The sequence below is a fragment of the Talpa europaea genome (assembly GCF_964194135.1).
Source record: "Talpa europaea genome assembly, chromosome: 9".
NCBI classification, from domain to species: domain Eukaryota; kingdom Metazoa; phylum Chordata; class Mammalia; order Eulipotyphla; family Talpidae; genus Talpa; species Talpa europaea.
Window position 1 is genome coordinate 76,443,247 of NC_140076.1, and position 70,823 is coordinate 76,514,069.

The window sequence follows — 70,823 nt, forward strand, 5'->3', positions numbered from 1 at the left end:
GGAGCAGGAGCTGCCTTTTTAGACCAGGAGACAGAACACCCCCCCCCACGCCGCCCCCCACCCCCTCCCTGCCCATGTTCCTCAAGCTCCAGAGCCCTGATAGCAGCCCTGAGCCACGTGAGAAGACAATACAGCTCTCTCTTTGAAGGCATTGTTAATTTGGCTTTTGCTACACCCTCCTAGTCTGACAGGATAGCAAGTTATATCTGACAGGATAACAAGCTCCATTTAGATCAGGAAGATTAACAGCAGTGTCCCCAGCACTCAGTTCGCCTGGCTCAGAGTAGGTCCTCTACAGATATTTTAATAAATCTTCAAAATCTCATTATGAAGTTCAGAGTACAGTAGAAGCCCCCTTATGTGACATGATCAGGACTGTTTTATTTCAACTTAAAATATGCATTCATTTGCCGTCTGTCAGAGTGTGGCTAGGGTCTTTTCTTTGAGGAGGGGACCGTGATTATAGTTCTCCATCTTCTTTCTCACATAAGCTTCACCAAACTACAAATTGCAGTTTGTTTCCTTAAGGCAGAACAAACATTTAATGGTGCGTTTGAAGCAATCTGAGTACAAAATACATCTAGATTTTTTTTTTTTTTGTTTTCCCATAATTTGTAGTAATCTTGCTCACATCTAATTCAACAAGTTTTTGAAAGTGACTCACCTTAATCAGGTCCTCTAAGGATTCAACTTAGTTCTCATAAAAACAGTGCTTGCATTCACTCTTAACATATCGATTTATGTAATAGTTAATTAAATTACAAATTACTTTCACACCTACAACCAGTATAGACACATTTTGTAAGCCATGGCTTTGCCGGAGGAGAAGAGCTGCACCGCATCCTAGGAGGTGCTTGTGGCCTAGGTTTGAGTCCCAGTTCTTCACTTACCAGTTGTATGACCTGGGATGACAAACTAAACTCTGTACTGCCTTTTTCTAATCTGTGAAATGGGGTTATAATAGCACCTTTTAGGCTTGCTGTGAGGATTAAAGAAGAAAACAACATGAAGCACTTAGAATAGTATGTGGCCTGTGCAAAGAGATCAATAAATGTTACAAAGTATCTGTGCTACCTGCTGGGCCTTGTCCTCAGGCTGCAGAGGAGGAGCCTGGGGGCCTGTGTGGAGAAGCTGCTAGTCTCCAGTAGGAAGTGGCTAAGAGATATCTTCTGCAGTATTATCTCCACATCTCCCTAGGACAACATGGAGGATTGGAGAGAATCAGTGACTCCAAAGCTTCTTGACCCAGAAGCCACAATTTTTAGAACTGGCAAGGGCCTTAGCATTCATGAGGTTTAGATCCAGCAAGTAAAGAAGGAAATGCACCCATTTTCCTTTTTTCTTTTACCTATGGGGTTCAGACTCCCAATAAGGAGCAAAGAGAACATCTCAGTGCTGAAACTGCAGAGGTCTTTTCCACCCTGTCCAGGAGAGCCTTGCTGGCCAGGCCGTTTTCCTGTCCAGACAGCAGTGAACAACCAGGATGGGGCTCCGTCTCAGAGGCCCTTAAAGTGTGTATGTTGGGACGGTCATGCTGTGTCACATGATTGTGCAGAAGCAAGACTGGGTGGGTCTCCTCTCAGGGTTCCTACTGGGGGCTTCCCTGGGCCGTCTGGATGACCTGAAGAGGCAGGGAGGGGTTTGCCAGTGGGAGTAACTGGAAGAGAGGGAGAAGGCAGCCCTCCCCAGCTCCAGCTGCCCTCTTTGGTCCTCACCTCTGCTGGTGGGCTTCAGGGCAGGAGGGATCAGGTTTAAGCTCCATGTGCTCTAAGTCAGCAGCACGCTCCCTTTTTCTAATGTCTACAGTCAGACCATGCAGGAGGCAGGGGATACCCTGGGCTTCCGGAGCTGGGTGAGGGTTGTTCAGATTACTGAAAGACAAAGACAAGGCCTAACATGCTATATCCCCAAAGCACCAAATCACATTTCCCCCCAACTTTAACACATGACCATTAAAATCATTTAAAGCCACATCTCTCCTCCACTTTTATCCATTTTACAGATCTCCCACCTTCCTTCAGAGACCCACCTATTGACTTGGAGGCCACTGGGTACCAGAATACCGGAGTTTTGCATTATAGAGGGGGCTTGGCCTCCAAATGGAAGATGGGTCCTGGGCCCTGGACCTGGATGGAGAGGGGCAGACATTTACCACAGGCCTCTCTGCACTGAGAGCCAGCATGGTGGAAAAGAGGAAGCTCTGGAAGAACAAGGAGGGAGTTGTCAGGGGACACACTGGTTATTGTACATGGGGTTGCACCAAGGACTATGCCCACAGGGGATGGTACTCGGCAAACCTGAGTCGCTTAGAGGCTAGACATGGGAGGGACCCACCTTGCCAGGAAAAAGACACTCTGAAAAGAAGACATTAGTGAATCCAAGTCAACAAATAGCAAGGAACTGTGCTCCCAGGATTGGAAGCCTTGGGGAGAGAGACTGGTGAACAGAGCGCTAGGGTGGGAAAAGCACCCATACCTGGTACCAGCAAGCAGTAGGCTTTCAACCTGTAGGCTCCAACATGCAAAGTTTCAGAAGCTAGGAAGGCCTTGAAAGCAGGGACAAAGAAACCATTCCAGAAAAGGTTCAGGGAAAATGGACTAGGGTCTTAAGAGATGAGCAGACATGGGAGCAGAGGGGGTGGGAATTGGGAAACTGTCAGTAAGACAGACAGGGAGGGGGAAGTCTCATGGAGGGAGGAGAGTCCAGGCATGGGTATAACCAGAGGGCTGGGGAGAGCATTCCCATTTCCTAGAAGTTGCACAGCCAGGGACAGCCTACAGTGGCTCTCTCTTGGGGCCAAATATGGGAACATCTGTTGGTCCATCTTCCTTTCTCCTCTAATTCTTCATTTCCCATCCACTTGAAGATCTATAAAGGCAGGGAACAGGACAGAGCAGCACCCCAGCCAAGTCCCCTCCTCCCCAGGTCCTCTACAAGGTCCCATTGTAGCTGAGACACCTCTCAACATCCTCCAGAGGTCACAGCCATCCCCCAAACTTTACCCCTGCCCCTCACCTGTGCCGCACCTCTGTTGCACCCTGTCCCGCCCCAGCTGGGGTATCTGTTGGGCAGGCCCCACCTGGAGCCTGGGCCTCCCTGGAGTTGAGGCCTGGGAATGACAAAGTAAAGGGAACCAGTTTGAGAGTAAAAAAAAGCTGTCCTAGTTGTGGGTGTATGCATGAGTGCATGTTCCCTGCAGACACACAACTCCAGAGAAACATGTTCTAGACACAAACCCAGGTGTGCCCTGTGTCTGCGATGAAAGTCTTGCCTGAGGCCCTTTGTTCTGTTAAGGTTCCCACTAGTAACTATCAAGTTAGAATTCAGGCTCATTCACTGTCAGATGAGCCAGAGCCTAATCATCACCCCATCCTGTCTGGGGCCTCAGGGGCAAAGTCACAAAAAGTAGGTGGCTGACTTTGGATGGAACCCAGGTCTTTTGATCACCAATCCATTCCTCTGCCTGTATCAGGCTATCTTAATGTTGCTTGAAAATGATAAATACAGTGTCCTGATCTTTAAAATAAGATAGGATATAAAACTTATTAAATACAGATAATAAATATTAACCTATAATTTCAATTCCTGGGGTGGGAAGTTTTCTGAGGGCATCTCAGAGGGAAAAGGCAGTTGGAAAGACATCAACCTGTTGAGAGAGGCCGGGAGGTAAAGTCAGAGTGAAGCAGAAGTGGAGAAGAGGCATGGTGGAGACCCACAGAACAATGTCCCTCCCTCAACACCCAATCTGGAAATGAGGAGCAGAGAGAGGAGTTTCCTTGGAGCACTATCTCCATCCTGTGGCCCTTTCAGGAACTGCAGCCAAGTAGGTGATTGTTCCTGGGTTTGGCTCAAGATCCTTGATTGCAACCTTTGATCTTCACCCTCTGGGCTGAAACCACTCAGCCAAAACACTGGTACCGCCCTAGGGTTGGAGACATGCCACTATCCCCCGCCCACCCCCAGGTGGCAAACGATATATATCCCATATGCAGGCCCTGGGGATATGAACACATGAGCAGTCAAGCACAGCATCCCTGAGGACATCAGCTCTGCTTACCACGCACCCCTGCCCTGGGCCACATCTCCCTACCCCCAGCTCCTCATCTCAAGTGTCATCTTACCAGGGTGTGTGTTGGGACCAGCCCACCCTGGGCTAAGTGGATCCGTATGGCGTCCACTAGCTTGGCCACCAGCCGCTCTCGCACAGGATCTGGCTCCTTCTGGGGAGAGGGTAGATAAAGGGGTGATGGGGCAATCCACTAGGGATTGGGGAAGAAAGCAACAGGATAGGGAGGAGAGATGGGGACTTTGTCTCCTGTCTCTTCTGCCCCATTCCCGTGTCTTTGCCAAGGTCCTGCCACCACCTGCCCATAATCGTGGGTAGAGACTGCATTCCTCACACTGATGTCCTAGGACCCAGCACACAATGTGCCCAATGCATGTTTGATGAGTGGATGGTGGTGGGGTGAAGATAAGGAGTCCAGGCAGGAATGTCAGCCAGAGAAGGGAAAGCTGGATAGCATCCAGAGGGATAGCAGGGAAGTTAGATTCCCAAGTGGAGAGTCTTACCTGGCACCGGGCCAGTGCTTCCTTATAGTACTGCAAGGCCTGATGGTGCTGTCCCAGACTGGCTGCCGCAGCTCCCAGTCCCTCACAGGCCTGCCACTGCCCCTTCGTGTCCCCTGGGGAAGAGGCTAAGTAGTCCTCTCATGGCATGCCACAAAACTGACCCTTCCATCTGGAGTTATCCCCACCCCAAGACCCCCCCATCTGTCACCCCTCCTACCCCAAGTTCCCTCAATTTTGAGTTCCCCACCCCCAAGTCACCTGCTAAGCCCTCAGTCTCACCAGCATCCTGGGCAGCCTGCAGAGCATGCAGAAAGTTGTCTCTGGCAGTTTTGTGGTCCCCGAGCTGACTCAGTGCAAATGCCAGGCTGCCAAAGCTCCGACCCTGCTCCCACCGCTGCCCCACAGCGCCTGATGAAGGACCAACTCCATCCTAAGAGGGAACTTGGCTGCTCGGGCATCAGGACCCTCATCCCCCAACAAAGGAGGGAGTGTTCCTGAGTCCCAATGCGGTGCAGAGGCCCAAACCTTGCTCATTCCTTAGTTTGGCCTGAATGGCTCCCCCTGGCTAGTTTGAACTATGCAACAGCCTAGGAGGCAAGCAAGGCATATTAATATTAATAACTCCACATTTATACATGTGCACGCCAAGTCTCAGAAAGTGAGAATGATTCATAATCATGATCAGAAGAACCACTGTGCTCCCTTCTTGCCTTCTCTTCCAGGCAGTGCTCCTCCCTCTGCCTACTGCTGCTTCCCAACTCCAGGATGCAGCCTCTGGGCCCACATACCCCTGTCCTGTTGGTCTTGCCCACCTCCTGCTTCCCCAGCCCTCATCACCCTAGTTCTGGACTTCCCAGCCCCAGAACTAGCCCTAAAGATTCCTCCATTTTTTATCCTTGGGGCCCCAGCTGGAAACCCCTCCAAATCCCTTGGTTACAGTCCCATTCCCCAGCCCTGGTACCCACCATGCAGATCAGCAGCTTTCTGGTGAAGCTCACGGGCCTCCTGATAGTTGCCGAGGGCGTTGTGAGCCATCCCAAGGTTGCTTAGCACGGTGGCCTCTTCTCCTGGTCCCCGGCACAGGGGCAAGGCCTGCAGGAAGGCCTCTGCTGCTAGCGGGAACAGCTGGAGCTGGGAGTAGCCCAGGCCTAGGTCATTATAGAGTTGCCCTAGAGGGCATACCACGGTCACTGGTAGGCCAGGTCAGAAGCGACTGAGGCTGTACCAGTGCACCTGTCCCCCTCTGCAAGGTCCCCCAACCCCTCTCCCAGCCTCAGAAATGCTTCTGCGTCTATCCCACCTCTCAAAGTATTACCAGGTCTGAGTCTCCCCCAGATTCCACACCTCCTTTCCCCAAGGTCTCACCTAGCAGTCCCTGCTCAGTGCTCCTCTCGGCAAGCCTCCAACTCTCCTCCAGCACCTGCACCACTTTGTGTACCTCATGCTGCCCGCTCTTTAGCATACACCCTGCCACAGCCCCCAGGGCCAGGGCTGCAGCTCGGGGCTGCCCTGCTTGGGCATAGGCCTGGCTCGCTTCCTTCAAACAATGGGCAGCTAGCTCAGGCTGTCCCAGAGCCTGGTAGCAGGCTCCCATTTTTGCCTGGGCCTGCCCCTGGTCACCTAGTGGCTGGTAGTGGCCCAGAGCCCTGTGGTACCAGGCCAAAGCTTGAGGCAGGTCCCCCAGGGCTTGGTAGGCCAAAGCCACATTGAAACACTGGTCACCATGACTCCTGCCCTGTGCCTTTTCTTCAGGTTGGGCTCGCAGGAGCAGCTCAAGGCCTCTGGCTGGGTCCCCAGTCTCCACGTAGGCAGCTCCCAGGTTGAAGGCACAGGCCCGGAGAACGGGGGTGTCCCTGGTTTGTGGGGCCTCGGTGGCCAGGAGGAAAGCCTTCTGGAAGCTGGTCACAGCTTCATGGTTCCTGCCGGCCAGTAGGGCCCCATGGCCAGCTCTGGTGAGGGCTTGGATGTTGGCCTCTTGCTGTGGCCACTTTCTTTTCTTCTTTTTCTTCTTGGAGCTTGAGGACTCGGGCTCAGGCTCTTGGGATATATCTTCAGAGTTGGGGAAAGACATGGGGAGCGTGTCTGATAATGGGGAGCAGAGGGATCTATGTGTCACTCTGGGCTTTCTCTGAAGACAGACCCCTCGAGTGCACTTCAGCTCTACCCTGGCCCAGTGTGACTTTTGAGGTGTCAAGGATTTCTCTGCCATCTCACTTTACTTCACTCGTCCCATTGGGCACCACATTAACACTCACCCTAATGTCCTAATTCTTAGACCCCTTCAAGACAAGGTTCAAGTCACGGCTTCCTTCAGAAAGCCTCCCTCCGCTCCACCAACTGGGTCCTTCTTCTCCACCCCTACTGCACTTATGCTGATGTCACACAGTGACATGGCCTTTGTCACACAGCGTCACTTGCGCCTTTCCCTACTCTTTGGAACAAGGGTCAGGCACATAGTTTCTCAATAAATGTTTATCAAGGAGATGAAAAATTTCTGTGGATGGATGGTGGTGATGTTCTGCTGAACTGTATGCTTAAGAATGAGTTAAGCAGTACAGTTCATGCTATATACATTTTACTATAATAAAAGAAGATAGTTGAGTGAATAAATAAATGAGTGGCTGCATCAACATCAACAGCGCGCACAGGGCCTCTGCTGCAGCACCGTCTGTTCACACATCAGTGTGCCTCCCCGCAGCCCTCCACCCAGGATCTAGGTGCCAGCCTCATCTCAAGATGTAGATCAAGTCAGGTTAACAAATACTGGGGAGCTCCTGCTGTGGACCTGGGAGTCACACAAATCTGGGGGGTGGGCGGGGGGGAGGCACAAAGGTGGAAAGGTGGACGAATTGGCAAGGAGCCAGCTTCTACAGTGCAGGTTCTGTTTCTCCACTGATTGCCCACTCCCCGTCTTAAGGAGAAACCTCTTTCCACCCTGTCTCCATGGTATTCTGTCTGCTAGTTGGTGCCAGTCCCCCGACATCCTGCTCTGGTCTTCAGGATCCTCATAAACCCAAGTACATTTCTCACATCCTCATGTGTTTCCCGTTAGTATCTCACCCTTGAGAAGCAAAGCCTTTTCATGGACACTCCTCCCGTGAGAAGGGAAAAGGAGTGGAAAAGACCCAGTCACTGAGCTCTCAGCCCCCCCCCCCCCCATTTTCTCCTTCCTTTTTTTTTTTTCTTCCTTTTTTAGGAGAGGCAGGCAGAGGTGATACATTCTCTTTTTAAAGAAAGTCCCACTGCTCCCAAGAAAACCCAGGAATTCTTCTCTCTAAGGTCCTCATCCATGGGTTCCTGGCTCCCACACCCCGGACTTGGAGCCCCAGCCACAGGAAGCCTTACCTCCTTCGGTCTCCTCAGAAGCTGGCTTTCTAGAATGGCCCCTCTGGCTTGGGTTACCTCCCCTAGCTCTTTGCTCAGAGTCCCTGGGGTTACCAGACAACTAAGTACCGCCCTTCATTCCTAGGGAATTCTTTGATAGACAGTTCAGGTGTCCTATCTCAGTGCTGAACCCTGATGATGCTTTGGCACAGACATTTGGATTCTATTGCAGTTCCTGCCCTATCACTCCCTATCCCTGTGGACACATCCCTCAAGTCCCACACTTAAAGCAATGAATCAAAGTGTCACAGGCTTGTGCCAACCACAAAGATCATCTATTTCATACCCTTATTTCACCAAGAAGAGGATCAGACTCAGCTTGTATAAGTTGCCTAAAGCCACATAGTCCTGCAGCTGGGATTAGACCCTCAGGTTTTCTGATTCTGGTCTCACTAGCCTAGGGTCCCTTTCACTACACTGTGATTGCAAGCTTTAATGAGGTTTGGGTTGTCCCAGAAGTGCAGCCTTTCAAATACACAAAATCTCTCTCTCTGTGTGTCTCTCTGTATCTCTCTCTCTGTCTCTCTGTCTCTCCCTTTCACACTGTGCTTCTTTGGGATATTTTCACATTTGCAAACAGGTAAAAGGTTGATGATCAGGAGAGACCTCGAGATCAGAAGAGCCTCCCTACCTCCAGATTCCTTTTCCCAGCTACAATGATCTTCAATCTCAAGTCCTGCTTAATGAGAGGACAGCAGGCCTCAGGACCACAGGCACCTACTGACCTAACTCACCAAAGGGGGCCCACATCAGAAACCAAATGTCCTCATTTACTTGGGGGAAAGGCTCTTTTAAGTAGAGAGGACTCTGCTCTGCCAGAACCAAAATTAGAAGGAAATAGCTGGGCTCACCTCTATTTGCCCACAGCCTATGCTGAGTGTCTGCTGTGTGCAGGCCTGGTGCTTGTGCCACAGATAGTGCCCATGCCCGGAGCAGGATCCCTAGCTGCCCATAGCTTCTGCCCATGGGCTGGGGCTTCAGGATGCCACCACCGCCTGGCCCAGGCCAAGTATCCAACTCAGTCTGTGTTCACTCAGGACTCCCCTTAGTGAGGAAGGTGAGATGGGGAGGGGCCAGGGACTGCAACTGCTTTCACCCAGGTTCCAATGACCTCTGGATGATCTAGTGATCATTTTGGGGAATCACTTTCTTGTTTGATTCCCTGCTTTTTCTGACATAGCCTTGCAACTCTTTCCTCATGTAGTTTCTGTGATGCAGTGTGTCCTGGCTCTCTTTCTTCTTTCTTCTGTTTGACAGTTTACTGCTCTGTCTCCTTTGATGGAGCCTCTGTCCACTTCTTAAATGTTAGTGTTCCCCAACACCCTATCCTTTTATTTTACATACTTCCATGAACATTTCATCCACTCCTCTGATTTCACCATCCTCAGTAAGTTGATCATTTCTAAATGCATATCTCTAGATTTAGCTTGTGCAAGCAAAATTCCTACTTTCTCGCATCTACCCATCCTGTTTTCTCACTGTTATTTGGTAAATCAGGCTCTAAGCTAGAAACCTGGGGGACATGATTCCCCTGCTCTCTCCTAGCACTCAAAGTTTCTACTTCTGAAGCCTCTCTCCATTGTGCCCTCTCTTCAGCAAACTCATGGCCATGGCCTTGGAGCTGGGATAATATAAGGTGATTAAGAACTCAAGGTTGGAATTGGACTGAGTTTGAATCTTGTGTAATATTTTTAAGCCTCAGTATCCATATCTGTACTATGAAGATTAAAAAGATGGCCTTTCCTCCCTGGTGGCACAAGGGGTTAAAATGCAACCTATGAAGCTATCTGCAGCCACTGCAGCATGAGTTCGATCCCCGACCAGGGAGTTACCCACATGGCGCAGTAGACCTCTCCTGACTTGCCCGCTGCTCCCCTCAGCAGTGTATTTCAGTCAATCTGCCTGTTCTGTTCCCCATTCTGTCTCTGGTGAATCCTCTCACACCCCTCCCGCCACACCTCTGGCCTGTACCCCAGTTCTTGTATGCATAAATAAATCTTTCAAAAAATAAAAGATGGCCTTTATGAATGTTGAATAGAGTTGATGTTGAATAGAGTGCCAACATATAGTAAACACTGGATTCATGTGTTGGTCTATAATTTTAGAATTCCAGAAATATATCTCTTGTCTCAAGGTCCTATTCTACTGAGATGGTAGAAACAACATAAGTCAGTTTGGTTTACCTCTCTTTTCTCCCAGGATGAAGTCCAAATTGGGGGGATGTGTGGGATGCTAAGACTTGAGAGGAGAGGCCCATCTGATCCTTGGCCACCTATTTACTAGCCACTGACACACCCCCTTTCTCCTCATCTATCTGGCCTTTTCAGGCCCAGGGGCCCATCTCCCAAGTCGAAGAGGGGGTAACTCATCCAGGTACTTCTTTTCTGACTGGGTTGGGGGAATTTCTGCATGACTAAGAACATCTATGCTTGGCTCATTACACAACTATTCTTTCTCACGACTGATTCTCTCTACTTCCCCACCCTGATGGGGGGCAAAGGGGACTCCTTTGCCTTCTGGTCTCACAACACCTACTTTCTTCAAATCCCTCTTTTTCCAAAGTTTTGTCTCAGTTCCAGGCCTCCTCTGTCCCTCTGAAGTTCTGGATATTTTGTTTCCAGCCCTTCAAACTTTTCCCCTGAGGCCATGAGCCAAGGCTGCCTAGAGGCTTCAGCAGGGAATGAGGGAAAAGGCAAAAGGAGAAATCCCAGGCAGGGGCTATCAGTAGATATCCAACATTTTTTCAACATAGTCATTGTAATTATTTTTATTAATTCAGACCCTTTTATTTCTCACCTGTGCTATAAATTTTCTGCAATAAATTTCCAACTGGTCTCTGTCCCTCATTTCACCCCCTCCAAGCCCCTGCTGCAAAAGAAATCGTTTTGAATTATAAATCTGGTTCTGACCTATGTCTAAAGTGTTCTTTGTTTGGCTCATGGCTGCTCCCCAGACCACATCCCAGCACCTGCAGGATTTAGTCCTGTGCCTCTCTGTAGGGTAAGGAAAAATGTCAGGCTTTTCTGCCCTCCCGCCATCAGGATAGATGATGGATCCTGCGGTCCTGAATGCATGCCTGATGGCGGGCACCTGGAATAGGCGTGAACATAGGTAGATGGGATTCACCTGGGCTGAGACTGGGCTTATAAGGGCGGCGTCACAGTGACGCCAGCAGAAGCCGAGAGAGAAGCAGAAAATGCCGGCGAGCCCAGATAGAGTGAAGACTTGCTGGGGGGCTGGGAGGCTGGCCAGCACCCCTGCTTGCCGTATGCCTCGTGAACCCTAATAAAAAACCTGCAAAAACTACTGAGGACTCTGACTCCTCCTTTACCCGGTCTGCTGGATCATAGAAAATCTGCACTGGTCCATTCCTGACCCTACACCCTGGTTGAGCTTTGTTCTCCTATAAAACCAAACAGATTTAAATTTCACAAACTGAAATGCAACTCAAAACTACAATAAGATACCATCTTACACCAGTGAGAATGGCACATATTAAAAAAATTAGCAACAACAAATGTTGACAGGGATGCGGAGAAAAAGGAACTCTCCTGCACTGCTGGTGGGAGTGCAAACTGGTCCAACCACTATGGAAAACCGTGTGGAGTTTTCTCAATCTGCTAAAAATGGAGCTTCCATATGATCCTGCAATTCCACTCCTAGGTATTTACCCAAAGGACACGGAAACATTAATTCAAAAGGGCACCTGCACCCCTATGTTTATGGCAGTACTATTTACAATAGCTAAGCTATGGAAACAACCCAAATGCCCAAAAATAGATGACTGGATCCAGAAGATGTGGTACATATACACAATAGAATATTACTCAGCAATCAAAAAAGATAAACTAATGCCATTTGCAGCAACATGGATGGAGCGGGAAGGATCATGCTCAGTGAAATAAGTCAGAAAGAAAAAGAAAAATACCGGATGGTCTCACTCATAGCAGGAATTTAGAAAACCTAAATAAGGGACCAGGAAAAAGGCTAATTATAATTAAAAAAAGTGAAAATCAAAATCAACAAGCAACTATAAACCAGAGACACACTACAGTGGGGAGAAGGGAGTAGGATCAAAACAAGGGTGGTAGGAATTTTACAGGGATGATAACCCAGATGAAAATGCATACATTGCACAAAAATGAAAAATGATGTAAAAAATATATAAAATCAAATAAATTTCCCAAACTCACCTCCTTTCTTGAACAGGCTGCTTGACTGGGACTCCTCTCTCCTTCAATCTAATGAATTCTGTTCACTTTTTTTTTTAAGATTTATTTTTATTTATTTATGCATACAAGAGGTGGGAGACCAGAGGTGGGAGGGGGGGAGGCGTGATGATGGCGGGGAGGCGATGAGAGGATTCATCAGAGACGGAGTGGGGAGCAGAACAGCCGGATCTACTGAAATACATCGCTGAGGGGAGCAGCAGGCAAGACAAGGGAGGTCTGCTGCGCTTTACGTGAGTTAGCTCCCTGGCCGAGATGGAACGAAATCAGGCTGCTGTGGCTGGCAATAGCCCGATAGCACTGAAACCTAAGCCCTACGCCACCAGGGAGGCACAAATCCTGTTCACTTTTTAACCCAGATCAACTGTCACCTCAACTAGGAAGTCTTCCTGTATGTCCTTCATAGCTCCTAATTACAGAAATTACCTCCTCCGTCTAAGGAGGATTGTCTGTATATCATAGACCTTTGACTATATATGTCTATCGCTTTTTCCAGACCCAGCAATCTTCTTCAGGCAATTGACTGTACTTATTTATCTCTGCACCCTACACCACCTAGTTAAGTGCACAGCGCCAAGTAGGTCTTCAAGTTAGCCAAACCCAAGAATACTATAGACGGTAGAGCAGGGTTCCTGGGAACACCAGGGGTAATGACCAGGGCAAGGCAAGGGCAAGGGCATATGGTACTTAAAATAAGGTCTAGAAGGGAAGGAGGAAAAAGAGCCCAGGGTACCTCCAGAAAGGGAGCGCCCTTCCCTGACTCTGGGGCTATGGTCTTTTTGTGTCTCCCCACCTGGCTGGGCGCCTCCGACGCAAGAAACTACAAATCCCAGAGGCCCCTGCGGCACACACCGGAAGTGTCCTGCCGCACTGTGGCGCCGGTGAGGGGCGGTGGCCCAGCGGCGGGAGATTCAAACCTGGAAGAAGGAGGAACATGGAGGGGAGAGGAATGGGCCCCAGCCGTGCGGTCTGTGAGTGCCAGAAGGGACCAGGAGGGTTCATCAATGGTGCTGCTGATCGGGGGTGGTCCTGGGAGAGGTCGTAGCGAAGACCGGGCGCGGGGCTTGCCTGGCAAGGGCCCGCGGGACTGTGTTTCTTTGGGAGGGAGACTCAGTCTACACTCCAGCGGGCGGAATCGGGGCTGAGAAATGCCCCGACTTACTGCCGCACTTCAGAGCTTACAAAGAGTTTGTCCTTGTACCCAAATTCTTGGGCTCCAGGGCCGCATGTTCCTTAAGGCTCAGCAGTATACTGATGGCTACCGTTTTGCCGAGCGCCACCAGGGGACAGGGCACCGAAAGAGACCTGGGGAACCCTTTGTGTGGTTTGTTGGGGTTTTTTTTGTTTGTTTTGTTTTGTTTTTAAAATGCCGTTTTGAGACAATGGCTCTCAAGCTTTAGGGTGTCAGAGTTACGTGGGAAATTAGTTTAAAATGCAGATTCCTGAATTCTATCACAGAGCTTCAGCTCTGATGGTTCTGGATTGGGACCCATAAACTGCATTTGTAATCCACACTGCTGTGCTTCTTCCCTCGCCCCAGTTAATTGTGATGGAGGTAGTTCTTGCATTACACTCTCTAAAACACTGTTTTAGAGAGACTAGGGTTGAAAGAATAGGATGTCTGAGATGTTTCCATCCGATCTTCTGAATGAAAGGCAAAATCTCCTTCCACTTACCTTTCTTAGGGCTCAAAAAGCAAAGTCTAACTACACTCATCTGTTGAAGGAAAGCTGGTTCCAGACATAAGGAGGGCAGAACGACTTATTTTTTTTTTAAATAATTTGTGTGCATGTACAAGGTCCTGCCCATCTCTCACAGTCCTGGATTCATAACTCTGAAGTGATATCATTCACTTACTGGTTTATTTTCCATGCTTAGCAACCAACGCTTGTTTCTTGTACACACCCTTGGAGGGACTGATGGTTTCCTGTGATTGGCCAGTGTGTTCAAATCTGAGCATGAAGGGGTGTGTGTGTGTGTGTGTGTGTGTGTGTAACTTGCTTAACTGCCACTTCAAATAAGACCTACCCCTCCCCCAATCATTTTGCAGTGTATGCAATATAAGGAAATAAGATAGAGTGGGAATGCCTTTAAATGCTGAGCCAAAGACAGATTTACTGAGCTTTGCCTCTTTTCAAGTCCTTGGTGTATGTGTGTAGCCTTCTCTCATCTGTCTGATTTTGTATTCTCTTTCCTAAGTAGTCTAGAGAAATAGGGGAGAGGTTGAGGGAAAAGGGTAAAGGGAGCTGTGGCTAAGGCAGAATATGAGTGCTGTCTCATTTAAGGGATTCCCTACTATTTGGAGGTGAGAGTATTGTCTGCATTTTATTTGGCCTGGAAAATTATTTTCCTACTCAGGTGATCTGTGCCAAAAAGGAAAGTGATACCTTTGTGATCTTTTGAAATTCTTTGTCCTTTCACTTAATCCCAAGTGAGGGGCATTTTCCACATGGTTCCCTCTGTTGAACTGTCTTTACTCCTTTTCACCTGATTGTTCTTTAAGATTCTTCTCATAGGTAGAATTGTTTGCTTCCTCTGCCACTTTCATTGACTGTTCATGAGCTACCATCACACTTACCACATGAAATTACACTTTTTAGTTATATGTTTTTCTCCTCCAGTAATAATCTCTGTATTATAGGATACAGACTCAGATAGTTTTACTGGGTGGGAGCAGAAGATTGGAGCTAGGTGTCACCTGGGAAGAGGGGGACAGGAATGTGAGAGATGCTTCAAGTCTCTGAGCAGTTGCCTAAGAAAGTCTGTTAAGTTTTAAGGCTAAGACTCTCATCTATGCTCCCTTCACTGACCTTATCCCCTTGCATTCCCAGATGAACGCCTCACAGCTGAGGAGATGGATGAGCAAAGGCGGCAGAATGTAGCCTACCAGTACCTGTGCCGGCTGGAGGAAGCCAAGCGGTGAGTAAAGGGACTGCCTCTTCCAGTCTCCCTTTCCCACCCTGCTCCCCACCCCACAGCGCCAGCTGCCCAAAGCAAATGCAAAAGGGCTAGAGTCCATTCTGTGAAAAGGGAGAGTTGAGGGCCTCTTAGGTGGTGCAGGGATTAGAGTCTCAGCGCTATGAAGCTATCACCAGTCACTGCAGCCTGAGTTGATAGCCCCGCCAGGGAGCTAACCCACATGGCGCAGCAGACCTCTTCTGTCTTGCCCGCTGCTCCCCTCAGCAGTGTATTTCAGTAGATCTGCCTGCTCTATTCCCCTACTCTGCCAGTGGTGAATCCTCTCACCCTTGCATCTCTGGCCTATACCCCAGTTCTTGTTTGCATAAATAAATAAATATAAATCCTTAAAAAAAAAAAAAAAAGGAAAAGCAAGAGTTGAAATAACACCTTTAAAAAAAACCCTTTACTTTTTTAGAGTGTCTTAGGTTCATAGTAAAATTAAGAGGAAGATGCAGAGATTTCCTATATAACCCCTATCCCTACCTATGTGTAATTTCTCCTATCATCAACACCCCCCCCATAAAAGTGGTACATTTATTATAATTGATGAGCCTTTGACATATATAATTACCTCAAGTCCATGGTTGACCTTAGGGTTCATTCTTGGTGTTGTGTAATCTGTGGGTTTGGACAAATGTATCCATTATTATAAGTATCATAGAATTTCACCACCCTAAAAATCCCTGTACCTCTTCTTTTTTTTTTTTTTTTTAAGATTTTATTTATTTTTTCACAGACAAGCTAGGGGGTGGGGGTGGGTGGGAGGATTCACCAGAGACAAGAGTAGGGAGCAGAACAGGCAGATTTACTGAAATACACTGCTGAGGGGAGCAATGGGAAAGACAGGAGAGGTCTGCGGCACCATATGGGTTTCTCCCTGGCCAGGGCTCAACTCAGGCAGGCACTGTTGGTAATAGCTCTAAGACTTAATGCCAAGACCACCATGAAGAGCCCCACTCCCTCCCCTCTCTTTTCATACCCCTCCCACCACCAGCTTTCCCCCGATACCCACACCCACTACTGTTTCAATAGTTTTGCCTTTTCCACAGTATGTAGCCTTTTCAGATTGCATTCTTTCTCTTGGTAATATGCATTTGAGCTTACAGTGTGTCTTGTCATGGCTTGATAGCTTATTTCTTGTTAATGCTGAATAATATTCCATGGTCTGGATGTACTGTAGTTATTATAATACATTCTTGACAATCATGAATAAAGTTGCTATGAACATTTGCTTATAGGTTATTGTGTGGACATAAGTTTTAAACCCCTTTGGGTACATACCAAGGAGTATGACTGCTAGATTCTACAGTAAAAGTGAGTTTAGTGAGGAGCTACCAAACTGCCTTTCAAAGTGGCTATAACATTTTGCAATGAATGAGAGCTTCTGTTACTCCACATTTTCACAACATTTGATGTTGTCAGTGTTCCAGATTTTTGCCTTTCTAATACATGTGTCGTGGGGTCTTGCTGTTATTTTAATTTGCAGGCCCTTGACAACCTATGATGTGGTGCATGTTTTCATATGCTTACTGTCATCTGTTCATCTTCTTTGATGAGGTGTCCTAAGGCTTTTGGCCCATTTTTTAGTTGGTTGGTTGTTGTTTTAAAAGTTCTTTGCATATTTGGAATAACAGTCGTTTATTAGATACCTCTTTTTTTTTTAAAAAAAAGATTTATTTATTTATGCATACAAGAACTGGGGTACAGGCCAGAGGTTCAGGGGTGAAAGGATTCACCAGAGACAGAGTGGGGAGCAGAATAGGTGGTCTGACCAAAATACTCTGCTGAGGGGAGCAGTGGGCGAGACAGGAGAGGTCTGCTGAGCCATGTGGGTTCCCTGGCCAGGAATGAAACTCATGCTGCAGTGGCTGCGGATATCTGTGTCTTCACCCCTTGTGCCACCAGGGAGGCCCCTCTTTAAGATTTTCTACACAGGTGGTTATAGCATTTGCAAATAAAGGCAACATCGTGTCTTTTTATCCTCCTACATACTCTATACATATCTCTAAAATCTCTGGAGGTTTGCTACATAACCATGCCTTATAATGCCCAACTAAGTTACCCCATTAATCCTTGGAAAATCAACACCCAGGATATTTTCAGAATTTTATGATTCTCTCAAAAAAGTCAACGTTTACAGTTGGTAAAAGTTTTCAAGTTAGACTCTTTAAAAAGTTTTGGTTGTAGGGCCTCCCCTGGTGGCGCAGCAGTTGAGCGCTGGGCTGTGAAGCTGCCCGCAGCCTCTGCAGCGCCGGTTCAATCCCCGGCAGCTGGTGAGGGTCCCACATGGTGTGCAGACCTCTCTTGTCTCGCCCGCTGCTCCCCTCAGCAGTGTATTTCGTGAGTCTGCCTGTTCTGTTCCCCACTCTGGCTCTGGTGAATTCTCTCACTCCCCCGCACTTCTGACTGTACCCAGTGCTTGTATAAATGAATAAATAAATCTTTAAAAAAGTAAATAAAAAGTTTTGGTTGTACTGTCTCTTAATCATCTTTTTTTTTTTTTTAAAGATTTATTTATGCATACAAGAACAGGGGTGTAGGCCAGAGGTATGGGGGGAGTGGGAGAATTCACCAGAGACAGAATGGGGAACAGAACAGGCAGATTTACTGAAATACACTGCTGAGGGGAGCAGCAGGCGAGACAGGAGAGGTCTGCTGTGCCATGTGGGTAGTTCCCTGGCTGGGGATTGAACTTGTGCTACAGTGGCTGCTAGCTTTATAGTGGCGATGCTTAACCCCTTGCACCACCAGGGAGGCCCTCTCTTAATCATCTTTAATTTAGAACAGTTCACTTTCCCTTTTCAGTTATTTATGTCATTGGCTTATTGAAGAAACAAGTCGTTTGCTTTGTAAAACTCTATATTCTGTCTTTGTTGGTCTCCTTGTCACTTAACTTGTTCCTATATATCTGTTTCCTGTAAACAGATCTTGGCTCTGAAGTCTTGGTTAGGTTCAGGTTCAACATTTTTTTTGCGAGAACTTTTCCTTGGTGGTGGTGTGCCCTTCCTACAAGAGTTGGGGTACAGGCCAGAGGTGTAGGGTGTGGGAGGATCACCAGAGACAGAGTGGGGAGCAGAACAGGCAGATGCACAGAAATACACTGCTGAGGGAAGCAGTGGGCAAGTCAGGAGAGGTCTGCTGCGCCATGTAGGTTGCTCCCTGGCCAGGGATCGAACTCATGCTGCAGTGGCTGCCAATAGCTTGATGATGCTATTTTTAACTCCTGCACCATCAGGGAGGCCCTCATTAGCTCATTTAATCCTGGCAACTGTGGCAGGATGTACGGGTCATATTATTTCCATTCTGCAGACGATATAAATGAAGCTCAGAGAGGTGAAGTGGGGGAGCTAGGGAGGAAAGCAGGTCTTCTGTGGACTGTGACCTTTCTGTCCCTTTGTGCTGCTCCTTCCCCATGGGAGGGTTCCCCACTCCCTTCATCATCATCATCAAAGCTGGGTTATGGGCTGTATAGATCATTCAGGCAGATATGACTTTCCTGTGCCTTGGTTCTCAGAAAACATGCAGAATGAAAGAAGTAAGCGGATTCAGCTCACAGGCATGATCAAGCAGGTTCAGGATCTGTCAGTTAAGATTTTCTAGGTGGGGCCTCCCCGGTGGAGCAGCGGTTGAGTGCTGGGTTGCGAGGCTGCCCGCCGCCTCTGTAGTGCCGGTTCGATCCCCGGCTGCTCCCCTGCCACCGGAGGAGGGTCCCACATGACGCGCAGACCTCTCCTGCTGCCCGCTGCTCCCCTCAGCAGTGTACTTCAGTCCTTCTGCCTACTCTGCTCCCCGCTCTGGCTCTGGTGAATTCTCTCACCCTCCCGCGCTTCTGACTGTACCCAGTGCTTGCATAAATAAATAATTAAATAAATGAATGACTGAATGAATAAATAAATAAATAATCTTAAAAAAAAAAGATTTTCTAGGTGACTGGAGGCTGGGGATTGACCAAATCAGGTGTTTGGACAGCTGGGGGGAAATGGGAACAGCAGGCAATGGCCAGAGAGCAGGAGAAAGTCAGGCTGCTGACGGGGGAGATAGGGGGCACAGAAGGTCCTGTGGTTAGAAGGAACTGCTGCGGCCTGCCAGTGTGGATCACCACGTACTCTGGTCCCCTCAGCTGGATGGAGGCCTGCCTGAAGGAGGAGCTTCCTTCGCCAGTGGAGCTGGAGGAGAGCCTTCGGAATGGAGTGCTGTTGGCCAAACTAGGCCATTGTTTTGCACCCTCTGTGGTTCCCTTGAAGAAGATCTATGACGTGGAGCAGCTGCGGTACCAGGTGGGGAACAGAGGTCTCTATCTTCCTCCTTCTTCCTCTTAAACTGCCCCTTCTCAAAGCTTAAAAGAGTAGGATGACCACATAATTATTGTCCAAACCCAGACACTCATGAACATGAGAGGAGAATGAAAGTGCTAGTAATCATTGTACAAGGACAACAATTGTGTCTCACAGCCAGATGGTGTGTACTAGCCTTAGCAGTAAAGGACACTTGTCTAGGTGAACTTGAAGGTGCTCCCAATGTAAGGTTTCCAAGAATTTTCTACGCCCACTCTACACTTGGAGGCTGTGGGCTTTGTCATCTTCATGATGCTGCCAAGGTATTCCGCCCCTTCCTTGCGTTCTAGCCAGCGCAACCCTCCACCCCTTTCCATCCCAGTGAGCGACTCTTTTTCTAGGATAGTAATCCTATCCCCGTGCCATCCTTCCCAAATGTCCAGCTGGGTCATCCATTCCTGGTGGTTTCTGTACTGGGGTGATGGGAAATGCATAGGGTAAGGGCCTCTGGCTCCCCCCTCCTCTTGAATCTCCTAGCTGTGGTCTGGACTCTGCCCATTGGGAACCCTGAGAACTATGAAAATAGATTCTCTTCTCTTTCCTTCTCTTTCAGGCAACTGGCTTGCACTTCCGTCACACAGACAACATCAACTTTTGGCTGTCTGCAATAGCCCACATTGGTCTGCCTTCGGTAACAATGGCCCTCAAGATTGGTTCTTTATTCTTCACCAGCCCCCCAGCCCTACCCCCAGCACAGACACTGTTTCCCAGGGGCCGTTAGCCCTCATCTCCATGTGTCTTCTAAACTAACTTAATCTGAGCATCTAAGTTCCTTGGGCTGTGTGTCTTTGAACCAGGTTACTTGGCCTCCATCCACTATCCTGTGGATAAAAGATGGTGAAGGCTCCTTGGCCCAAGTGTGTTTTGCCCAATTTCCCTTAGGCAAGTGAGGCCCTGTGTAAAGCAGGAGATGGGTCTTATCTAGGCCAGCCATCTTTTCTCCAGAAATTCATAGTGTGAAGTAAGGGCACACACATCCTGAGGAGGGAGACCCTGGTTGACACATGCTGCATGTCCTCTCACTCTTTGAATCTCCGTGTATTTCTTTTTTTGTTTGTTTGTTTTTTAAGATTTATTTATTTATTTATACAAGCACTGGGTATAGTCAGAAGTGCGGGAGGGTGAGAGAATTCACCAGAGCCAGAGCGGGGAACAAAACAGACTGACGAAATACACTGCTGAGGGGAGCAGCGGGCGCGGCAGGAGAGGTCTGCGCGCCATGTGGGACCCTCGCCAGTGCCCAGGGATTGAACCAGTGCTGCAGAGGCTGTGGGCAGCTTTGCGGCCCAGCGCTCAACTCCGCGCCACCAGGGGAGGCTCTCAGTGTATTTCTTATGTGGAAAATGGGACTAGTAATCTCTGTCCCGTCTACCTTATGTCGGTAGGTTTTCATGACCTGTGTAAATTTCCTTTGTGAGTTATAAAGAACTATGCAAATTAAAATATAAGTGTATGTCTTCTTTCTGCTTTGTCTTCTTTACTGTGATGAGAACTACCAAGCAAGGAAATGACATCAAAGTAACACATATTCCTCAGCTGGGCTGGAACACATGCAGGTCTCTAGATTTGGTTCTTTCTTGTGAATCTAAAGTAACCGAGAGGTATTAAGGTTAGACCTTGTTACAGTCGCTCGGTGGCCTGGGAAGCCATGCCAGGGCAACTCAGCTTTTAAAGGGACCTCCCTCCCCACAACTGAGGGATCTTGGTTCTTGCCCCTGCCCCGCCCCTTGGTCCTTGGCAACATATGCCTCATTGGGCCCTCTGGGGGTCCAGCCAGCTTCCCACTTGCCACCTTTCCAGTGAGCGTTTGATGTATGGGGCATAGGCTCACTGTGTCTATAGGATGAACATGAGGGTCACATCCCTTTATCCTGGATTGCCTTGTCTGATATTTGGTTAATCTGCAGCTGTGTGTCTGTGGATGAGTTTTGGATTAGTCTGTGTCTCTAGTGCCCTTCTTTTATGCTGGGCTGGCTATAGATGGTTGGGGATTGTCTAGATAACCTAGACCAACCCAGGCCGCAAGGGAGCACACATTCTAGGTGAGAGAGGAAGCCCATTCCTTAGCCCCCTGTCTCCGTATCTGGTGCTGCTTTAAGATTTTCAAGGTAGTAACTGGCTGGTTTCTCCTCCAGACCTTCTTCCCTGAGACCACAGACATCTATGACAAGAAGAACATGCCCCGGGTAGTCTACTGCATCCACGCACTCAGGTGAGACAGCCCCAACTTTGTCCTCTAGCTTCCTCTGCATGGATGCAGCTAACAATAATAGCAGCATTGCGTCAAGAAGCGTGGAGGGTCGACCACAGCAAGCCCTTCTCAGGAGAGAGAAACTTTAGACTTACATAGTTGTGTTAGATTTACGTGCATGTGTGTAGACATATTTAAGGGCAGGCAGGTAAGAGTCTTTAGCTTATGACTGGGGTACAAAGGAATCAGAATAGTATCCATCAAGAGTATTACATACAAGTCACTTAGTGTGAACTGGAAAGACTGTTTGGTCCTACTAACAGCCACTCTGTGACCGTTTCTAGTGTCCATGGTGTCATCTCTTCCAGGCTTCTTTTCCTGTGTCCTTTCAAGCTTCTGTGCCCTGGCTCAGTGTGTCCCTGCTTATGCACTTTCCACCTTCTTTTTCCATCCAATGTTGTGCCTTTCCAATCCCTCCACCTCCTACAGCATCTCATTTCTCTCTTTTATAGCACTTGCCTCCGGCTGACTTAAATAACATCCCTCCCTCTGGACTGGGGGTAGCTTGAAGGCAGGCGTGGAATGATCTCCTGCACTCTGGATTGGGGGTGGCTTGAGGGTAGGTGCTGAATGATCTTCTGCAAACCCATCGTGAGGAGATGTCAGAATGAATAGGCCCCAATGCCTTCCATTCTTTTCAGTCTCTTCCTTTTCCGGCTGGGATTGGCCCCACAGATACATGATCTATATGGAAAGGTGAAGTTCACAGGTAAGCCCAGTTGCTTCCCCAACCACACCACCACGTCCAGCCAGGGCCTTGGGGGTTTCTGGGCTTGATGAAGTGCCCATGTGTCATTGCAGCTGAGGAACTCAGCAACATGGCCTCTGAACTGGCCAAATATGGCCTCCAGCTGCCTGCCTTCAGCAAGATTGGGGGCATCCTGGCCAATGAGCTCTCAGTGGATGAGGCTGCAGGTAGGAATGACCTCTGCCCTGCTAGGGATAGACTCAGTGACAATTGGGGGACTCTGGTCCTCAGGCTTTGGATGTTGGATGTTGGGTATGTCTTATCCATAAACAGGGCCATCAAGCTACCTGATTTGCCTCCCCCTTTGGGTAGAAAAAGGGCATGATGTACAGCGTGACCTGCAACTGGCCTGGGGTTTGTTCTGGCTTCCTGACCTTGTCTCCATGCCCTCTCCCAGTCCATGCTGCTGTTCTTGCCATCAATGAGGCAGTGGAGCGAGGGGTGGTGGAGGACACACTGGCTGCTTTGCAGAATCCTAATGCTCTGCTGGGAAATCTTCGCGAGCCTCTGGCAGCCATCTACCAGGAGCTGCTGGCCCAGGCCAAGATGGAGAAAGCTGCCAATGCCAGGAACCACGTAAGGAGGAGCCTTAGAGCACAGGGGTTAAAGATGACAATCTTGAGTGAAACCAGGACTCCTGTCTGTCTTGTATCTAGGTTCCTTAGTTGCTTAGAGAAACTGTAACTTTTCAGTTATTTTAAAGGAGAATTCAGGAGAATAATGAGAATTCAGAAGAGAAGACAGGAGAAGAGGTACTGGGAGACTGGGCCTTCCAGGAAGGCTGAGTGAGGTTCTGGAATATAGAAATGGGTGAGAACTGCCTTGGAGATTCCAAAGGTTGGTTTGATTAAAAGTTAGTGCCAGAGGATTAGACCCTCAGTTTCCTAGATACCTTCCAACCAGACTAACCTTTGGCCTTGGGGAGATCCCCAGAAGTATAAATAGGTATAGACAGGGAGAGAGGAACAAATGAAGATTGATTTGGTTTTCCCAGGTTCCCACTCAATGTGTCTTTTGCAGGATGCTGGAGAAAGCCAGGACATCTATGACTGCTACCTAACTCAGGCTGAAATCCAGGGCAACATCAACCATGTCAATGGTAAGAGAGAGAGGCCAGGAGGGATTTGGAGGTGCTCTCGGGTAAACCCCTGCACTGGTAGGTTTGGGGATGTTTTTTCCTAGGCCAGAGACCCTGTAGTCTCACTTGTTCCAGGTTAAGGTGAAAATTAAGGTAGTCTATGTTCTACTTTCTGACTATCGATGTCTGGAGAAGTGGCTTCTATCAAAGGGGGCTTCTGTCTGCATGGAGATTCATGGAGAGGCGGAGCTCTTGGTGCTGGGAGCAGTTAGATCAGGTCCTTCAACAGGGAGTGGAGAATGGGGAGGGGAGGGAGAGATCAGGGCAGGAAAGGCTGCTTGAAGGTCCAGAATAGAGTGGCATCTGCCTGTTTGGGTCAGGACATCCTCAGCTGGTGAGATGGAAAGGCTGTGAAGATCAGACTGAAGAATTTGAGCTGGACCAAATGGGTACTGGAAACACAGGCGCCCCCGGGGGAGAGGGTAACTGGGCAGGCAGGATGAAGGCAGATTCCTAGGGCCAGGATGGTAAGGGGTGGACTTTCTCAGGCAGTCCATTATGGAGTCTTGGTCTTTTTCATTTTTCAGTCCATGGAGCACTAGAAGTGGTTGATGAAGCCCTGCAAAGACAGAGCCCTGAGGCCTTGCTTAAGGCCCTTCAAGATCCTGCATTGGCCCTGCAAGGAGTGAGACGAGACTTTGCTGATTGGTACCTGGAACAACTGAGCTCAGACAGAGAGCAGAAAGCACAGGTTAGGCTCTACTGGCTGCCACCTCTGGCTAAGATGAGAGGCTTCTTATTCCAGCATCACCACTGTCAATTCTCTGTATTCATTAAACCCCTTATGCTTCTACCCCCTTGCATGGAAAAGCCATCAACCGTTGTCTTTTGTTGTCTTTTCCTGTGTGTTGGTACCTAGTGATAAATGCTGTGGTAATCTGACTACATGTTTAAATTGTTAGATCAGGGCCTCCCCGGTGGCGCAGCGGTTGAGCGCTGGATTGCGAAGATGCCGGCAGCCTCTGCAGCGCTGGTTTGATTCCGGGCTGCTCCCCGGCCACCGGAGGAGGGTCCCGCATGGTGCGCAGACCTCTCCTGCCGCCCGCTGCTCCCCTCAGCAGTGTACTTCGGTCCTTCTGCCTGCTCTGCTCCCCGCTCTGGCTCTGGTGAATTCTCTCACCCTCCCGTGCTTCTGACTGTACCCAGTGCTTGTATAAATAAATAAAAATAAATCTTAATAAATAAATGAAAATAAATAAATTGTTAGATCACCCCAAAGCCCAGTGATCTAGACTGATCAGCTTCAGCTTCTACCCTCTGAGAGTCTCTCAGACTTACTGACGATGAGGGCTGGGTGGGGGGGGGGTCTTTTGGCAGTCTAGTAGGCAGTGATATGCTCCCCCATTGCTAAATTGGGGTCTCAATTTAGCAATCTTATTTCAGTGCTGCTAACTCTCTCCCTAACATTCTATGTTTGTGGTACCTATGTTGTTTCAGATGCTCGCTAGATAATAAAAATCCGAGGTTAGGAATTGGTTAATAGGGCCGGGTTGGCCAGGTTTGTCAGCCTAAAGGGGAGAGGTGGGATTGCAGGAGAGTGAGTGCATGGGTCTGAGCGCTCCTGCTGGCAGCTCCTAAACCATATCAGTGCCCCAGGAGGACTCTTCTCTACTGCAAGTCTTCCCTCTTTCAGGAACTGGGCCTGGAGGAGCTTCTGGAAAAGGAGGAGGTCCAAGTGGGTGTGACTGCAGCCAACATGAAGGGTGATCAGGAACAAGCCAGTAAGTCAGTTCCAGGTTCTTACTGGCTCTTGGAAGAGCATCTGACCCCTTTGCCAGCTTCTGTGTAGGACAATGCAAACTGCTGCCTAGTTTTCCACCCTGGCAAGGGCATTCTTCCCTGGAGGGTGTGCCTGTTTCCTGGCTGTCTGGAGGGACACCGCAATTGGTTCATTATGGTCTTAGAGATAATAAAAGTCAGTACTGCAGGCTAGACTCCTGGGCATGCAGCTTCCTCCTAGGCAACCCCTTGGACTTGGACAGCTTTAACCTGCTGCAGTTTTCTATGGCCTCTGAAATGTATTGATCTCTCAGATGATAGAGAAACGCATGATCCAACTCTATTTTCCTTAAAAACACTATATAGGAATATAATTCTTTACTAACAGAAGGTGAGTTAGTGATTGCCTCCCTCCTAGGGAGCAAGAGAGGAGAGAGATGGAGTGTGAAGGTCCCACGCAGTAGCCTGTGGCCACCAGACCTGCTGCACTTGCTTCCCTTGTTTTGATTTGTTGTCAGCTTCTAGGTTGCTCAGTAACCATTAGCCTTTATCTCGGACCTTTCCTTTCAGCTTGCATGCCCCCCCCCCCCCCACTCCTGATGAACTGCTTGCCTTATCAGCTCAGCTCATTCCCCGCAGCTGTTGCCAGAGTAATCTCTCCAGCACAGATCTGATCTGATCTTCTTTGTTGAACACCTTCAGACCTTGTGGGCTTGTCCATTATTTATTGTTGACCTTAATAAGACCTTTCCAGAGCTCTCCCCACTCCCTTCTCTTCAGCCCCCAGCCCTCCTACCACCAGGTCTCCAGTCCTCTGGATTTTGCTTCTCCCACATTTTCACCTGTCAGAAGCAACTGAAAATTTCCTCCAGAGCTACCTGCAATGTTTCCTCCTCTGTGAAGACATCCTACTCTCTCCCACTGAAATCCCTCCTCCCTTGCATTGCCCTAGCGTTTGAGGAGGGGGAAGTACCTCTAACAGCAAAGACAGCATTGCTCTGAGGTATTTTTTGCATTATTTCTCCCTAGTGGATGTGCCCTCCTTGGTGCCAGTGACCATATCTGCTTGGCATTTTGTAAGCCCTAGTGTTTGGCAGCTGAAACTACATTGAGGCACTGTGATCCCTTTTAACTGACTCTGACCCTTTACAGCCCAAATGGCTCTGCTTTGATGCTGGCTCTTTCTTCCTCTGTGCATACCAGGAACCTCTTGACTATCCTCATCTAGTTACCTTCTGTAGCCTCCTGTCAATCTTGTTCTCACCACCTTAGGAGCTCACTGCTCGGTGATAGTCACTCTCAGGTACTTGCTGAGTTACTCAACTTCTAGGCCTGCCAAATTGCTTTTCACAGAGTCTCTTCTTGAAGCTACCCAGCCCCTTTTCCTCCTGGACATTTAGAAAAACATTTTTAACCTGGAAGAACAGTTTTCAAGAGTAATTGCAAAGCTGTTTCCCCTCAGTAATCCCCATCAGAGCCTCCTTGGCCAAAAGAGTAGAAATGCCCAGCCGGTACAGCCTCTCTCCTACTTTCCTGCAGTGCTCTGGGCTGTGCAGAGGATCAACAGAGCCATCCAGAGGGGAGTGGCTGCTGATACTGTGAAGGAGCTCATGTGTCCTGAAGCCCAGCTGCCTCCAGTCTACCCCTTTGCCTCAACTCTGTACCAGCAAGAGCTGGCAGTGCTCCAGAAGCAGCAAGAGGGGGTAAGCTCCAGATATGAGGGCCCAGCTCTTGGTTTCCAAAGCAGCTGGAGGGATCAGTCAGTCAAAAGCAGGCTCTGGGGACTCTCTTGGATGATGCAGGAGATTAGGGCAGAGAAGAGGACTGCCATCCTGCATGTACTGCTCAATACCCTGGAGTGAATGCTGCTTTACACACTCATTTAATCCTTAAAAGACCCTATCAGGTGTGATTTCTATCTTAGAGATGAGGAAACTGAGATGCAGAGGTTAAGTAACTTTCCAAACAACCACTGTAACTAGAAGTGCTGGGAGTAAGTACAGAGCCAAATGTATTGAAGTAACTGAAGTAATTTCTCTGCTGTCCCACCTCAGCCATGTCCACATGGACTCCCAATATACCTGAGGACCCAGAGAGGGAAAAATAGATGATGTAAGTGGAAGAAGAATTCAGACCAGGAAAAGGGTAGGAGCAGAACTAGGAGTAAATCTGGAAGGCTTCCTGGAAGAGAGAAGACTCAGTAGAGAATCATCCCTGCAGCAGGCCCTTATAGCACACTGACCCTAGGCACAGCCCTCAGGCAGGGCATAGTCACAACTTCAAAATTTATGTGACAAAGAGATATAAAATAAGTATTAAGAGGTAAAGCGCAGTGACTAAGCTGCGAATGTTAAAGCCAGAACTACCCAAGCTCTGACTGCTGCTTCCTAGGTTTGTGACCTTTAGCAAGTTATTTAGCTACAATTCATATGTAAACTGGAAACAATAACATACTTACCTTATAGAGTTATTGTAAGGACTAAATGTGTTAACATGTGCTTGGAAACGATCCTGACACTTAAGTTTTAGCTATTCCTATTATTTACAACATTCTGTTTGTATAGAGTGGGAAGGGTGCTCCAGAGAGAGGGAACAGCAGAAGCAGCTATTTGGAAAGGAGAAGACTGGGCTGGGAAGTGGGACAAGGCCTCGTGGTGGTGGTACAGTGTGGACGTGCCCACTTTCACTTCCTCTCTGAGAGCCCAGAAGCTTCTAGATGTGTAGTCAAGACCAGAAAAAGACTGCTAGAGCCCACTGGCTGAGTGTGGGCTCTAAAACTGGGCAGTTAGGTTTCATTTACATCACAGATGAGTGTGGGCTCATCTGTGAAGCATGAAATACATTGAGCACCCAGTAAGCCATTCCCACGTGTCAAGTTTGAGTAATTGTTAGTGAATGAATCATACCTGTGAGTTTGGGGGTGGACACTGGGATATGGGGAGTTTTAGGGCCAGGATCAGGCTTCTCCCCCATCACAGGAGCTTGACCAGGAGGAGCTCTTCGTGGCTGTGGAAATGCTCTCAGCAGTGGTCCTGATTAACCAGGCCCTGGAAGCCAGGGACGCCAATGGCTTCTGGAACAGTCTGGTGAACCCTGCCACTGGCCTGGCTGAGGTGGAAGGAGACAATGCTCAACGGTGAGAAGGAATTAGCCACGTGCTAAGAGTGAGGGGTGGCGGGAATGGAGCCAGGACTCCATGTTCTTGTTGGAGACTCCTCTTTTACGTGAGGCCCTGCTCTTGGACCAGCCCACCCTCTGGGTCTGTTTGCTGGTTTATGTTTCTTCCTGATAGTGGGTGGTTCATGGTCATTCCCTTTTCCTCCTTTTATTCATTCCTTCATGTGAAGGCTTAAGTACCCACTCACATGCCAGATACTGTTCTGAGTGCTGGGAAACAACAGTGAACAAAACAATGTTCCTGCTCTCATCAAACTGACATGACAGGGCCTCCCGGGTGGCGCGGCGGTTGAGCGGTTGAGCGCTGGGCTACGAAGCTGCCCGCAGCCTCTGCGCCAGTTCGATCCCCGGCTGCCGGCCAGTGTCCCACATGGCGCAGCAGACCTCTCCTGTCTCACTGCTGCTCCCCTCAGCAGTGTACTTCGTCAGTCTGCCTGTTCTGCTTTCCGCTCTGGCTTTGGTGAATTCTCTCACCCTCCCCCACTTCTGACTGTACCCAGTGCATGTATAAATAAATGAATGAATGAATGAATGAATGAATAAATCTTAAAAAAAACAAAACTGACATGTTAGTTGAGGAAGACAGACAAAAACCCAGTCAGATGATTAGAAGAGAAGAGGTGCTATGGCAAAAAATAACAGGACATAGGGATTAAAGAAGGGGAGCATGTGTGTCTATCTAACAGAGTGGCTGTGGGAGGCCTCTTTGGTAAGGGGCTCACTTTAGAGAGACCTAGAAGGCATAGGTGATGGCCATGAGGCTACCTGGGGCACAGGCCCTGAGAAGAAGTCAGAGTGGTGTGTACTAAGAATGTCAGGTAGCCATGTGGCAGGGTGGAGTGTGGAAGGGAGAAGAGTGGGAGAGGAAGTAGCAGAGCTCTTAACCATGTGGCTCCTGGCTTTCATTCCAAGTGAGGGAGGAAGCCAGGGGAGGGCTCTCCGTGAGGAGGGAGATGATCTGACCTACTTTTAATAGGACCCCTCTGGCTGCTGTGCTAGGAGTCAACTGTAGGGTCAGGATGGGAGAGGTGGGGAGACCTGTTCAATGTCTGTTGGAGTAATCCAGGCAAGTGATGACAGGGCCTTTCCTAGGGTGGTAGTGCAGAGGTGGTAAGGAGGAGGCCAATTTTAGATATATTCTGAAAGCCCAACTGGCAGGATTTGGTTATGTAGTGGATCTAGGGTATGAGAGAGATTAGAGTTGGGTGTGACACTGGGGTTTTGGGCCTGGGATTGCAATGAATATTCACCATGCTGGGAAAGAACACAGGAGACACAGGTCAAGCAGGGAACCAGGAGTCGAGCTGTGAGCTGTTATAAGCGCCTCCCTTGAAGATCTAAGGAGGCAGCTGGGATGTATGAATGCTCTGGAGGTGTACTTCATGATACTTCAGGCCGTGAGATTAGGTGAGATGACCTAGGATATGAGTGGAGCAAGAGCTCAGACTGAGCCTGGGGGATGCTCTGGTGTTCAGCGGTTAAGGAGGAAACAGCAGAGGAGGAGGTTAGAACAACCTGTGAGGTGAGAAGAGAACCAAAAGAGTATGATGATCTGGAGGTCAAGCGAGGACAGTGGTTCAAAAGATCCCCCTGATTCTGTCTAATATACTTGCACTGCTTATCGCACCCTCTCACCCTGCTGCCAGTTACTTTGATGCTTTGGTGAAGCTGCGACAGGTGTGTGGAATAGATGGGACCATGTTGAGCTGGAATGACCTGCAGGCCACTGTGTGCCAGGTCAATGCCCATGTCCAGGAAGAGACCGATCGTGAGTGCCGGGGGCTGGGGGACACGGCCCAACATGGGCAACCCTATCCTTTAGCCATGAGTCTGGACCCTCTGCCTACTAGCTCTTTTTCCCAGAGGTCCTTGCTGTCAATCTCATCAATGAAGCTCTGGACCAAGACAACCCTGAGAAGACTATCTCTGCCCTGCTGCTTCCCACTGCCGGCCTGGATGGTGTCAGCCTCCCTGTTGCCCCTCGGTACCATCTCCTCCTAGTGGCAGCCAAAAGGCAGAAGGCCCAGGTGAGGTTTGCACTAGCTAGGTTGGTCCCTGGAGCAGAAAGAACATCCCATGTGGGTAGAGTTGTGCCCAGTTTGCACCCTGGGACAACGCCAGGGCAATAGATACAGTTTCTCCCCAGGGGTGGGGTGCGAGAGGCGTTCTGGTCTATAGGGACAGATGGCTCCCACTTTCAGGGCCCTGGACAGAGCAAAAGAGGACAGTGAGGGCCATGTGTGGGGGGAGAACAAAGGCCTGGGAGACAGAGAACCCATGCTGGGTTTACTGCTCTGACACTCAGAGACTGTGTGACCTGAACAAGCCCTTAACATCTCTGAGCTGTACTTATTCATCCATACAACAATGCCTGCCTCCTCGAATGGAAGTAAAATCAAGTGCGTGAAAACTGACAGGGTTTTGAAACCTATTATACCTTGAGCATGTGGCAGTGGAGAGTGGTTGAGGGCCAAGTCTCCTGAGCTACCTAATAATGCTGTTCATGTTCTTTACTGCTCTCTGCCTCATTTCCTCACCTACAAATGTGATGATAATGAACTTAGCTGAGAGAAAGGGAATTTAGGTGAGATGTGATAGGAGTGCTGACTAACATTGATTCTTTACTCTGTCCAAGCACTATTTTATGTGCTTTATAGACATTCATTCACAGCAGAGTGCCTTAGCCCCCGTCTAAACATAGTGCTCAATAAAATGTTAGTTCAGGAAGCCCATTAATGAGGAGAGTTGGGAGGGTTTGGGGTTGGGTGAGATGAGAGAGGGAACTGACCTGTCAGTGTGGCAGGTATGGGCTCACTCAACCCATGGTCACTTGTAATCTCCCAGCATAGGAACAGGGATAGGAAGGAGAAAGTCATGGTCAAAACTGGTCTGAGAAGGTATGAATTGAGCCACAGGGAATGGTCACTAGGGGCAGGTCGGTAGAGCCTCCAGTGTGGGCTCTCCTTGGTCCAGGCTAAGGCACCAGGGCAGGAAAGTGAGCTATTGAGAAGGTGGTAGATACTGAGGGTTTAAGAGGATTCTGGAGATGCTATGGTCAAGCTGAGTTTATGTTGGGCCAGCCTGAAAATAGGGTAGGAAGGAAGCTTGTGGGTCTGGCATCAGGCCAAGGGTGGAGAATGCTGTCCCCGTGGCTCACAATATTGGCCTGCAGGTTGTTTCCTCCAGGAAGCAGGACCTAGGTACTTGGTGAGACCAGACTGGGTGCTCATATTTTCCCTCTCGCAACTTACCAGGTGACAGGAGACCCTGGAGCTGTGCTGTGGCTGGAAGAGATCCGCCAAGAAGTGGTTAGAGCTAACCGGGATACTGACACAGCTCAGAGAAGTAAATGGCCAACAGGGGCAACAGAAGCAGAGGGGAGGGAGGGAGAAGGGGCTCGGCAGAAGTCCAGATAATCAGGTAGCCTTCCAGTCACCTCCCATTCCCTTTCAGCCGCAGAACAGAAGGGTTGCTGCTTGGACTATACGATCGATTTCCTATCGGTCAGCTGAGCAGGAAATCTTTGGGAGTTGAAGGCCCATGGTCCTTCTCCTGTGTCCTTATATGCACTTTCCCCCACAATGTGAGCATGTAAAAATCAAGTGGTGGACAGAATTTTTTTCCATTTTTGACTAATGGCTTGAGTTTGGGTTCTAATACTCAGCTCTGGTCAGAGAAGGTTTAGTCTTGAGAGGAGGAGGGGAGGGGTTGGCTCTAAGGAAAAGTAGGCAGGGTCATTGCAAGTGCACAGTGGTGCTGCAGGTGTTAGCTGTGTAAGGGGCCCCTGTCCTGATGCTGAGTGACTGAAACAAAGGTGCTACATCTGCCCTCTACCACTGCAACCTTTCTTGGACTTCATTCACCTGAGACGCTGTCCTGAGGGTTTCTGCCCATGTCTTGCCTTTGAGTTTCTTTTTGAGTTGATGTCTGTACGAAACCCCAACCCCACGCTGCCCGCTCCAGGAAGTCTTCCTTTATTGCTACCTTTTCCTCCCAGCACAGCTGCTCGCTGCTTCTTTTCATTTGTGTCTGTGTCCATTCTGAATAGTACCCTGTCCCATCAGATGGGGTGTTTTTATGTCCTCCTCTGAATCCCTCCCCAGTGGACAGGACAGTGTCCGTGGGAGGAACTCAGAGAAGGACTGACTGCTCCCTCCTGATGCTCCGTCAGTGGCTCTTGGTATGGCCGCCATCAATCAGGCCATCAAAGAGGGCAAGGCAGCCCAGACAGAGCGAGTGTTAAGGAACCCTGCCGTGGCCCTCCGAGGGGTGGTTCCCAACTGTGCTAATGGCTACCAGCGAGTCCTAGAAGATATCATGGCAAAGAAGCAGTGCCCAGGTAATGGCCCTAGCCTGATCCTCTGCTTCTCTGCCTACCCCAGCCACCTCTTGCCTCCTCTAAGGCTCCTCTGCTTATTTTGCTTCTACTTAGGGGACACAGCTTTCTGGGTTCAACATGACATGAAGGATGGCGCCGCCTACTACTTCCATCTGCAGACATTCCAAGGGACCTGGGAGCAGCCCCCCGGGTGCCACCTCAATACTTCTCATCTGACACGGGAGGAGATCCAGGTTGGCAGGGCCCCTGCAAGGAAGAAAGGTCACAGAGGGGCATTCCCCGCAGGCGACACATCCACCCATCAGGGTACCACGGGCTCTCTCTCCTACCTCCACAGTCAGCTATCACCAAGGTCACCGCTGCCCACGACCGCCGGCAGCTCTGGAAGGCCAACGTCGACTTTGTCATCCGGCTCCAGGCCCGCCTCCGTGGCTTCCTGGCTCGGCAGAAGTTTGCTGAACGTTCCCACTTTCTGAGGACCTGGCTCCCTGCAGTCATCAAGATCCAGGTAGCAGGCTCTGCCTTTCTAAGTCTTTGGGGCCCGAGCTTATCTGAGATTCAGGGTGTCCTCCCTACTTCCTTTTTGCCAAATGGAGTTGGGATGATTTTTGGTCTCTGAACATAGTAACGGATTCTGGAACCCAGACTATCTGAGTTTGAATCCCAGCTCTGCCACCTGTATGACCTTGACAAGTGACTTACTCTGGCCCAGTTTCCTCCAAAAAATCTGAAAATTATAGTAGCCACCTTTACGGTCGTAATGAAGATTAAGTGGGTTAATGTCTATAGTGCCTGTGGACAGGCAAGGACAGTAAAGTTCTAGTCACCACCCTCACCATCACCATCCAGAAGGTATGGGCTGCTTTTCACCTTCCACGCCGTGAAGGTGGAGTGGAATCAGATTTAGTAAGATACCAAGGTCAGACACTAGAAGAAGAACAGTGAAGAGCTGTTGATGGTTAAATTTTATAAAAGAATATCTCTCAGAGAAAGAACTTGTGCTTTTCCTCTCCAGCCAGCCCTTCCCATTTTCATTCTTCCAGCCTGCAGATGGCCCAGCTTAGCTTCCAAGACTGGCCCCCTAGTGACTGACACAGGAGGCCTACTGGGAAGATAAGCCTCAGGCCTGGACACTTCATAAGGCAGGAGTAGCAAATAGAGAGCTCCCCAGCTAGATAGGACCCTGAGGGCCTCATGGGGATACTGGTGGTTTAAAGATAATTTAGTCAACCTCTCTGAATGCCTGATGTCTGCAAAGTTTGCCACTTGGCACTGAGCAAGATGCCAAGTGGAGGATGGGGGTGAGACACACAGATGAGTGATCACATCAACTCTCCCCACCGGGACCTGGAATGTAGTTGATGTTTGATATTGTGATTGTAGGGACATAAAGACAATGCCAGAGAACCCAAGGGAGACAGATATACCAGCTAAGGCTGGCAAACAGCCTTGCTCATAATCTGGGGCATGCAGGATGGTAACTGAGAGCTCAGGCTTTGGAGTCAGAGCTTGGAGTTTGCCCTCTAGTCCTGCCACTTCCAGGTCAGTTGATCTGGGGCCCTCTCCAACACTCAGTTTTCTTGTTCAGAATGGTGGAACTTGCCTCATGTGCCCATTATGGGGATTAAATAGAAAAATTACGTGTAGCATAATAAGCACTGTTGGTGGTAGCCATTATGAGATGTTGCATTTTGGAGCTTTGGTCCCAGAACTCAAGCAAAACTTTAATAGTCACCACTAGGTGGTCTGAACCCGGGATTCCACTCCTGATCCCAGGCCAAAATTTCATACCAATTCTAGGGAGTGGAAAAGCCATACCAATGGTAGGAGAGCAGGTGGACTCAGAGGGCACATGTGCCACCAATACAGGAACTGTGTGGGCACTGCCTGGGTCCTGGGAGGTAGAGAAAGAGAGTTGTTCAGAGCCTCCCGCCACCTGCCCTCCTGCTTGGGGAAGTAAGAGTCAGAGACGAGGCCACTTGGGTGTGCTGAGACTTTAACCTCTCCTGAAAGTTCTGACTCTGGCTGGGACCCCAGTCAGGGTCTTGAATTCCTACCAAGCCAGACTGGTCCCTTTTAAGGAGGCGCTCAGTGGTGGTGGGCAGGACCCCTCTGCTTTCACTCCAGGCCCTGACCAGAGGACATGTCAGGCCATACCTGGAATAGGAGAAGGAGGGCTGAGGAAAGGCATGAAAATGGGGTTTCCTGACTTCGAGGCTCCAAGATGGCTCGCTTATGTCCCATTCCCACAGAGGGACACTGGAAACCTTAGGGGCCAGCCTGGCCAAGATAGTTTGGTTTAGGACAGACTGGGAGGGTAACTGTCCAAAAGAAGATGATCTTAATTTACCAAACTGCAAAAGTGCCAGTGGTAGATTACCCTCTGGAGCCTGAGGACTGTGAGATGTTTGATGTGGGCCCTAAGGGACAGGAAGTATTTCATGGGTAGAGGCAGGACTGGGAGCGAGGATGGGCATAAACAGAGGTTCACGGGCAGATATCCATTTGATATGTTTAGGAAAAATGTCTGGTTCCACTAGAATCTTTTATGAAGGTAAGGGACCGGGCCTCCCTGGTGGCGCAAGGTTAATATGCAACCTATGAGGCTATCCGCAGCCACTGCATCACGAGTTCGATCCCCCACCAGGGAGCTACCCACATGGCGCAGCAGACCTCTCCTGACTCGCCTACTGCTCCCCTCAGCAGTGTATTTCAGTCAATCTGCCTGTTCTATCTCTGGTGAATCCTCTCACTCCCCACACCTCTGGCCTGTACCCTAGTTCTTGTATGCGTAAATAAATAAATCCTTTTTTTAAAAAAAAAAAAAAAAAAAGAGGGCCTCCCCGGTGGCGCAGCAGTTGATCGCTGGGTTGGGAAGCTGCCCGCAGCCTCTGCAACGCCGGTTCCATCCCCGGCTGCTCCCCGGCCACCGGAGGAGGGTCCCACATGGCGCGCAGACCTCTCCTGCCACCCACTGCTCCCCTCAGCAGTGTACTTCAGTCCTTCTGCCTGCTCTGCTCCCCGCTCTGGTGAATTCTCTCACCCTCCCGCGCTTCTGACTGTACCCAGTGCTTATATAAATAAATAAATAGATAGATAGATAAATAAATAAATAAAAGAACCCTGCTTTTTAAAAAAAAAGTTGAAAATTTCTGGGAACTTTGGGACTGGAAGAGGAAAAAGTCGAAGTGGTGCTTGGGCATCAGGGAAGAGGAAGGAGGTCACATGCTGAAAGGTAGCCACAAGGTGTGTATTTTAGAGAAAAAAGGGTGCATGATTTATGGAAAAATCTGACTGCAGCCCAGCAGTCCTGGAGAGACCACGGACTGACAACTGAATTACTGGGCACCTCATTGGGAAAATTGCTTCCAGCCGGGCTCAGTAGCTGGGCGGTGTGGTGGTAAAGGGAAGTGTGAGTAGTGAAACCGCTGTCCGGATGCCTACTGGCAGAGATGGTGGCAGCACTGTGTCATGGTGTACCCCTAAAAACTGCTGTGTGATAGTGTGGGGGTGGTCTCTATAGGGGTGTATGAGTGTTTTTTGGGGGATCTAGCATGTGCTCTGGTAAAGTTGGTGAGTGGATATATGCTTTACTAGTATCATTTAAATTTGTGTCTTATAGGTAAGTTTCTGGGAGGTTAGCGTGGTGGGGTGTATTGGTTAGCGTGGGGGGGGGGTGTTTGTGTGGTGCCCGTTTGCGAGTAGTCACACGAGCACAAAGACCAGGGAGTGGGGCAGCGGGCTGTGGTTGGCTATGTGCATGTTTGGTCTCCCCCATGAAGTCAGAGGTTCTTTGAGAACAGGGCCAGTTTCCTCTCCCCCCGACTCTAACTGCCTGCCCTTACCCTTGCCCCCTTCCCTGGATACCAGGCTTTCCCCACAAGCCTGTTAGGCTAACAGGGACCAACCAACTAAGGTTACCTCTTTTTCTCTCCTGATGTGCAGGCTCATTGGCGGGGTTGCAGACAGAGAAAGATTTATCTAGAACGGTTGCAGTATTTAAAGGCAAACATGGATGCCGTGATCAAGGTAGCTATCGTGATTTGGGCAGGATTCTGCCTCTTGAAGGGCCCTGTGAGGACAACTGTTTAGCCCTCTCACCTCCTGTGATTTGGAGATAGTGAGCTATCCTGGGGCTAAGGAGGCCCTGAGCTGAGAGCTCTGAGGCAGCTTGTGTCTCCTTTCAGATCCAGGCATGGGTCCGCATGTGGGCAGCTCGGAGGCGATACCGAAAGCGTCTGGGCTACTTCCAGAAGAATGTGAGTCTCAGCCTGCTTCTCCTGTCCCCACACTCAACCTTAATCTGCACCTTTGAGATCAAGGCATGGGCAGTTGGAAACCCTTTCCTATCTGTGTTCATGGCAGGTTAACTCCGTTGTAAAGATCCAGGCGTTTTTCCGAGCCAGGAAAGCCCGGGGTGACTATAGAGCCTTGGGTAAGCTGCCTGGTCTCCTCTGGGTTGTGAAAAAACTGCCTAGGTCCCTCCTATCTGTCTGAGTGTCTGTAACTTCGTGGTGTTCAACAGTCAGCAGGGCAGAGCACTTATACACTGGGGCCCTGGAGGAATTTTCTGGCCTTCTTGAGCCCTCTTCTGTCACCAACAGCTGGTGTCCCCAGTCTCAAGTGATCTGCCCTCTCTGTTCCTCAGTGATATCATCAGTAAATTGTAATATATTGATCTCACAGGCATGTCCCATAGTACACAAATTATGTATATTCATTATTTCATTGTCATTCCCTTTAGCTTCGCTCAGAGGCTTCACTTTACTCGAATACCCATTCCAAAAGGCCCAAGGAGATGCACCATCTAGCTCTGACCTCCTTGTATTATAAAAACCTACCGAGTATTCCTCTATCTGCGCACCCCCATGTACATTCCTGACAGAGGTGGGTTGTGTGGCTCAGGCAGAGCTGAGTAGAGGATGATACGTGGAAGTCAACTTGGAGTGAAGGATGAGAATAAGTCAACCCATGGGAGTGAGAAGAGAATTGGGTTGGGGAATCATCAGAGGGCGCTTGGGCTCAGATTCTGATGTAGGGATAGGTCCAGGTTGGGGTGAATTCAGGAGTAAGGGGAGGACAGGGGCGTCCCTGGTAGCTCAAAGTGTTATGACACAACCTATGAAGCTGTCCACAGCCTCTGCAGCACGAGTTCGATTCCCGGCCAGCCAGGGAGCAACCCACATGGCACAGCAGACCTCTCCTGACTCGCCTGCTGCTCCCCTCAGCAGTGTATTCAGTCAGTCTGCCTGTTCTGTTCCCCACTCTGTCTCTGGTGAATCCTCTCAACCCCCTCACCCCCCCCACCCCCCCCACATCTCTGGACTGTACGCCAGCTCTTGTATGTATAATAAATAAATCCTTTAAAAAGGGGGTGGGGACAGTTGTTATGCCATACCTGGTTATAAGGTCATGAACAGAACTAGCTAGCTAGCTACCCACTGCCTTCCAACTGTAAACAGAACCAGTTAGAAGAGAACTGGCCTAGGAACCTGCTGGCCTCAAGCAGAATAGGAACTGACAGTGGGATGACAGGTCAGGAGGGGCAAAGAAGCCTCTGGTGTGGGTATGTCTAATCTCGATGCTCTTCTCTTCCTGCCAGTCCACATGTCCCATCCCCCTCTCAGCGTAGTACGAAAATTTGCCCACCTCTTAAATCAAAGCCAGCAGGACTTCTTGGCTGAAGCAGAGCTACTGAAGCTCCAGGAAGAGGTAGTCAGGAAGATCCGGTCCAATCAGCAGCTAGAACAGGACCTCAACCTCATGGACATCAAGATTGGCCTGTTGGTAAAGAACCGGATCACACTACAGGTGAGGGACCCTCTGATCCACCCTGGCTCAGGTCCTTGTTACAGTGATTATCTGTCCTTCTAGTAATTTGTTGAGGCATATGATGTAGTAGGAAAAGCCTGGATATAATAAAATTGAAATTCCTGGCTTTACTGATTTGTTGTGATGAACCTGTGGGCTGTCAGTTAACCTCTGAGTCCATTTCCCTATTACAGTGGAAATAGGGCCTCCCTGGCAGCACATGGGGTTGAGCACAGCACGACGAAGCTATCCGCAGCCTCTGCAGCACGAGTTCAATCCCCAGTCTGCCAGGGAGCTACCCATGGCACAGTAGACCTCTCCTGTCTCGCCCGCTGCTCCCCTCAGCAGTGTATTTGTCAATCTGCTTGTTCTGTTCCCCAGTCTATTTCTGGTGAATCCTCTCACCCCTGCCCACCTCTGGCCTGTACCCCAGTTCTTGAATGCATAAATAAGTAAATCTTCCCAAAAAATGGAAATAGAGTGCCCACTTCACTGGCCAGATGTAGAGATAGATATGCAACTCCTCAAACTGTTAATTGCCGTACAAATAAGAGTGATGGGATAGAAGGGATATGGTGCTGTCTCCTCCTGAAATTTATACAGCAGTCAAATAAGAAAGAGCAAAAGCTAAGAGACATGATGTGTCAGCCTGGAAACCCAGTTGTCCCTCTGGACTCATGCTGGAGAGCAGAGGTGCAGATGGAGGCTCAGGGCAGGAGGGGGCCCTTCCTCACCCTAGAACCACTTATCTCCTTTGGCTCATACCTTGAATACCTTGAATAGCAAAAAGCCCTGGCTCTTCAAGATGCTGATTCTAGACTATATGTTCTGTGCTGGCCTGAACTGATTGTATACCTGCTCCCCCACCTTGTAGGAGGTGGTCTCCCACTGCAAGAAGCTCACCAAAAAGAATAAGGAACAGCTTTCGGACATGATGGTTCTGGACAAACAGAAGGGATTAAAGTCTCTGAGTAAAGAGAAACGGCAGAAACTAGAAGCTTACCAACACCTCTTGTACCTGCTCCAGGTAAGCAGAGGACTTTGGAAGATGCCCACCATCCCCTTAGGGCCTAGGACCTTGAGGCCCTCATGTCTGTGCCTTGACCTCCATGTAAGGTGTTATTTCCCATAATCCTAATGCCTTGACCCCAGGAAGAAAGACAACCTGCTTCCATTTGTCTGGGCTGTCTCCTGCATCCCTGAGACACTTGGACAGTGCTTTGCCTAGTCCAAGTTCCCACTGGAAAACCTTTCTTTACCTCATGATTAGTCCTTGAGATATGCTATCAGCCATTTCTCTCTCCCCTGTTGCTGCAGACTCATCCTATCTATCTGGCCAAGCTGATCTTCCAGATGCCACAGAACAAAACCACCAAGTTCATGGAGTCAGTGATTTTCAGCCTATACAACTATGCCTCCAACCGCCGTGAGGCCTACCTTCTACTCCAGCTCTTCAAGACCGCACTCCAGGAGGAAATCAAGTAGGTTTTCCAGATGCCAAGGAACGGGAAGAGCATGGGCTAAGAGACACCACTGTTGGCTCCTTCACCAGGCCCCAGTTTATTGAGGTGTGAGGGTAGAAATGGAACCAAAAGACTTCTTTACTTTGCCTCCTATGAAGTGACCATAAGGCTCTCCTGAGAAATACTGTGGGAGGATAGGCTGACATGTTAGCACAAAGGGTAAGAGAGAGATAGCAGGATATTTCCTAAGTGGAGGGACACCAGAGCATGCTTTAAAGAGCCAGAAATCTCAAAAAAGGAAAACAGAGGCCTTCCTGGTGGTGCAAGGGGTTAAGACACAACCTATGAAGCTATCCCCAGCCACTGCAGCATGGGTTTGATTCCTGGCCAGGGAGGTAACCCACATGGCACAGCAGACTACTCCTGACTCGCCCGCTCCTCCCTTCAGCAGTGTATTTCAGTCAATCTGCCTGTTCTGTTTCCCATTCTGTCTCTGGTGAATCCTCTTGCCCTCCACACCTCTGGCCTATACCCCATTTCTTATATGTATAAATAATCTTTTTTTTTTTAAAAAAAAAAAAAGGAAAACAGCTATTTGTCCTCCAGAGGCAGGAGACCAGCTCAATGGCCTTTTGAATCATAGGTCAAAGGTGGAGCAGCCCCAGGACATGGTGACAGGTAACCCTACTGTGGTGAGACTGGTGGTGAGATTCTACCGTAATGGGCGGGGCCAGAGTGCTCTGCGGGAGATTCTGGGCAAGGTTATCCAGGATGTGCTGGAAGACAAGCTGCTCAGCGTCCACACAGACCCTGTCCACCTCTACAAGAGCTGGATCAACCAGACTGAGGCCCAGACAGGGCAGCGCAGGTGAGCAGCAGCAGAAGAAGAGCTCTCTTTGATCAGTTTGGTCTTGGATCTCATTGGGGAAGCTTGGGTATGCTTTGAAGGTGGCATATAAATGAGCATGCAGATTTATGCAAATATGACACCAACCCTATAGGATGTATGGTAGCCTTTTCACCCCCTTGGTAATTAACATGAAACTGATATAAATGACACCAGACCTGGTGTGCTTAACATAGAATGAATATGCAAATATGTTTAATTGCTATGTCATTGCTTGCAAATGATATATCAAATTTGCTGAGAGTTGGGATATGGACTCCTTATTGATGCAGTATAGATGAATATTCAGGTTTATAGTTGAACAGGCAAATGAGACAGTAGGAAAAATAGGCTGGCCTTATAGATTGGAGACATTACTCAGGCACACAAGTACACGGGACATGGAGACACTGTCAAGAGCAGGCAGTGCTGGTGTCTTCTCTGGCATGCAGACTTCAGATGGGGGGACTGCAAGGTCCTGGCCCAACCTCACCTATCACCCCAACTGCCAAATACGAGAACACAGGGCAGCCCTGCTCTCCTCCATTACCACTTAGGAATCTTCCTAATTTCTCCATTCCCTCTTAATCCTCTTCCACCTCTGTGTGGTCACTCCAACTCCTCCTTTACCCATCTCTCCATTCCCCCCTGAGTCCTTTCTCTTGTTCTGGCCTGATTCCCCTAAGCATACTGGACTGCCCTTTTCATATATAAATAAGAAACTGTTGTGAAGACTTTAAGAGCTAGAGCCTCAGGAAGGGGAGACCAAGGGATACGTTGTCACTTTCTGTTCACAGCCATCTCCCCTATGATGTCACCCCAGAGCAAGCCTTGAGTCACTCTGAGGTCCAGAGACGGCTGGACATCTCCCTTCGCAATCTCCTTACCCTGACGGAGAAGTTCCTTGTAGCCATCATGTCATCTGTGGACCAAATTCCGTATGTGTATCAGCCCCTCCCAGGCTGAGGCATGGAATTTCAGCAGGCTAGGCCACAGTGGGGAGAACAAACTGAAGGGAGGGAGGGGAGCGGTGCCGAGGGTGCTTAGTGGGCTTCCAGGAGATGGACCGAGAATGCTTGAAGGCCATGCTAGGACCATGAGCTGGAATACAGCCCACAGAGCTGTGTGTGTCCTGTCAGGACATCACTGGAGTCAGAGAAGGGAACCTTGAATGATTACAAGGACATAGCATTGTCAGAGAGCAAGTGGAGAAAACAATAGGACTCTTCAGTTCACCCAGTCAAAAATAAGAAATAGTTCAAACCAATAGAGCACTTTTTAGTTCTCTCCTTTCCTAAAATTTAGTCATTAAGTATTTTCTGAAAAGCAAATGGATGGGGCCTCCCCGGTGGCGCAGCAGTTGAGCACTGGGTTGCAAAGCTGCTCGCAGCCTCTGCACCACTGGTTCGACCCCTGGCCACCGGCGAGGGTCCCACATGGCACACAGACCTCTCCTGCCACCTGCTGCTCCCCTCAGCAGTGTACTTCGTCAATCTGCCTTCTGCTCTCCCCTCTGGCTCTGGTGAATTCTCTCACCCTCCCATGCTTCTGACTGTACCCAGTGCTTGTATAAATAAATAAATAAATAAATATTTTTTTTAAAAAATGTAGCCCTAAACTTTAAAAAAAAAAAAAAAAAGCAAATGGATGGATGCATTGGCATTGATAATTTGGGCCTCATCTGGATCATGTTCAGCCTGCAGCCTTGTTGGTGCTTGGTGCTGCAGAGGATGAGATGGGGATGCTGGAGCAGGGACGCACAGAGTTCAAAATGGTGTCCCAAGCCTGGAGAACTAGATCAAGGATTTACAATTAGGATTCAGAAAGGATTGTCCTAGTGCCAACAAATTACACAATGAGCTGTCAGCTTCTATCTCTGGTACCCTAGGAGGCAGAAATAGCTGTTAAACAGATTTAATTAAATTGATAGGTGGCACATCCATAATGGGAATAATAATACTAATAGTAATGACAACAATAATAAAGTCTAGCATGTTTGACTAGCATTCTACCCTTAGTACATTACTTTCACAGATGTGATTTTACTTGTTCCTCACAAAAACCCCATGAGGCAGAGCAGGCAAGAGTGATCAATCCCATTTACCAGATTGAGAACACACTTACAAAGGGGATAGAAATAGCTGAAGAGGATGCCTCTGGCTAGTAATGGTGGAATCAGGATGGGAGCTTCCACTCCCACGTGTTCCCTTTGCACCTGTCTCCAGTGCAAACCAGCCCCCTCAAAGATGGTCTATGATGACAGACAGGGCTGGCCTCGGAGTCTCCCGAGCACAAGCTAAAGGTGCTTTGAGGGGAAAGGCAGGATCTGAGGTGCTCCCCAGGGGAGACTAGAGGGAACCAAAGAAGAGACTCTCAGGCCAGGTTGGAAGGCTGTGTGTAAGCTTAGTAGATGGCAGGCCTGGTCTTGTGTGTTGACACCAGGCAGGATTTCAGGCAGGTCAGAGATACTTGGAGGATGGCTGTGGAGTACTGGCTGGGGTAGTGTAACATGGAGCCAGGAATGAGAGGCAGGCAAACACTCGCGGCCTTCACTCTGATAGCGGGGGCAGTACCATAATAACCCAGTTGTGTCCCCAGGTACGGGATGCGATACGTGGCCAAGGTCCTGAAGACAACTCTGACAGAGAAGTTCCCCAATGCCACAGAGAATGACATCTACAAGGCAAGTGTTGTCTCCCTTCCCTGACCTCCCAAGCTCCCTCTTGCCCTGCTGAGGCCAGTGAATCCCCGAACAGAGATAAAAGAAAACCCTATGCCAGAAAAATCCATGAGATAAATAGCCTCTAACCTATAAATGGACCCTGGCTTACCAGCAGGGCTTCAGATGGCAGATGGAAAGGCGACTGGGGCATGAGCTAACAGAGTGGACAACTTATCAAGACCTGCGTTCTAATCCCAGCTCTTGCTCAGTTTGCTGTGACCTTGAGCAAGCGGCTAACCTGCTCTGGACCTGTTTTCTCTGTAAAATGACAGGGTTGGCCAAGATGGTTCCTTCCACCCTTGTAGGCTGGGAGAGTGGGGCAAGGGCAGATCCCAGGGCGCTTCTGGGATAGTCTCCTCTGCCCTCAGGTGGTAGGAAACCTTCTGTACTACCGGTTCCTGAACCCAGCTGTTGTGGCCCCCGATGCCTTTGACATTGTGGCCATGGCGGCAGGTGGCGCCCTGGCAGCCCCCCAGCGCCACGCTTTGGGAGCTGTGGCTCAACTCCTGCAGCATGCTGCGGCTGGAAAGGCCTTCTCTGGGGAGAGCCAGCACCTGCAGGTCTTGAATGACTATCTGGAGGAGACTCACCTCAAGTTCAGGTCTTGCATCCCGGCAGCCTATTCCTCCCTAACCCTTTTTCTCCTCCCATGTTTTTTCTACTCCCTCTCTCTGGAATCCATGGGGAAGACGGGCATACAAGGGAAGAGTGGTTAGTGGGCTGGAGACTAGATTGTTGGAAGGGGAACATTGGGAGAGAGAGAAGGGGGACACTGGGAGAGAGGTGGGCGAAGCAGAGAGGTCGCTGCCCAGACTGGAGACTCAAAAGTTGGCCTGAGCAGTCCCTGGATAGACCAGAAGGTCTTGTGGGGATACTGGCTCCTACCCTCTCTCATTTGCCTGCCCTCTGGGGACAGGAGGTTCATCTGCCGAGCCTGCCAGGTACGAGAGCCTGAAGAGCGCTTTGCGATGGACGAGTACACGGACATGGTGGCTGTGGCCAAGCCCATGGTATACATCACCGTGGGGGAGCTGGTCAACACACACAGGGTAAGGGACTGAACCTGGAGGGCTCTGGGGTGGTGGGAGGTGGGCAGGGCTTTGGAAGTCCACAGTGAGACGGGGCTCACTAGCTCTGGAAGGCTCAACCCTGTGTCCCCTTTTCTTCCTTCTCCTGCAGTTGTTGCTGGAGCACCAGGACTTGATTGCCCCTGATCACCGTGACCCCCTGCACGAACTCCTGGAGGACCTTGGGGAGCTGCCGACTGTCTCTGACCTCATTGGTGCGTGCCATTCTTGGTACTTTGGGTGACAGTAGGGAGGGTGGACAGGTAGGTGAGCAGGTCCTCTCTCGAATTTCTGTTCAGTCTGGAGCTGTGCCAGCAGATCACTGCACACGTTCCCTTTATATCTCATTCCCGTCCTGTCACGGGCACAGATTGACTTAAAGAGAGTGGACAGACGATAGCGGGCCCAGCACCACTACACAAGTGGCCAGTGAAATCATGCAAGGTGGATGTGGAGGCACAGGGGTTCTCTGATGAGGAGGGACCCTAGGAGCCGTGGGACAGGAGGGCGCTGGCTTATAGTGAGCAGGGTGAGGGCACAAATATGAGAGAATCAGGAGCTGCAGGCTCAGAAAGGTGCAGCCCCCTGTCTTCAGGGCACCCAGGGCTGAGGGTGTCGAGGAGGTGCTCCCCAGGAGTGCAAGGACAAGCTCTGTGGGCAACAGTCCTTTCACCGGGCTCAGCATTGAGGGGACAGGGTTGGTTCCCTGGGGCGTGTAGAAAAGCTTCCCAGAGGAGAGGCACATGGAGCAGCGTATGTGCCTGTGCCTGTAGCACTGGCCTTTCTCATCCTTATCCTGCCTCAGGGGAGAACATAACTGCAGATGGGAACGTAGATCTGAGCAAGCTGGAAGTGTCACTGACACTCACAAACAAGTTTGAAGGGCTGGAAGCAGACGCCAATGATACCAACGCCCAGAGCCTACTGCTGAGGTGGGTGAGAGCCTCTCAGCCCTGTGACCTGAGCTCCCCTCTCAGGCCAGTACAATGGCCCTGCTCTGAAGTGGCCATTCTACCTCCTTCCTGGGTGCTCATCCTTCCGTTGTTCTCCCTGACGCTTTATGGCCTTCCCTTTCCTGCAGCCTCAGCTATTTTGACCACTGCAGCTTTCTGCTTTGTGTTGTGACTAAAGGCAAAGGAGTAGTTAGTATATTAGCAACAATGGATGTTTGTGTATCTTTGTGCTGTCTACCAAATAAATGCCTTTCTTCTTTCTCTAATGCTTTTTTATGTTATTACTTAAAAATGAACTATGAAATAGATGCTGGTGTCCCTGCTTTACCACCGAGGAAAGGAACTTGGATTAAGTGACGTGCCCAGAGTCACACAGCAGTGTGGCCAGTCCCTTGTGCTGGCTGAACGGTAGTCAGGAGATGGGCTCTTCTCCCCCAGCATAGCAAGAGTGAGGGGAGAGATGGGGCGGCCTATCTGGGCCGAAAAACAACTAAGTGGCCACCTCGTTCTCCACCCACAATCTCATCTCTTCACCCAGTAAACCAGTGAAGTGGGTGTTGGCTTTGTCCTACCATGGAAGGCTCAAAGTGGGTTGGAGTTAAGGGTGAGTGCAGAGAGGGCCACCCTGAGAGGCAGCGCCACATATGATGGGAGCTTCAGGAGGGGTGACACCTGACCTGGTAAAGTCCTAGCAAGAGAAGGTGTGTACTTTAGCCCAAGCCCTCAAAGGAAGACCATGGTGGAGGACACGGGATGCAAGCATAGTGTGTTCAGAATGATGGTAGTTCTGTATCAGGCCCATCCAATCCAGCACTCTCTGCTGACTTCTCACAACACCTTTGCTTCCTCCAATGCGCTCCTTATCTCCCAAGTGTCTCAGGCAGCCATGATGTAAGCGGGGCAGGGTCCATGTCTCAGCTCTCTGGCCAGCCCTGTGTCATGTCCCTCACCTCTCGCCTATCACGCCCTTCCTGTAGCACCAAGCAGATGCTGTCTGACATCATGCAGTTCCACCCAGGGGACTCCATTGAGGAGATCCTGTGCCTCTCGGCATCCAGAGAGCAGGTAAGTAGCCAGCCAGCCACAGGTACTATCTTACTCACCCCACACCACTCCCCTGAGCACTGCTGATTCCTTCCCTGGACCCCACCCACAGTCTTCCATAAGTGGACACCTATATTCCCCAGTAATAGGAGCTCTGAAGGGCCCAGGCCTGCCCTTGACTCAGAGGCCACAGGGGAGGAAAGCAGTGCCTGGGCTCCACTTACCTCCCCAGTCCCCACTGGAACTGGACTAAGTTCTGCAGGGCCATCAGCCCCTGAATTCAGTGCCCTCTGTTGTTGGGGGGCACTTGAGCAGGCTAACTAAGAGTGCCAAAGGCAGGGGAGTAGGCCGCTTAAAGGACTGGAGGTAGGCGAAGGCAGTCAGTGGGTAGAGGTCTAGGGACAAGTTGGGCTACTGGAGTGAAGCCATGGACTTCCCAGAGAAGGAAAGGAAGGGCCAGGAGATACCCTGGGGCCACCATACAATTCCATGTTTGGGAAGTTGCAGCTGGTACGTCTGGGCTTCTGTTTGGGTCTCCCTCTGCCACTCGCCTGTGTCCATCCATGAGGCCTTTATGCTGCTCTGATGTTACACTTTGATGTTCTTCATGACCCATTCCACCCCAACCCTGCTGGAAGCTGGGCTCAGGGGGCATCTGACAACACCAGGAAGTGCTCGGGTTTCCCTTTGTTTGGTGGTCCCAGGACCTGCTCTGGCTTTGGGGCAGTTCTCCTGCATCTCTGCCCCCCAGGAAGCTGCCCACAAGCGACTGATGTGCAGACGTGAGGCCTGTGAGGCCCAGACTCCAGAGCCGCTTCGACGATACCACTCGCTGACAGCTCACTTCCTCTTGCCACTGGCAGAGAAGCAGCGGCGGGTGCGAAGGAACCTGCGCCGGCTGGAGGGCCTTGGGCTGGTCAGTGCCAGCGACGGCTACCAGGGGCTGGTGGATGAACTGGCCAAGGTACTCACCTGTGCCTGGGATTGTGTGTGTGTGGGCAATGAACATGTGTATGCCCACACACTATATAGTGTCAGCACCCCAAGGGCAGGCCTCTCCCTGGTTAAGTGTTCTCGCCTCCCCCCCCCCCCAAATTATCACCAGCAAGGAGGAAATCAAAAGACCGCTGAAGGGTCTTTTTATTTTATTTTTTTTATAGAGGCATGTTTTTATTTATTTATTATTTATTTATTTGTTTGTTTGTTTTGTTTATACATGCACTGGGTACAGTCAGAAGCACGGGAGGGTGAGAGAATTCACCAGAGCCAGAGCGGGGAGCAGAGCAGGCAGAAGGACTGAAGTACACTGCTGAGGGGAGCAGCGGGCAGCAGGAGAGGTCTGCGCGCCATGTGGGACCCTCCTCCAGTGGCCGGGGAGCAGCCGGGGATAGAACCGGTGCCGCAGAGGCCGCTGGCAGCTTCGCAACCCAGCGCTCAACCTCTGCGCCACCGGGGAGGCCCTGAAGGGACATTTTTGAAGGAAAGATCTTAAAATTAGGAAAGGGGACATTCTTCTAACTCTCTTTTACTAAAAAAGGAGACTTGAACAGTTACTCCCCAGCAGGGAGAGGTCCCAAAGACATCCTTTGTGGGTTTGAGACAGAAGTCCTGAGATTATCCTGCTTGGAAAAAAAAGGCCTTGAAATCTTCCTCTCCTTATTTTCCTGAAGAGCATAACAGTGAGTTCTTCTTGGGCCTGCGTCAGGGCCTGAGACTCTCCTACCAAGATGGACCATCTCTCCCCTCCCCAACCCCAGGACATCTACAACCAACGCAGATACCGGCAGCGGCGGAAGGCAGAGCTGGTGAAGCTGCAAGCCACTTTCCAGGGCCTGAGCACCAAGACCACCTTCTATGAGGAGCAGGGCGACTATTACAGCCAGTACATCCGGGCCTGCCTGGACCACCTGGCCCCCAGCTCCAAGTAGGCACACCTGCATCCTACACCTGTGACCGCTGCCCCGTCTGCCAGCTTTGAAAGGGCCATCTAAGCCCAGCACAGCACAGCCCTTCCCAACTCTGGTCTCCCAAGTCTTGGGCTCTAGTCCAGGGCCCTCCTTTGTCCCCTGGCAGTGAGAAGTCTCCCTTGGGGTCTAATCTTCCTGCCAGCCAGATAGAACTAGAGTTGTTGGTGTTGAAGTTTGTCAGATGAATTCTCTGGGGCCTTTTTTCAATCAGGAGCGCTGGAAAGAGGAAGAAGCAGCCATCCCTTCATTACACCGCTGCACAGCTCCTGGAGAAGGGTGTCTTGATAGAAATCGAGGATCTTCCCAATTCTCAGTACGTATCTTTAGAAGGCGGTACTCCAGCCCTTCTTGTTCCCTAATCTGGGGAGGATTTTAGAGGGGATTGGGAAGGTGAGGGAGGGAGAGCCAGAGGGTCACAGCCCCTGACTGAGGAATTGTTAGAATGGGGGACAGACAGGACATCTCTAGACAGAAAGTTAAGGGCATGGACGTGGTCTAGCAGTTCCCAACAACCCAGCAAATGACTCTCGGAAGGATTCCTGGAGGAGAGAACACCTGAGTAGCGTGGGCAGGTAGAAGAGCTATGGTATGGTGAGAAGGAAAAGTGGGGGGTGACAGAGAGCTGTGCCCCAGAAGTGAGAGAGGAGAAGCCTAGGCTCTGGGCAACATCTGCTCTGCCAGGATGAGGAACGGAGTGTGGGAGAGTGAGGCTGTGATCCTGGGGAGAGACAATGGATTCCCATTTTGAATTTTATTCCCGATAGCTTCAGAAATGTGATCTTTGATATCACCCCTGGAGACGAAGCAGGAAAGTTTGAAGTAAATGCCAAGTTCCTGGGAGTGGACATGGAGCGATTTCAACTTCACTATCAGGTGAGAGGATACTATCTTCACTATCATGTGAGCACTGATGCCTGCTGGGCTTTTGGTGCCACCCGATGCAGAGGCCAGCTTGCTTCCCTGGGCCTCCAGTGACATCAGCTCTGTTCCCCACCATCAGTGTCACCTGTTTCTGAAGAGAAGGGTGAGGGTTTGTGCAGCCCAAGCCTGTTCCCCTGCCCTGACATGAGACCCCACTGCCAAGCATCAGAGACTGGTGGGCTGGTGATGTCAGTGGGATTCCTATTTGAAGCCTAGTCACATATCAGGGACTTTATATCTCCCCTCAAGTAACCCCCTGCAGCTCTGAGACGTTTCCCTATTTTATAGCCTCTGAGGCTGAAGGTTAGGAAGCTGGCCTAAGTCCTACTCTAGTGTTCAGCAGCTGATTTCAAACCCTGGCCCTGCTTGAATTGATACTGGGTCAAGTCACTCTTGGCCTTGGTTTGCCCACCCCATCTGTAAAATGGGGTTTCAATGTCCCACTGGAGTGGCCAGTGCCACTGTGAGGAAGTCTCCAAGCTGGCAGTGAGGAGCCCTCAGTCTCCCTTCCTTACCCCTCTTTTCTATCCTAGGACCTCCTGCAGCTCCAGTATGAGGGTGTGGCTGTCATGAAACTCTTCAACAAGGCCAAGGTCAATGTTAACCTTCTCATCTTCCTCCTCAATAAGAAATTCTTGCGGAAGTGACTGAGGCAGTGGGTGCTACCCATGCTCCTCTTACCTCACTGGATGCTTTTCTGAACACTAACTTACTACTCAGCTTCCCTTCAGACAACCAGAGCTCAGGACTGGGCAGGACTGAGGAGCCTCACCCCTTCCCCAGCTGGAAGGAGTCTGTCTACCTGACTACAGGCAGGGTCTCTAATTGGCTAAGGTGAGCCTTGCCCCAGAGTCTGGCTGTGTGACTTTTAAGTCCCAGAACCCCATGGTTTTCGGGCCAGATGGTCGGGTATGAAGCCAGGGCCTGCCCTTGGGCTGAGGAAGGCTACTGCTCTGATGCCTGTGGCTGCCCTCCCGTGGTGACCCCACTGTCTAATTTCCCTCCACTTTCCTTCCCTGCAACCCCAAAGCCAGGCCAGGACTCTTCCTTCTCCCCCACTATATCAGCTGTGGATGTTCCTGCCCAGCTGAAGCCCTACTGCTCTGCTGTGCTCCAGCCCTTGTCCACACCCAGGAGGGACGGGCAGTACTTGTTAATGCCCACTGGCACTGTGGCACTATTGTCCTCCATGACTGCTATGTCAGGATGACCCTCCTTAACCTCAAACCCCATTCCTCTGTTTATGGTCTGTTTTATATGTGGGTCACTGGGGTATTTATTCTCTCCCCAACCCCTGCACTCTGGGCACTGTGCAGTCCTGGTCATGATCTTGATGTTCCATCTTTTTGAACTTGGAGAAGGAGTTCTCATCTCCCCTCAAAATAATATTCATGCCACTCACTCTTTTATACTTGTACTTAAAAGTCACCTTGGGTGAGGGGCAATAAGATCCCCACTCATGTTTAAGATCTCTCTATTTCAGCTTCATGAAGAGTAGTCTTCCGCTTTTCTCTTTCACCCTCAGGGCTCTTGCGCCTGAGAACCAACTCTTCCAGGCAACTCCGACAGACCTGCAATCTTATCTCTCTTTCTTGTCCTCAGCTGCTCAACTTCCTGTCCCTTTTACCCTGATTTTATTTCAATAAAGCAGCTGTTACCCCTACATCAGTTGTTAACCCCTTATTTCATTTCATGAAGAACAGGCCTCCGAGTTCTGGGACAGACTTTCCCTGAGAGTCCAGGAGTCCTTCCTGCTGCTTCTCCAGCCTGTGCCTGCCTCCGTGCAGGCCCACTCTGCCTGCCTGAGCTCGTAAAAGCTTAATGAGATGTGTCCTTTATTCCTCCCTTCCCTCCCCCAGGGGATGGAGAGGAGGAAGGAATGCTTAGGTTTCGATTCTGCTTTTATCGGCCACTCTGAAGACTAAAGCCAAAGAGGAGGAGAAACCAGTCCGAGTTCTACCCCACCCATTTTGCACACATTTCCAGCAGGTTCTTTCCCTGAGCCGTGACTGACAACACCTAAGGTGCTTGAGTGCAGCTCCTTCGGTGTTGTAGGTTCTACATTCTGATTAAGATCCTCTTTCCATAAAGAAAGCCCCTCCCTCCCCGGCCCTCCCTGCTTTCAGGAAGCAGGGAAGGGAATCTGTGGGAAGGGGACAATACAGACACACACCTGCCTCACACCTGAACTCCCAAGCCACCTACAAGTTTGCCTGGCTCAGCCTGCCTCCTGCACTGCGTTCCATTCTGTCACTCAGGATCTGTCTTGCTGTCACATTCAATCTCAGTCATATCCTCTTCCCCCCCTTAACATGTCACAGCAAAGACTTCAAGTCCTGCCTTGCTCTGGGTGACAGTGGATCCAACTTTCTCCACATGAGCAGTCATCATTAAAAATCTCACATTCAAGGGCCTCCCCGGTGGCGCAGCGGTTGAGCGCTGGGTTGCGAAGCTGCCCGCAGCCTCTGCAGCGCCGGTTCGATCCCCGGCTGCTCCCCAGCCACCGGAGGAGGGTCCCACATGGCGCGCAGACCTCTCCTGCCACCCGCTGCTCCCCTCAGCAGTGTGCTTCGGTCCTTCTGCCTGCTCTGCTTCCCGCTCTGGCTCTGGTGAATTCTCTCACCCTCCCACGCTTCTGACTGTACCCAGTGCTTGTATGTATAAATAAATAAATCTTTTAAAAAAATTTAACAAAAAAAGAAAAAAAAATCTCACATTCACCAGATGACTCCAACACAATCCTGTTATGGCACCCCATAATCGCACAATCCCATTGTGGTACCCCCATAATCACAATTTCAGCCATTTACATACATTGACCCACAACTCTGCAAAGGTAAGAGGTCACCATCTTTGTGTAACAGAGCTGAAACAGGTTCAGAGGGTTGGAACATTGCCCAAGGTCACACAGCTGATAAAGGGCAGAAGGTAGTTTTAAACTCAGGTCCATTTACTCAGCGTTCATATTCTCCTGCATCTTTTTCTTTGAGAAAAAATTCCATTTCCTTCAGCCCCCATTCTTTGCTACTTTATTTCAAGCCCACCCCACTTCATCACATTAGTGATGGTCTCTGATGGGCTTTAGTTCATCAGTGTCCTTTGCTAACCTTCAATGCCCAATCTGAGATACAGATAGCATTGTATCTGTACAATGCTATGTACAGATACACAGATACAGATACATAGCTCCTATGGATGGGAATGTACACCAATGCTATTTCTTTGGAGGACAATTTGTCAATTGTTCAAAATTTACCAAGAATTACCAAAAATATAAGTGCGGGATAATTCAATGAAAGAGTAGTCTTTTCAGCAAATGGTGCTGGGATAAATGGAGACCCACCTACAAAAGAATTCATTTGGACCCTAACCCCACACCATCTACAAAATTTAAACATTAGAAGTAAGAACTGGGGCCTCCCTGATATTCTAGGGGTTAAGTCTCAGCTCTATCACCACTAAGGCCTGAGATTGATTCCTGGCCAGGGAGCTGACCCACATGGCACAGCACACCTCTCCTGTCTCACCCGCTGCTCCCCTCAGCAGTGTATTTCAGTACATCTGCCTGTTCTGCTCCCCACTCTGTCTCTGGTGAGTCCTCTCACCCTCTCACCTCTGGCCTATACTCCAATTCTTCTATGCCAAAAATAATGTAAGAACTACAACTATAAAACTCAGAAGAAAACACAGATAGGAGTTTTCATGAATTAGGCAATGGTTTCTTAGGACACCAAAAGCACAAGCAACAAAAGAAAAAATAAGACTTCATCAAAGTTAAAAACTTGTACTTTAAAGGACCCCTTCAAGGAAATGAAAAGACAACTCAGAATAGAAGATATTTGCAAATTGTATAAAGAACTCTTACAACTCAAAAAGACAAACCGACTAAAAATTTGAATAGTCATGTCTCCAAAGAAGATATATAAATGGCTAATAAGCACATGAGAAGATGCTCAACATCATTAGTCATTAGCTAAATGCAAATCAATTCACCTCCACTAGGAATGCTAAAGTAAGCAGACAGGTGTGGAGAAATCACAACTTTCTTATTGCTAGAGAAATTGTAAAATGATGAAGCCACCTTAGAAAACAATTTGGCAGTTCCTCAAAATGTTAAACAGTTACCATATAATGCAGCAATTCTCAGTATATACCCAAGAAAATTGAAAGCCTATGTCCATAGAGAAATGTGTACACAAGTGTTCAAATCATCCTCCTCATTAATAGCCCAAAAGTAGAAATAATCCAAATGTCCGTCAAATGATGAATAAACAAAAGGCCACACATGTCCATATAATGAAATATTTTTCAGCCACCAAAAGAAATGAAGCACTGATACATACTACCACATGGAAGAATGGAAAGAAGCCAGTCACAAGGGGCCACCCTGGTGGCGCAGGGGTTATTTAAGTCTCAGTGCTATCAAGCTATCACCAGCCACTATGACATGAGTTTGATCTCTGGCTATGGAGCTACCCACATGGCGCAGCAGACCTCTCCTGCCTCACCTGCTGCTCCCCTCAGCAGTGTATTTCAGTCAGTCTGCCTATTCTGTCCCCCACTCCGTCTCTGATGGATCCCTTTACCACCACCACCCACACTTCCGGCCTGCACCCCAAATCTTATGCATAAATAAAAACAAGTCTTTAAAAAAAAACAAACCAGTAGCAAAAGATCATATCATGTGATTTCATTGATAATGAAATGTCCAGAATAGACAAATCCATAAGAACAGAAAGTAGTGTCTGTCAGGATCAGGGAAAAGGAGGGTATGGAGTAACTGCTCATGGGCATTGGGTTACTTTTTGGAGCGATGGAAATGTTCTGTAATTAAATAGTGGTTATTGCACAGCTCTGCAAATATAGTCAAAACCACTTAATTGTATAAAAGAGTGAATTTCAGGGTATGTTGAGTTGCATTTCAACAAAGTTATTTTTTTCAATGACAGTGCACATGCCCAGCAAGGAATTTCTCCTACATTTACACCTGGATTGGGGGCTAGGAGCTCTGGAGTATGTGTTGCAGTATTGATTGCAATGATCATAGTAGAGCAGCCCACACATGAAACATGATGCAGACAATTAAAACGATGACTAAAAAAAAACCAAAAAACAAAAAATGATGACTAGGTCTGTGGGTACTGACATGTAAAGCTGTCAGTGGTATAAGCTGTTTGAAATAGGCTCAAGAAACTTGGCAGCGATCACCTTTGGGGAGTAGGAATGAGAAGTATCTTTCTGTGCTGTTATTACAATGAAGCTTGCCATTCTTATGAAAAAGAAAGAACGCACTGGTGGTAGAGCTGATGTGTGAGCACATGGAGTGGTGTCTCCGTCCCTTGAGCGTGTCTCAAAAGTAGGCACCGCAAGCTATTCCTGGTCAGCTACCAGAGCGCTGCAGAGATTGAAAACAAGCAGAAAATTATGGCCAGCTCCAGTAATTTTATCCTTGAATCTAATAATAAAAAAATCAATTTTAGATTTTATAGGGGTCTCATTTTTCTGGTAACTAGGTTTTATTGTATTTTAAGAAAATATCAGTCCCAAATAGGTTAGAAAAAAAAATTTTAATATATAGTTTTATTTATACATACAGGAATATATAGTTTTATTTATACATACACCCCAGTGCAGGCCAGAATTGGGGGGGGGGTGAGAGGATTCACCAGAGTGGGGGAATGGAACAGACAGATCAACTGAAATACACTGCTGAGGGGAGCAATGGGTGAGACAGGAGAGTTCTGCTGTGCCATGTGGGTTGCTCCCTGGCTGGGGATCCAACTCATGCCACAGTGGCTGGCGATAGCTTGATAGATAGAGCTGAGATTTTAACCAGGGAGGCCCCAGGTTAGAAATTTTTTAAATCTTCCTCTACTACCATTTGAAAGTAACTGTTCTAGAAGACATACTTTTAGGAGTGTGACCTATGAATGCATTAGCATTGTTGAATTAAACTAGATAGACATAGCTGATATCACACTGTATACCCAACTTTGGTTCTCCTTTGTTCATTTAGCCAAGAGAAACATCATTCTATGAATTCAAAATTTCTTCTGAAACACTCTTAATGTCTATTATACTGCCCACATATCTAATATATGTAACAATCCTACAATATTGAGCCACCTGTTTTCTGTGTTCACTATTATAAATAATTCTGTAGTGGATATCTTTGTGTACAAGATCTTTATTTACATTTCTTATCTCCTTAGAATGCTAGAATAGAAATTACTAGGTCAAAGAGTATGAACTTTTAAATATATGTTGGTTTTTGCTGAGTGTAATGCATATTTATTATAGAAAATTTAGAAAATATTTTTTAAAGATTTATTTATGCATACAAGAGCTGGGCCAGAGGTGCAAGGGGTGAGAGGATTCACCAGAGACAGAGTGGGGAGCAGAATAGGCGGATTTACTGAAATACACTGCTAAGGGGAGCAGCAGGCGAGACAGGAGTGGTCTGCTGCGCCCTGCTGCAGAGGCTGCCGATAGCTTCACAGTGCTATGCTTAAGCCCTTGTGCTACCAGGGAGGCCCAGAAGACATATCTTCATAGTAAATGGAATGTATCCATTTACTTAATCTGTCCTATATAAAATAACCATTTAGATTGCTTCAGATTTGACACATAAAAGAAATTCTTGGTGGTAGTCATGTGCTGGGGTTGCTCTTTCTGGATCTCTTCCTTTAGGGAAAAGGTCCTCCCTCCTTCCATGTGACTAGTGGGGTTAACACATCAGACTCCCTTCCTCTCTGATGTGGGAATATAAATTCTGAGGGCAGCACCCAGGAAGGGAAGCCAGTTGGAGCTGAGTCACCAACTGGCAGCACCCCAGAAAGACAGTCACCAGTTTCTGGCACTGGGATACCCAGAGGAGTCAGGGAGTCATCTTTCCCAGATCAAATCTCCTCACTCCTCTCACAACCCAGAGTGCTACTCAGCATCTCCCAACAAATCCCTGCTTGCTAAGCTCCTCAACCCCATGCTTTGTTCTTTACAAAGATTCTTTCCTGGTTCATCCTTGTACCAAAATCCTTGTGCCCATGTTTATTTTCTTGAACTGTATTTCTAGAAGGGAAGCTGCTATATCAAAGGGTGTGCCCTTTATAAAGGATCATCTTACATTGGGCTAAGGCCCTCCAGAAGATACATACCAAATAACAGAAAGAGAGAGGGCATAGAAAACGAGGGAAAGCTGAAACATCCTACTAGAGTCAGTCATCCCGGGTCCAGAAAGAAGCCTGTTCTAATGCTGGCAATGAACATACACCCGCCCTTGCTGGGGCTTGTGAAACCTCACTGTTGTCTTTCCACCAGTGTGGCCAGAGGGTCCCTTTCTCAGCAAGGAACATACACATTTAGCAAATGTGGATTGCCAAATGCAATATGGCGCCTTGGACTGGATCCTGGAACAGAAAAAGAAGACATTAACAGGAAAACTGGTGGAATCAATAAAGTCTGGAATTTAGTTAATAGCAGTATGGTTCTACTGTTTCTTCACTTTGTCAAAGGTACCATGGACATGGAAGATTGTTAGCCTTTGGGGACTTGGGCGAGGGGTAGAAGGAACTTTCTGTACTGTCTTTGCAACTTTTTTGTAAATTTTATATTATTCCAAAATTAAAAGTTTATTTAAAGCTGTGTTGCACCATTTATAGTCCCACTAAGAGGGCATGGGAGTGTTAGTCTTACCACAACCTTGCCAGCAGCAAGTATATTTAAAACTCCAATGGTTCAACAAATATTTATTAAGTGTCCTCTGGTGCCAGACACTATTTGAGGTCCTCGGGGTGCATCATTAAACAAGCAGACATAGATCCACGTCCTCAGAGAGTGGTCACCGTGGCAGGAAGACAGATACCTCAGTGTGTTAGAAGCAATGAGTACTTTGAAAAAAAGGAAGGGACATAAGGGGTGAAGGAGAGGAATGAGGGCTGGCCCCCAATTTTAAGTTCTGTGGTCAGGGAGGCTTCATTGCGGAGGCGACACCTCAGTGGTGACCGAAGGAGGTGAAGGGGGTGCTGGGTGGCTATCTGGAAGAAAGGTGTGAGAGTTAAGGTGGAGGCCAGACCATATGTGGCCTTGTAGGTCACATACAAGGTATGTCAGAAGCCATCAACAGTCATCAAAACCCATTTCCCAGCCCCTTGCAGTTCGGCAGAACTAGGACTAGTTTGCGCCAATGAAATGTGAGAGGAAGTGCAGTGTGTCACTTCCAGGTTCAGGCAGTCCCACATGTGCGTCTCGGTTCTTTCTTTCCCCAATGTGGTATCTGCTCCAGATGGTGCAGCTATGAGATGGTGTTGCCTCCATCAGCCTCAGTCCCTGAGCGACTGTACGGGGCAGAGCCTCCCCTACTAACCTGTGTGTGACATGTGTCATGAGCTGAGTCACCGGCTGGTAGTTCCCTGGAGAGACAGACACGGTCTGCCACTGAGGCTCCGACTATGTTGAAGTGCTGAGATTTGTTGGGGGGCAGGGTAGTTATCACCAGCACTGAGCTTAGCCCATCTGGCCTGATACACAAGGATTGGGCTTTGACTCTGTTAACTGAGTCAATTGTTTATTTTGAAAAATGTAAGCTTTGCTGTTTAATTTTCATTTCTTTGATAATTAGTGAAGTAACATGTGGTTCTTTCAATGATGGCCTTAACAAAATCTCCCATCCCCCATGCTCTTCCTAGCATGTCATTGGCATGTCTTCCATCTACAGGCGGCATCCAGGTTCCTTTCCCTTGAATCAGAGCAGGCCTATAACCATAGCGACAAGCGAGGTTGTGTGACTTCTAAAACTAGGTCATAAAAAACAATAGGGCTTCCAGCTGGTTCTGTTGGGATGATTGCTCTGGGAAGCTGCTGCCATGCTGGATGGCAGCTGCAGCCACCTGGAGGAGTCAAGTGCAGGTGTCCAGCTGGCCTCCCACCGAAGTTCTAACTGACGCCTAGACACAGGAGGAAGTCGTTGAGGTGTGGCCTGCAACCACCCGAGAGAAGCCTAGGGAGAACCCACTCACTGAGCTCGGTCAAGCCCAGACACACGGTGATAGCAATGTTCCTGCTGCTTCCAGACACTAAGTCTTAACCCACGGCTGACAGGTTGCTACAGAGTAATAGATAACTGGAAGCGTGAAGCTGAACATTATTACTATTTTTAGCTAATATATGGAAGTCTTATTACACTAAGATGCCACCTTTTTGACAAGCCTGCCTTTTCTCTTTCCAGATAAAAGTGCTGAGCGGGATGAGGCAATGAATGGGACTTCTAGAGATGTCCCCCAAAGCTGACTCAAAGGTATTAACAAGATGTTCTGGGTAGAGCTCTTTAATTGACACCCAGTAGGTACTCAATAAAAACCTATCAGGGGAATGAATAATGCTGTCCACAGCAGGGGAGAGGTGTGGGGAGTGTCAGTCAAAGGGCACAAACCTCCAGTTACACCAGGAGTGAGTTCTGGGACTCTAACATACAGCATGCTGACTGGAGTGAAATGAAGTAAATCTTCAGTGTTCACACCACACACACACACAGCCAATGCTGTGTGCAGAGGGAGGTGTTAACTCATCCCATTGTGGTAACCATTTCATCCAATCATCACATCTTGCACCTCAAACAATGTTATATGTCAAGTATCTCAATAAAACAGAAAAAAAAAACTATCCACATTTCTGTATCTTGTTTAAAATATGGTATAATCAACCTAATAAAATGCTTTTATGAAATTCAGATGCATGATGCAACATTCTCCAGAAATACCCATCTATTAAACCCTTGCACGATAAAAGGCTTACCGCAGTTTGGCTTATTTTCCTTTTCCTTCTCCTTAGTTGCCTACTCATTATGCAACTAAAACAACATATATTCCATTTCAATGTAAAAGACTCAAATAATTTAAAGGTATATGCACCCCATTAAACAGGAGCACCCCGTTTTTCTCCCACAGTAAGTATTTTATAGATTTATGTATTTATACATACAAGAAATGGGGTACAGACCAGAGGTGTGGGAGGTGAGAGGATTCACCAGAGACAGAGTGGGGAACAGAACAGGCAGACTGACTGAAATACACTGCTGAGGGGAGCAGCGGGTGAGTTAGGAGAGGTCTGCTTTGCCATGTGGGTAGCTCCCTGTCTGGAGATTGAACTCATGCTGCAATGGCTGTGGGTGAGCTTCACAGATTGCATCTTAACCCTTTGCGCCACCAGGGAGGCCCCACCCCACAGTAAGTCTTGGGGATAGTTTGGTTTAGATCCTTCCAGGTCTTCTTTCTGTATATTTGCATGTATGTATATGAACATACAATGGCAGAATGTATTTTACTGAAATAGCATTTCCCATCCCAAATGTGTTTCTAAAACTTTGCCCCTGTCCGTCAGGTGGTGACTCTGTCTTCTCCCCTCTGACATGGCAGGCCTGCTCTGCCTCATTAATGGACAATAGAAGGGCATGACACCACGAGACCGCTAAGGCTAGATCAGAAGGGGCCATATGAACCCTCCTCGGCCTCTATCTTCTGGCATATACTTCTGGAACCCTAAGACACCCTGTGAGAAGTCTGACTGCCCTGAAGCCTCCCTGCCAGAGAGACCACAAAGAGACACTAGAAAGAGAAAGGATCATAGTTTTTCAGACCCCAATTTCTCAAGTATCCCCACCTAGGTGCCAGAGTTGTGAAAGAGCCTTCGCCCCAAATGCTGTCAGAATGGAAGAGCAGGAGGGCACAAGTGAAGACCATCCAGCTGAATGTAGTCAGACCCCAAAAGCATGCTCAATAATAATATGATGATAGCTGAAGTTCTGAGTGACTAAGTTCAGACCATTGGTTAATTAATATACATGTTGCCATACATGCCTATTTGCAAAAGTGGCCTGCTACTGCATAGATTGCCCTGAGACTGCCTTTTTTCATTGAACTTGTGTCTGAACTGCTGAGTGTTGGTGGGCCAGAGCCCCTTCATGCTTTGTAAGGCCCTATGGCATTCCATAATATAGACATTTTAGAAGGGAGCAGAGGATTTTTAGACATCTTGTAAATGTGGCCTGGCTCTTCGAAGGTCCACTGGAGCCCACTGTGTAAAACAAAAGAAAGGAGCTGGGCCTCCCTGGTGGTGTAAGGGGCTAAGTCTCAGCACTATGAAGATATCCACAGCCACTGCAGCTGTGGAAGATATCCACAGCCTAACCCTAACCCTAACCCTAACCCCTCAGCAGTGTATTTTAGTCAGTCTGCCTGTTCTACTCCCCACTCTGTCTCTGGTGAACCCTCTCACACCTCCCCACCACCACCTCTGGCCTACACCCCAGCTCTTGTATGCATAAATAAATAAAATAAATCTTTAAAAAAATCACTCACTTGCTTATAGGGTCCAAGGATAGGTCCCAATGGGGCTTCTCTGTCTTAAAGTTACATTTGAATCACCTATCCATCTTGTTAGACATGCAGTCTGTGAAGAGAAGGTCTGGAGTGGGCAGAAGTCCTGGTCCTTCAGACAGTCTCCCAAGATGCCCACTCCGACGTTAGCACTGAGAGCTTAGTGGGCCCGGCCCCAACTCGCTTCTGATGACCTCCACTTTCTTCTCTAACCTCCCAAAACTGGTGGGGATTAAAGCCCAGAATTTTGAAAACTTGTCTCCCTCCCTACTCTTAAAGACTGGCATCTTCTATTTTCACCTCCAGTCTTTTGGCACCTCTTCTAGGCTCCAAAATTCCTCACAGACCAGGGGCAACGCCACCACAACCATCTGTGCAAATTCCCTCAGTGCTGCTGCTGAACTTCACAGGGAGGAGACAGGAAGTCACTGAAAGAATGGACTGTGGATTTGATTTTCACCCTTCCTGAACTTCAATTCTTTCTCCTCTTTAAATGTCTGTCTTAGAAAGAAACGGGGAGAAAATAGGAGTTGGGAATTGTCTTCCTTCTGTCATCTGTAGCCATTATTCTTCCTCCCTCTGTTTTTTTTTTTTTTTTTTTTTGACCTTTTCTTGGTAATGTTCCAAACTTAACCTCCCCTCCCTTTTGAGAGGGGGGCGGGGAGGAGAGAGAGAGAGGGTAAGGGAGGGAGGAGAGGAGAGAGAGAGGAGGGAGAGAGAAAGAGAGAGGGAAAGAGAGGAGGTCCCTTGTATGCTCACAGACCTCTGCTAGGCTCTGGGCTTCCAGGAACTAAACTTCCAGGTCTGCAGTCCATTGAATCTGCCCTTGTTTACACGCCATCCTCTCCTTTAGAGGACGGAGGGGAGTGACTTCATTACAAGCGCCGTACATACATTATTTATGTTATCAATTGTAATTTTTGCAGAACTTGATGAGTACCATCCTCACATCAAAACTGAGGAAACTGAGGCTCAGAGGTCAGTGACTTGCCTAAGATCACATAGGAAGAAAGAGTCGATGTCCCCTGGCCTGGCCTTCTCTCCTGGCTTCGTCTGACTCTGCACAATTCCAAGGTCTGTGTGTGACTGAGGAGCTTTTCTCCCTCATGAACACTTTCAACACTGAATTCATGAGGTATTGTCCTAACTCTGCGCTGGGGTGTCCCCTTCCTCCCAGCAGAGTCCTGGCCTCCTCAGGCCTCTCTGTGCCCACAGAGTCAGAGTTTTCTTCTTTGACAACAGTAGAACCATCTTCTCCCTCACCTTTAACTGAGCACAGACAGGCCTGAGGTTGAGATCCCACAGCCACAGCCACATCTGCTGTCTGAATACGAATATGCTCTTAACCTCTCTGATCTTCTGTTGCATTATCTGTAAAATAGGGTGCTAATTCTATCAGCTGGGCTGTAGAGTGGTAATGAAACAGTGCCTCTAATGCCTTTCAGAGACCAAGGCACAAAGCAGGAGGAAAACAACAAATGTGTACCCTCCGTGTCCCTGATGTTCCATCTTTCTCCTGGGTCAGGAATCGGGTGGCCTCTCCTGTTGACCTCTGTCTTCAAGACAACACAGGCGCCCGGGGTCAAGTGTGAGTGTGTGAGATGGAGGGCTCGAAACTTCCCAGCCCTTCCTGAGAGAAGGAGGGGCCTGAAGCACACCCCGTTCCCTGTGGAATTTGGGACCTTGCCAGGATAGACAGCAAGAAAGTTATTAACCAGTAGGTGCAAAGTGTGCCAGTGGAGAGCCTGAAGGGAAAGCTGGAGCTAAGACACAGTGGGCAGACTGGCACGGCACTGCTGGGGCTGGGCACCCGCTGCCCTAGCACCCACCCTTACTACTTCCCTGGCCTACTGTCACCGGGGTTCAATAAATGCTTGTTGAACGAAGGTGCTCTTCTGGAGAGGGGCTGAGCCAACAGGGAAGCCACAGAAGTGCTGTGATGGACTTGGGGCTGCCAAGTGAAAGTCTCAGTTGTGTCCTTATGCTTCAGGTCACTGATCTGTTAGAGATGCGGCAGAATGGGAGACAAGACTCACGGTGGGGGAGAGAAAAATTAGTCTTTGGCTATTGATGGTTACCTCTGTCAAAGTCTAGTCAACCAAAAAATAAAGTATAAAGTGATTTTTTTTTTTTAAGAGAGACTAAAAAACAATGGAATCGAGTGGAAAACTTCAGTCTAGAGAACACTGAGACTTCCAGACGCCTGAGGGACCCTGTTGCCAGGCTGCCTGCTCTCTGCGTAGCCTGGGTGTGATGGGCCCAGCCTCTTCTGACTAGTTTCTCCTCCCATTCCTTCCCCCCTCAGCTGCTGCATTTCCTCCTAGGCTCCTTATATGTTAGCAGACAGACCAAGTCCTGGACCCTTCTCTTACCCTGTGAAAGGAGAGCCTTTCACCCCCTAGCCCCCATTCCCACCCACCCGCCCTAAGAGCGGCAGCTAAGTGTGGCACCATGCGCAGCACACGTGAGGCATCCTGGGCAGGAACACGTGGGGACACTCGTTAATATGGCTCTGAGCAGGAGCGCCTCTGAAACCCATGAGGAGGCTGGGAGAGGGAGCCTTGGGCTTTGTTCACCCCCCACCAAGGGGTGGCCAGGCCCCCTCCTATGCCCTCAGGTACACAGTCTCTGGTTGCTTAGTAACAGCGCCTCTTCCCCCACCTCAGCCACCTCCCCTGAGAAGCTCTAGTAGCAGCCGCAGCAGGGAGAGCCAGGAAGCCAGGCTGGACCTTACAGGAGCTGCTGCTGCTGCTACTGACAAGGAATGTGTGGGAACAAGGCCCAGAATAGGCCTGAGTGTGAAACCCAAGGTTCTTTTTTAACACCCAGGTCCCACATTGACTCTTGGAAAGTCCTGCCTTGCTCGCCTGGTCTCAGCTTCTGCCAGGTTCTTGGGTACCCATCCCAAACTGCTCCCCCCGCTTTGTATGTTCGTGTGCCTGCCCTTCTCTCTGCCCTGAATCTCTGGATCTGCCCCTGTGACCTCTCCTTCTCTTGGGACTCAAAGCCCCTTGTCCTTCTGCCATGCTGTAACTCCACATCCACCGGTCTGTCTGTGGGGTCTCAGTGGCTACCTCAGGTCCCTCCTGCTTCAGACTGTGTCACTTCCAGTCTCCCCTTCACTAACAAGAACCTCCTGGCTCCCCACCTCCAGAGGGTGGCCACTGTGATGACCCTATGTTGCCACAGCAACCATGATCACACCCCTTAGTATCACCTTTCTAAGAAAGACCTGTGGCAGGAGGGGTCCCACAAGGGGCCTCAGGGATTCCTTCTTCCCCACTTAGTCTGCACTGCCTGGGCTTCACTCTCAAAGGAAACTAACGATGGACCTCTAGCCAACTAGAAGAGGACCAGGCCCGGGAGAGAAAGTCCTTCCTCTTGTCTTTCCTCTATCCTTTCAGCTACAATGTCAGAGTTCCCAAGAGAAGCCCCTCAAAAAGTTCTCTGATAAGCAGCCCTTGCCCCACCCAAATGGTGCTCCAGCTGATAGCACGTTCCATGCCTTTGTAAGAGTGGGGTCCATCTCTCTGTGTCTACCCCTCTCTGTGTCTTGACCTTTCACTCCCTGCCACCTCACCTCCCTCTTCATCGAAAATGTTATCTGTGGGTTCAGAACTAGGACTAGGGAGCAGATCAGCAAAGAGACAGCTGAAAAGAAATACTTCCAGAGCAAAGGGAGGTGGAGCCCAGTCCCCAGGCAGGACAGGGTTGGAGGGATGCTGAAATGAGGGCACAAGCGAGGTTTAGTGGGGGAGCCTGGATTCTACCTTCTAGCAGAGGAAGCAGGCAAATTGCAGATGGAACTTTCGGGTGACTGGACCAAGTGACCTCACCCAAACCCTGTGGTTTGCTGCTGTTGCAACCTGGCGAGTCTCCCAGCTCTCCTGGGTCCCCAAGTAGGAGAGCTTTTTATAGCTCACTCCCCAACTTGGGTTTGAATAATTAAACAAGATGGACAGAAATAGCAGCTGGACAACTAAGGCGGGTTATTTTGGGGTTTTCTGGAACACAGAGTGCTGCTGCGCGATACCCCACCCTTGCAGGGGTGGAGCCATATTCAAGACCAAAGGGAGATTCCTGTGGGGGAAACCCACCTGCACCCCCCAAAGTTCCTTGGGTTAACAGGGTTGCTGTCAGCCAGAGGAAGGTCTCACAGCTTCTTCCTGGTCTTCAAGGAAGGAAAGGGCTCCCACTGCCTTCTGCTCATAGCTCCTCCCCTGGCAGGAAGTCCCTTCTGCTGTCAGTCCTTCTATTTCAGAGATAGTGACAGATATTGAAAATGAGATTGATAAGCAGCTGCAAGACAGGCTGAACCAGGACCAGGTGGTTACTGCTCTGGCCCACTGAGCTAGAATCAGGAGATAGGAGGTCTTGTGCTTCTCCCCCTCCGCCCCCGTAATATTGAGAAACTGGGGTGGGGGCAGAGAATGAAGGTGGGAGATAGGAGGCAGTGCTAGGGAGATGAGTGCAATTGGTGGGGGGACAGACAAGTCTCCAGAGAAGAAAAGGCCAAAGGATGAATTCTTGTGTGGGCTGAGAACCTCTGAAAAGGCAAGGAGCACCCCTCTTCCAGCTCCCTTTTAGTGCCCTCTATCCCTGGCAGAGGCCCAGCTTGAGTGCCCTGAGACAGGGCTTTAACAGCTGAGCTGTGGAGGATGGGAGAGGTGGGGAGGTCCCCCTCAAGTCTCCATTGCAGACTGATCATTTGTGGCTTGTTTGCATAATGTTTTTGGTTCAACCACAGAGATTGGGGCCTCACCCTCAACCTCCACCTTGAGGCTCTACCACAGAAATTAAACCTGGGAGACAGAGAGGGTGTGGGAGAGGGCATGGGGGGGAATTTGTAATATTTTCTCCCTTTGGTTAGGTTTGGAGATCAGATTTCAGGAAATACAGAAATCATTCATTCTTTATTCATTCAACAAGCATTTTATTTATTATTCTTTTTTAATTTACTTTTTGTTTATATATATTTTTACATCATTGTTCATTTTAATTAATTAATTTATTTATTTTTTAAGGTTTATTATTTATACATACAAGAACTGGGGTACAGGCCAGAGGTGTGGGAGATGAGAGGATTCACCAGAGACAGAGTGGGGAGCGAACAGGTAGACTGACTGAAATACACTGCTGAGGGGAGAAGGGAGGGGGGCGAGAAAGGAGAAGTCTGCTGCACCCTGCTCAGCCAACCAGCTGGGGATCAAACTAGTGCTGCAGAGGCTGCAGATAGCTTCACAGTGCTGTGCTTAACCCCTTGTGCTACCAGGGAGGCCCTCATTGTTCATTTTTAAACGATGTTTGCTTCCCCCTCCCCCAAGTGTAGTCCCCATAGAATTTCCTTCACCAATGCACTGAGCACCACCACCACAGTCCCCTGTGCTCCTCCTTCCCTCTCTCTCCCTCCTCCTCCCCTGCAGGATGTCTCTCGTTTAAAATTCTCTTTTGGGTTTTTTTTTTAAAAAGATTTATTTATTTATGCATACAAAAGCTGGGGTACAGGCCAGAGGGGTGGGGGGGGGTGAGAGGATTCACCAGAGACAAAGTGGGAAACAGAACAGGCAGTCTGAAACACACTGCTGAGGGAAGCAGCAGGCGAGTCAGGAGAGGTCTGCTGCGCCCTGTGGGTTGCTCCCTGGCTGGCCAGGAGATCGTGCTGCAGAGGTGGTGGATTGCTTCATTATGCGGTGCTTAACCCCTTGGGACACCAGGGAGGACCCCTTGTTTTTGCTTTGTTGTGTTTCATATTGTTATTATTTTTTACACCTGATGTCTTATTTGGTTCCCCTATATTCCCCCTATAAGTAAAACCATCCAATATTTTCCTTTTTCCTTCTGACTTATTTCTCTGAGCATAATTCCTATTGCTGCAAATGGCATTAGTTTATCTTTTTTGATTGCTGAATAGTATTCCGTTGTGTAAATATACCACATCTTGATTCAGTCATCTATTTTTGGGCATTTGGGTTGTTTCCAGATTTCTCCTATTATAAATAGAGCTGCAATAAACATAAGGGGACGGGTATGCTTTTGAATCAAAGTTTTTGTGTCCTTTGGGTAGAAACCTAGGAGTGGAATTGCTGGGTCATATGGATGCTCCATTATTAGCAGATTGAGGAACCTCCACTCAGCTTTCTATAGTGGTTGAACCAGTTTGCACTCCCACCAGCAGAGTAGTAGAGTTCCTTTTTCAACACATCCTCTCCAACCTTTGTTATTGTGAGTTTTTTTTATATGTGCCATTCTTACTGGTGTAAGGTGGTATCTCATTGTGGTTCTGATTTGCATTTCCCTGATTATAAGGGATTCAACAAGCATTTTATTTTTTAAAGATTTATTTATTTATACATACAAGAGCTGGGGTACAGGCCAGAGATGCAGGGAGTGAGAGGATTCACCAGAGACAGAGTAGGGAACAGAACAGGCAGACGGAATGAAATAAACTGCTGAGGGGAGCAGCAGGTGAGACAGGAGAGGTCTGTTTCACCATGTGCTTGCTCCCTGACCAGCTGGGGATTGAACTCGTGCTGCAGAGGCTTCGAATTGCTTCATAGTGCAGTGCATAACCTCTTGCGCCACCAGGGAGGCCCTCAACAAGCATTTTTAAAGTACCAACTGTAAGTCTGGGACTGTGTTGGTGCTGGGAATGAATAATGTGGCAAGGTCCTTCTTGCTCCCAAGCCGCTTACAGTTTTATGGGGAGACAGGGCTATCCTGCGCCTTCTCCCCACCATAACTAAGTGCTTCCTAACAAACAGGAATCACATAAGAGCTTCACAGAAATTGTTCCATTTAATCCTTATAGCAAGTTTATGGACTAGGTAGCATTTGAGCCATTTAAGTTATTGGAACTAAAATGAAGGGATTTGTCCAAAGTCACTTAGCTAGCAAACAGTATAAAGGGAATTGGAACCCATGTTTACATTATCTCTAGTTCTGTGTTCTTAACCACTGCTAATGTATAGAAGGAAGATACAGGTTCTTTATATGTTCAAGAGAGTGAGATTGTCTTTAGCTGTGTTATATGTACTACACCTGCTTGGTGTATATGTGTGAGGGTATGTGAGGATGTGTGTGAGGGGGGTGTGTTAGCAATCGGTGAAGGGCCCCTAAAGGAGGTGTCTTTGCATTGGACTCCATTCTTGCTACAAATTAAATTGAGCATCTACTATGTGCTTTGTTCTTGGCCACGGGGATACCTAAGTGAATGAAGAAGTCCTTGTACTTGTGGATAAGCTGGGCAGGGATAGAAGAAAGGCTAAAATTATAATTGAGCGAGTCTTAAATGTCAAGTCTACTTTCCCTTTAGAGTGGGTCAGCTCCTGTGTTTCTTCACCAAGTGCAAATAACCCAAACTTCTGGGGAATCTAGAGGAAAGACCTGGCCCTGCTACTGCTAAGAACTATGCTAAGTTCTTCCGAAGGTCAATCCTGCACTTCCCTGCCTCTTCCCACCCCCACCCCGATTCCATATTTCCCCCCACGGCCCATTTAGTCCAATTTCTCAAGGCCAAATTTCACAGCGGTAACGCGGCAGGCCGCAAGCGTCTGTCCCTTTAAGGCCACCTTCTTCCCCCCACGTGCCGTCTGGTTGGGCTGGCGACGCTGACGCACTCGTGACGTCAATGGCAGCTGGCGGAGTCTGGGCACGAGGAAAGAAGTTGGAATGGGGGTGGGGGGGCGAGAGAGAAAGAGAGAGAAGGCGGCTCATTTGCATTTAAAGGGGCCACACCCGGGCCAGTGAACTATGCTTTAAAAAAAAATGTGTGTCGGACAAACTTTTCCGTCCTGGGCTATGGGACCAGAAAAAGGTGTGGTACAGTTAAAGTCGGTAATGACTCGAGTTTGCGATGTCAGTCATGTCCTTCCGCAGAAAGGGTGAAATAGTCCGTCGGTGCCCGGTCTGGAAGCACGTGACCTGAAGGGGGCGGATGGGGGGTGGAGAGGGAAATAGGGAGGAGCTGGGGAGACGGCTGTCAGGCTTCGTTTCAGCTGTCCCCACCCCCACATCCTGCCCACCCTCCTGCAGCTGCCACCACATCCTGCCCAGCCACCGGGGGCAGAGAACTAGTGTGTGGGGGGGGCACTGACCGAGGACCTCGCTTTGGTACCCCTCTCCCTGCCCCCTTCAGTTCCAGGGTGGGGCCTTTGCCCTTTGCTCCGGGCATGGCCCCAGGCACGGCCCCAGGCACACTGGCGCTGAGCTTGGGGCACAGCTCTGCCAGCACAGCCTTGGACACCTCTCTGCTTGATTCTGCCACCTGGCCTCCCTCTGTCCCAGAGTGGGGCTTGTCTAGAATCAGAGCCCCATTTCTGGGCCAGTACAGCTAGCAATGGACCGAAAGAGGTATTCAGTGAAGTTTCATAATCCTAACTCAGGCACAAGCCCTATTCACATATATATAGATTTATGTTACAGACAGTTGTTGAGTGTATTCCATGTCAGACCCTGAAGACCCAAATTTGAGTTAAACTGCCACCCTCAAGGAGTTCATTATCTCCAGATAAGTAAATGGGGAACCAAAAATGTCAGAACAATATAGTGTGCACTGGTTGGGTAGATACACAGAGTAAGGAGGCTATACACAAGCAGAGGCTCAGGATGACACAGTTCCACAGATAATGTATGCACAGAAACAGCCAGTACATATACTTCCATCACAAGGAAAGTGGGGGATGTAGGGAAAGATGGGGGCCTCTGTTGGGATCTCTAGAAAATAGAAGAATCATCAGCTCAGTGAAGCAATGAGCTGGATAGAGGTGAGCGATTGGAGTTTGTCTAAACGACTGTGTTAGGGTGAGAGGAGTCAACCAAGCAGCCAGAGACTGGAACAGTAATAATGACTACCCAAAGTTTGAAACAACGGGCAGGGAGAGAAGCAGCCCTTAGGGATGAGGAAGATCTTTCCAAATTAAGTAAGACTAGGATGCCTGGGAAGGTGTGAATCAAAGGAGCTGTTGATGTCCTTTGACATAGAACTTACGAAGATGATACTGTAAAGGAGTTAACGCACATGTTTTAGGACTTTGGTGGGCATTTGACACCTAGGGAATTTTATAGCAACTTTGGACTGTTAGATGACCTTTCTCTGGGAAAAAAGGGATAGTGTCAGGGGGGGAGAAGAAAAAATAAGACCCAGGCTGCTAGGCCTGCTTAGGCATTTTCTACCTAGGGGATCTGGATGGGTGGTCTAGGGGTTAGAATAAAAAGATGTGAGTCACTTTCAGAAAGTATTTATTAGAATCCAACGTCTAGCAACATTACTTCTCATATCCTTATCATCAGAGGTAATCAAGACCTCATGTTTGTTACTTTTCCATGTCATTTTCCTGTGAAGTTCCCCCAGCCCCAACCCTCAGTATACGTGTGTGTATTCTATCTCTTTTGTAATGTCAACCTCTCCTACTCTCTCCTATTGTGTTCTCTAGTGAATTATCATTTCAGCATCTCTGGGTCCAGGACACTCTACCTTCCCCATTAAGCTCTTCTCTCCCTTCTTTTTTCCCTCCTGCTCCTAGCCCTTTAACACCCTCCCAGGTGACTCACCTTCCTTCCTCATTCCTTTGTTAAGGACCCAACATTCCAAGTCAGGAAGGACCAGCCAGCCAATCACAGCCCTAGCAGGCCTACCCCCAGCTTGAGATTGGTTGGAGCTGTGGTTGGCGGGAGGCTTACCAAGCTGATATTACAGGAGGTTGGGGAGGGGGTTTCTGAGAGTCAGCCCTGGGAAAGAATTTGTTCTAGGGATGCTTATGTTTTTGAGAAATC

General features: G+C 48.9%; 2 protein-coding genes across 2 annotated transcripts; one reads left to right on the forward strand and one right to left on the reverse strand.

Annotated features, from left to right (window-relative positions):
* Positions 1-2,075: 2,075 nt before the first annotated feature.
* Positions 2,076-6,640, reverse strand: TTC24 (tetratricopeptide repeat domain 24; the record flags this gene model as incomplete). Its single annotated transcript, XM_084244004.1, is given in 9 exon segments — positions 2,076-2,200; positions 2,476-2,597; positions 3,016-3,088; positions 3,091-3,109; positions 4,122-4,220; positions 4,570-4,682; positions 4,849-4,977; positions 5,535-5,738; positions 5,935-6,640. Coding segments are annotated over 9 exon segments (1,590 nt in total).
* Positions 6,641-13,074: 6,434 nt separating this feature from the next.
* On the forward strand, positions 13,075-50,330 carry IQGAP3 (IQ motif containing GTPase activating protein 3; the record flags this gene model as incomplete). Its single annotated transcript, XM_084242931.1, has 38 exons — positions 13,075-13,153; positions 15,014-15,101; positions 19,264-19,420; positions 20,031-20,108; positions 21,613-21,689; positions 22,370-22,437; positions 22,530-22,643; positions 22,874-23,052; positions 23,497-23,575; positions 24,142-24,305; positions 25,248-25,335; positions 26,873-27,036; positions 28,312-28,469; positions 30,157-30,278; positions 30,374-30,537; positions 31,765-31,855; positions 32,682-32,849; positions 32,943-33,082; positions 33,187-33,357; positions 36,795-36,878; positions 37,037-37,108; positions 37,215-37,284; positions 38,452-38,660; positions 39,535-39,687; positions 39,978-40,141; positions 40,767-40,991; positions 41,807-41,947; positions 43,608-43,692; positions 44,100-44,332; positions 44,648-44,780; positions 44,911-45,013; positions 45,604-45,730; positions 46,729-46,816; positions 47,547-47,759; positions 48,553-48,719; positions 48,974-49,075; positions 49,527-49,635; positions 50,217-50,330. Exons 1-38 carry the CDS (start codon positions 13,117-13,119, stop codon positions 50,328-50,330), a joined length of 4,899 nt encoding a protein of 1,632 aa, XP_084099057.1. The 5' UTR covers positions 13,075-13,116.
* Positions 50,331-70,823: the final 20,493 nt, after the last annotated feature.